At 45.7% G+C, this 72,089-nt stretch overlaps 2 pseudogenes; one reads left to right on the top strand and one right to left on the bottom strand.

Annotated features, from left to right (window-relative positions):
• Positions 1–28,639: 28,639 nt before the first annotated feature.
• Positions 28,640–28,758, bottom strand: LOC134943960 (5S ribosomal RNA; annotated as a pseudogene).
• Positions 28,759–45,636: 16,878 nt separating this feature from the next.
• Positions 45,637–45,755, top strand: LOC134943953 (5S ribosomal RNA; annotated as a pseudogene).
• The last annotated feature ends 26,334 nt before the right edge of the window (positions 45,756–72,089 follow it).

Genomic DNA, 72,089 nt, shown 5'->3' with positions numbered 1-72,089 from the left:
TCTTGAAGTTGACAATCCAACCATGCTGAACTAGTACATTGTACGTTAGTAAGGCATATTGAAGGAGTGTCTGTTGAGACAGAGCTTTGATAAGCAGATCATCTAAGTACAGAACTACAGATGGGTCCATGCTCATCTTGGCTTCTCTGCTGCGCCTAGGCACACCATGGTTTATTAACATAAGCCCTTCATCTATTGTTCTCAGCTGCAATACAATATAGAGAACAATACATCCAGGGATTAAATCATTACAGCAGGGGATTAAGTCCGACTGCCCTGGCTCAATTAATCCTATTAAAGGCCAAGATAAAGGTGGACCCATCTGTATTATCACTCCCAGGGATCTGAGATGAGCTATCATCACAGACATCACTTTTGTGAATACCCAAGGTGCTGACGAGAGGCCAAACGGTAGCGCCTGAAATTGATAATGATTTTGTTTTACTGCAAACCTTAAGTACGCCTGATGCGGTGGCCAAATTGTAATGTGTAAGTACGCATCCTTGAGATCCAGCGAAATCATGAATTCCTGTGGCTCTAAACCTGCAATCACTGACTGCAGGGATTCCATCTTGAATCTGCAATAAGTGACGTACTGATTGAGCCCCTTTAGGTTCAACATCAGTCTGACAGAGCCATTCGGCTTTGGTACTACAAAAAGACTGGAATAATAACCCTGACCTTGTTGTTGAACTGGAACCGGAATCAAAACTGCTTAATCTACGAGAGACTGAATCGCGGTCTGCAGAACCGCCTTTTTGTCTTCTGACACAGGCAGACCTGTCTTGAAAAATTGCTTTGGTGGAAGACAATCAAACTCTATTTTGTAACCGTTGAATACTAACTTGCGGATCCACCCATCTGTGGATGTCTGAAACCACGCCAAGTGAAACGTCTGAAGGCATGCTCCCACAACTGAAGATCTGAGGTGGGCTGGAAGCCCGTCATGCCACTGGCTTGTCGGCGGTCTTAGCGTCCTGACGACGGTTAGTGTTGAAAACCATGTCCTCTACCACATCTACCGTGTGTGGTTGTTCCTCTAGCATGGCCTCAAAAGGACTGAGATATAAAGGATTTGAACACTGGTCCAGAGTATTTACGTTTAGGAACCTGTGTAGGCAATGGTAGGAAAACAGACTTTCCCCCAGTGGCCTGAGAAATCTATTTGTCCAATTCAGGATCAAACAACATCTAGCCCATGTAAGGCAACACTTCTATTCCTCATTTGGACTCTGCCTCCGCCTGCCAAGAACGCAGCCAAAATGCACGTCTTGCCACAACTAGTGTAGCTGAAAGATGAGAACTAACCTGGCTGACGTCCATAGTGTCATGACTATGGTTTTTGTGAACCCGGAGTTAGTGAAGTCTATGCGGGCAACTGGAGGACTATGTGAATATTAGGCTAGTCTGTAGGAATCAGTGAGAAGAAGGAGCAATCCCTGACCATGGATCGAACCCGGGCCTCGGCAGAGGAAGCCGTATCCTGACCACTGGATCATCAGGGACTTTGATAGCAGGATAATGAATGTATAGGTGAGACTGTACTGGATATAGTGTCACAGGAGTAGGTGCTTATGTACTCAAGGTTACTGGTGAGATAGTAAGATGGACTGGTTACTGGTGAAACTGAGAACCGGGCTGGTTACCGGTGAGACTGGGATGCAACTGTAATCCGGGCTGGTACCGGATATAACTAGAAACGCAACTGAAAGTAGAACGATGACTGTGGCTGTGACTATAGGATGAGGCTGAAGAACACTGCGGCTGTGACTTTAAGATGAGACGGTAGAATACTGCAGCTGTGGTTTTAAATTGAGACTGTGGAATACTGCAACTGTGCCTTTAAGTTGAGACTGTGGAATACTGCGACTTTAAGATGAAACTATGGAATACTGCAACTGTGCCTTTAAGATGAAACTGTAAAAATACTGTCTATCGATGGTAACACAAATGTAATCCAAACTGGGCAGCAAAGGAACAGAATTTTTACAGGAACTGAAGTACAAGGGTTACCTTTAGGGAGCTCAGCTTCAAAGCTCAAACAGAGCTGTGTGAGACACAAGGAACTGGCAGAGTTTCCAACTCAGTCTCCTGACTTATACTCCCTGGTCCTTGGTGATTGGTAAGCAGTGTCAGGTGATTCAGAGAGTCTCAGGCTGGCACAGGATTGGACAGCTCTGGGTCAGATGAACAGTCACTGTCATGTGAGTACTCTAGACTAGGCTGTGATGTAGAGTGAGGCCTAGCAGGCCGAGAGAACACTGAAGCCTGAACTTCTGCAAACAAACAGAGGATGCTGGATTTTAGGCCTAAACTTCAGATTGCTGAATTCAGACTCACATAGAAGATTAATCACCACAGGTGGAGCTCGTTAACTATTACCTTCCAGGCAGAGAACTCAGGACTCAGGAAACTCATGGTATTGGCAAGCTGTTTATCCCAGTGAGCAGAAAGATGCAGGATCCAGGACAGAGATGGCAGAGGTAAGTCACCAAATATGAAAACTACAGTCAGGATCTTGACAGTACCCCCCTGTCACAACTGAGGGCTGGTGCTGGTAGCTGGAAGCCTCAGTTGTAGGTGCTGATGGATACTGGAACTTAGGAGGGGAAAGTAGACTCCTAGACATGCGTTCGGAGAGTTGCAGTAAATGTCCGAAGGCGTGACCACGACAACTGAGAATGTCTTTGAGGGTTTTTATTAAATAAAAAGTCATATAAGGTGCAATGAGAAAATAAATGTCACAGGTAAGTATAGGGAGCACAACTGGTTATGACCAGTAATCCAGGAAGTAACTAAAAAGTTCTGTATAATACTTGGGAACCCAGGTGAGGTAAAACGTGATGCTGGGGACGGCAAGTGAAACTGTAAATGAAGCTGGGGTTCGCAGGAACACTGTAAGTGAAGCTGGGGTTCGCAGGAACACTGTAGGTGAATCTGGGGTTCGCAGGAACACTGTTAAGTGTAGCTGGGGTTCGCAGGAACACTGTAAGTGTAGCTGGAGAGAGGCTGCTCGAAAGCCAGAGTATAGACATAGAAACATAGAAACATAGAATTTGTCGGCAGATAAGAACCACTTGGCCCATCTAGTCTGCCCCTTATTTTTTTTTTTTTTTATATTATTTTTTATCACTAACCTTATTTGATCCTTATTTCTTTGTAAGGATATCCTTATGTCTATCCCATGCATGTTTAAATTGCTCTACTGTCTTAGCCTCTACCACCTCTGATGGGAGGCTATTCCACTTGTCCACTACCCTTTCTGTGAAATAATTTTTCCGCAAATTTCCCCTGAACCTCCCCCCCTCCAGTCTCAGTGCATGTCCTCGTGTCCTATTGCTTCTCTTCATTTGGAGAATGTTTCCCTCCTGGACTTTGTTAAAACCCTTCATATATTTGAAAGTTTCTATCATGTCTCCCCTTTCCCTTCTCTGCTCCAAACTATACATATTGAGATTTCTTAGTCTTTCTGGGTATGTTTTGTGATGTAGGCCATGCACCATTTTAGTTGCCCTCCTTTGTACAGTTTCTAATGTATTAATATCCTTTAGAAGATATGGCCTCCAGAACTGAATACAGTATTCTAGATGAGGCCGTACCAATGACCTATACAGTGGCATTATTACTTCTTTCTTTCTGCTGCTGATTCCTCTCCCAATGCAGCCAAGCATCTGACTAGCCTTCCTCATTGCCTTGTTACATTGCTTACCTGCTTTTAAGTCATCTGAAATAGTGACTCCTAGATCCCTTTCCTCCTCAGTAGTTTCCAGTATAGTGCCATTAATACTGTATTTAGCTTTAGGATTTTTGAGACCCAAGTGCATGATTTTGCATTTTTTGGCATTAAACTGTAATTGCCAGACTCTTGACCATTCCTCTAGTCTACCTAGATCCTCAATCATTTGTTTTACCCCACCTGGTGTGTCTACCCTGTTGCATACCTTTGTGTCATCTGCAAAAAGGCATACTTTCCCTTTAATGCCATTTGCAATGTCACCAATAAAGATATTAAAAAGCACTGGTCCAAGTACAGATCCCTGGGGTACTCCACTGGTAACATTTCCCTCCTGTGAATGCACTCCATTTACCACAACTCTCTGTTATCTATCCTTCAACCAAGATCTTATCCATTCAATAATCCTAATATCCAATCCCAAACTTTCAAGTTTATTTAGCAGTCTGCGATGTGGAACTGTGTCAAAAGCCTTACTAAAGTCTAGATAAGCTATATCCATGGCTCCACCTTTATCCATCACTTTAGTCACACAATCAAAAAAGTCAATAAGATTTGTTTGACCTGATCTCCCCCCAGTGAATCCATGCTGTTTGGGATCCTGTAAATTGCCGGATTTGAGATAATCTACAACTCTTTCTTTTAAGAGTGTTTCCATCAATTTCCCTACTACTGATGTAAGACTCACTGGTCTGTAGTTGTTTGCCTCTTCCTTGCTTCCACTTTTGTGCAGTGGGACTACGTTTGCTCTTTTCCAGTCCCCTGGAATTTCTCCTGTAGCTAATGACTGGTTGAATAATTCTGTCAATGGTGCTACCAGCACCTCTTTAAGTTCTTTTAGTATCCTTGGATGTATCCCATCTGGCCCCATAGATTTGTCCACTTTCAGCTTTGAGAGTTCTGTTAGGACCTTCTCCTCTGTAAATGTACTTGTTTCATTTTCCTGAATATCCCTGCAACTTAACTGTGGCCCCTTTCCCTCTCTTTCAGTAGTAAATACTGAGCAAAAATAATCATTAAGATGATCTGCTATTAAATTGTCTCCTTCAACAAGACTCCCAGTGTCCGTCTTTAGTTTTATAATTCCGCCTTTTGTTTTTCTCTTTTCGCTTATATACCTAAAAAAAGTTTTGCCTCCTTTACCCACTGACTGGGCCATTTTCTCCTCAGCTTGTGCCTTTGCACATCTGATTACCTTCTTTGTCTCCTTCTGTCTAACAAGATATATCTTTTTGTCTTCATTATTTTGTGTCTGCTTATATTTCCTAAAAGCCATCTTTTTTGCTCTCACAATATTTGCTACTTCTTTTGCAAACCACACTGGCTTCCTTTTCCTTGTATTTTTCCTAACAGTTTTGATACAAAGGTCTGTTGCCTTCAATATTGCACATTTGAATGTTTCCCACCTCTCCTGCACTGTTTCCAAGTTCCTCCACTCTGCCAAAGAATCACTTACACATTTTCCCATCCCTACAAAATCAGCCTTCCTAAAATCCAACACCTTTGTTTTTGTATGGGACGAGTCAGTCTCTGTCTTAATGCTGAACCATACTGCTTGATGATCACTGGATCCCAGGTTTTCACCCACTTTTACGTCCGATAATCTGTCTCCATTTGTAAGTATTAAGTCTAATATTGCGTCTTTCGGAGTGGGCTCCCTCACCAATTGGTGGAGGGATCAGTGGCGTAACTACTGCCCCCGCAGTCCTCGCGGTGGCTTGGGGGCGAGGGGCTGCGGGGGCGCCACTGATTACAGCAGACTGACATGCGGACGAGCGCCCGCATGTCAGACTGCTTTCTCCTTCCCGCCGCCGCTTGTTGGAGGGACACGGGCGGCACAGCGTGTGCCTCTCCTGTGTCCCTCCTGCATCATCTCCGGCGGCCGCGGGTCTAATAGGGGGAAGTGCCGTCCGTGAGCTCTAATTGGCTCACGGACGGCACTTCCCCCTATTAGACCCGCGGCCGCCGGAGATGATGCAGCAGGAGGGACACAGGAGAGGCGATCTGTGCCCTCCGTGTCCCTCCAATAAGCGGCGGCGGCGGCGGCGACGGCGGCACTGGGAGGAATATCTGGCACTGGGGGGGGATGTCTGGCACTGGGGCATATATGGCACTGGGGGGGAGATGTCTGGCACTAGGGGGGATATCTGGCACTGGGGCATATATGGCACTGGGGGGGGATGTCTGGCACTGGGGGGGATATCTGGCACTGGGGGGGGGATGTCTGGCACTGGGGCATATATGGCACTGGGGGGGGGATGTCTGGCACTGGGGGGGGGATGTCTGGCATTAGGGGGGATATCTGGCACTGGGGGAATATCTGGCACTGGGGGCATATGTGGCACTGGGGGGGAATATATGGCACTGGCGGCATATCTGGCACGGGGGGAATATCTGGCACTGGGGGCATATGTGGCACTGGTGGGGAATATCTGGCACTGGGGGCATATGTGGCACTGGGGGGGGGTATATGTGTACCTGGCACATGGGGGGGGCTATATTTGGCACCGGGGGCATGTGAGTACCTGGCACCGTGGGGGAATATCTGGCACTGGGGTCATATGTGGCACTGGGAGCACAGCCCTAGCAACAAGGACTACCTCCTAGCAACGAGCATGACACCCAGTGCATGAAACACCTGACAACGAGCATGACACCCAGTGCATGAAACACCTGGCAACGAGCATGACACCCAGTGCATGAAACCCCTGACAACGAGAAGGTAATTGAAAAGTAATTAGAAGCCTTACTGTAGGACTTAATGTGTAATGGGCATTACGGTGTGTGGCATAATGTATCGCGGACATTGCGGTGTGTGTCATAATGTGTCACAGGCATTACGGTGTATGGTATACTATATCGCGGGCATTGTGATATGTGGTATAATGTCTCAGGGTCATTGCAGTGTGTGGCATAATGTATCACGGACATTGCGGTGTGTGTCATAATGTGTCAGGCATTACGGTGTGTGGTATACTATATCACGGGCATTGTGGTATGTGGTATAATGTCTCAGGGTCATTGCAGTGTGGCATAATACATAACGGGCATTGCGGTGTGTGGCATAGGGTATAACGGGCAGGGCATTGCGGTATGTGTCACAGGCATTACGGTGTATGGTATACTATATCACGGGCATTGTGGTATAATGTCTCAAGGTCATTGCGGTGTGTGTCATAATGTGTCACAGGCATTGTATGTGCTATAATGTATCAGGGGCATTGCAGTGTATAGCATAATGTATAACGGGCATTGCGATTCCTGTCATAATGTGTCGGGGGCATTACGGTGTGTGGCATAATGTGTCACAGGCATTACGGTGTGTGGCATAATGTGTCACAGGCATTACGGTGTGTGGCATAATGTGTCGGGGGCATTATGGTGTGTGGCATAATGTGTCATGTGCATTATTGTGTGTGGAATAATGTCTAAGGGCCATTGCAGTATGTGGCATAATGTATACTGGGCATTACTATAAGGAGGAAAAATGACAAATAATGTAAGGGGCATGAATCAGGATTATTTTTCTTTCCTGTGGTGGCTAACGTCTGGGCGTGCAGGTTGCAAAACTGGGGTATAAGGTAGTCTTTTCCTGCAATACCACGCCCCTTTATGAGAAACCACGCCCATTCCAACAAAACCACACCCCTTTTTTTGCAGCGCCTTCGGCGCGCGCATATTTATCCCTTTCTTGCTCCCAATTATGCGGCGGGTGGGGGGGGCGCCAAAGAATTTTTTGGCTTGGGGGAGAAAAATTTCTAGTTACGCCACTGGGAGGGATGCTCCCTGAAGGGAATTTAAAATGTTCCTACTTCTAGTGGAACTAGCAACAGACACCTCCCAGTTTACATCAGGAAGATTAAAGTCTCCCATGATTATTACCTCTCCTTTTAATGCCATTTTAGTTATGTCCTGCAATAGGTTCTTGTCAAGTTCCTCTTCCTGACCTGGTGGCCTGTATATCACGCCAATACGAATAATCAACTTTTCCCCTGTTTCTATGGTCACCCAAAGGGCCTCAGTTTTTTCTTCAATACTTTGTATTAATGTAGTATTTATGGCATTTTTTACATACATTGCTACCCCTCCTCCGATTTTTCCAATTCTGTCCTTCCTAAATAAAGTATATCCCGGTATAGCTATGTCCCAGTCATGATTTTCATTGTACCATGACTCTGTAATTGCCACAATGTCTAGATCATCCCTTGTCATTATTGCAGTTAGTTCTGGGATTTTATTTCCTAAGCTCCTAGCATTTGCACACATAGCTTTTAGAGTTTTGTTTGTGCTTTTTCTGTTCCTAGCTATGTTCTTCTCTCTGCCTATTTTTATTTGGTTTTGATCTGAATTATCTTCTGTTGCTGTGGATATGCTTCCTATTCCCTTTGCCTGCAGAAACAATACCTCTGTGTTGGGGGAGCAGATTTCTTTATTCCTATTTAGCTCACTGCCCCCCCTTGTTAGTTTAAATAGTTCTTGATGAAGCATCCAAACTGTTCAGTTAGTATTCTCGTTCCCCTTGAAGATGGGTGCAGGCCGTCACTTTTGTATAAGCTCCTATCTTGCCAGATGATGTGACTATGGCCTATAAATCCAAATCTCTCCTCATTGCACCATGTCCTTAGCCAAATATTGAAGTTTCTGATGCAATGAGTTCTGTCTTCCCCTCTGTGTACTGGCAATACTTCTGAAAAAGATACAGTGGTTGCCACCTGCTTCAGAGCAGTCCCTAACTTCCTAAATTCATCTTTTACAGCCATGAGTTCAGCATTTGCCAGGTCATTTGTCCCTAGGTGGACAATGACATCCACCTCCCCATCTTTTCTTGCTGCCTTCACAATTCTTAGCATGCGCTCTTTATCCCTTGGAACTGTGGCTCCAGGTAAGCACCTTACTTGTTTCTCTACTTCATTTGCTTTTCCCAGATGTATTGCTCTAATAATGGAATCTCCCAAGAGAAGTGCAGTCCTTTTTGGAGATGCAATTTTCCTGTTCCATTTCCTGTTCCTATAGTTGGTAGATGTCCCCATATCCTCCTGTTCTGTAGTGCCTCTATTAGTTGTATCTTCCAGCCCTGCAAGAGTAGCATACGAGTTTTGCAGTGTCACCGCTTGCGGGAGGTGTCTGTGTCCCTCTGGAAATCTCTGCCCTTGAGAGCCCACAGTAGTCCAGGCAGAATGTCTTCTGGTGGCTCTCTGAGGCAGTGGAGGCTTCAAAGACACAGACATCCTACAAATCTCAGCATGCAGTTTTGCTATCTCCTCCTTCAGCAGAGAAATTTGCTCACAGATTGGACAGCAGCTGAGTCTCCACGCTGCCTCTTTCCAAACAAATGCTTTACATCCATTGCACTGCACAAGGCCAAACATTGTATCAGATGTGAATGGTATTGCAAATATGTGTGTTACTTGGTGTATTTTAAAACTCACCTGTTGCTGTATTCTAACTCACCTGCTGCTGTTTCAAACTCACTTAATAAGCCAAGCCTCACTTTATAATGCACGCCTCTCACAAAGAGCACGCTCTCTGAGTTGGTCACTGTTTATATAGTTTCTCAGATAGCTGTTCTATTCAGCCCCTCCTCCTAATCACTTCACACCTAGATTCAGCCACTCCTCCTCCTAGTTTCTCTTCACACTCTAAGAAAGCACAAGTGAAAGCACAGAGACAAACACAGCCAAATTCTCACTCCTTTTTCCCACAATATTACAATCCCTATATGGATAGACAGAGAATACTCACCTGCTGCTGTTTCAAACTCACTTAATAAGCCAAGCCTCACTTTATAATGCACGCCTCTCACAAAGAGCACGCTCTCTGAGTCTGGTCACTGTTTATATAGTTTCTCAGATAGCTGTTCTATTCAGCCCCTCCTCCTAATCACTTCACACCTAGATTCAGCCACTCCTCCTCCTAGTTTCTCTTCACACTCTAAGAAAGCACAAGTGAAAGCACAGAGACAAACACAGCCAAATTCTCACTCCTTTTTCCCACAATATTACAATCCCTATATGGATAGACAGAGAATACTCACCTGCTGCTGCTTCAAACTCACTTAATAAGCCAAGCCTCACTTTATAATGCACGCCTCTCACAAAGAGCACGCTCTCTGAGTCTGGTCACTGTTTATATAGTTTCTCAGATAGCTGTTCTATTCAGCCCCTCCTCCTAATCACTTCACACCTAGATTCAGCCACTCCTCCTCCTAGTTTCTCTTCACACTCTAAGAAAGCACAAGTGAAAGCACAGAGACAAACACAGCCAAATTCTCACTCCTTTTTCCCACAATATTACAATCCCTATATGGATAGACAGAGAATACTCACCTGCTGCTGTTTCAAACTCACTTAATAAGCCAAGCCTCACTTTATAATGCACGCCTCTCACAAAGAGAGGTGAATAAAGTATACTGTAGAGGGTTAATCACAGGAGAGTCGGATTACACTGCAGAGTGTAATCACCAGGGAGTCAGGATGTAATGCAGGAGAAGTCCACAGGGGAATCCACAGAGAACTGCACACTGGAAACACTGGAGGGACAATTGAAGCACTGACAACCTTCTGGGTGCTGGGACAGGATATTTATACCTGCTGGACAACAGGGATTGGCTGGCAATTACTCCCTGGCTCCAGCAGCACTACGGATAGGTGAAATGATAACATGTGATTAGAGTCCAAGATGGCTGCGCCCATTGACAGAATCTGAAGGGGAACTAAGCACTGGGAAACATGTGCAAACAACAATGGCGGTGGAGGTCGCAGCACCAGAGACTCCACGCGCCCAACGTGCACCGCGGCCGCAGGGATGGAAGCAGCGGCAGAAGCACATAATGATGCACATCCAGCAGTGGACCACAGACGCGGCAGGGATGGCCGCGACGGGGCTGAAAGTGCCGCACCTCCGTGAGTACATATACTGAGGCGGCCGCTGAAACCAGCGCTGCAGGCAATATATATAACTAAGGCCCGGCCCTGGCTCGCTGAGCCAGCCTCAGGAGGCACCTAACAGGTAGAAAGCGGTGTCTCAGTACCCTGATCGTGACACCCCCTCTTCAAGGGTGGACTCTGGACACCCATCTTGAATCTTAGAGGAACTTGAGAAATTCATACAGAAGAACTTAGGACCTTCGTCGATGCCTCTTCTTCTTACGGGAACATTTGGTTTTGACCAGGGAGAGCGAAATCTCCTGTAAAGAAAAAACTTCCTTAGAAAACATGGAACCTCCCCTGAAAGGAGTAGCATCATGAACTGGATCAAATTCAGAGTCTGAGTCCAAGTCTAATGGAAGATATGAATCTCCCTTAGATACACAGTTTGCAGATGAAAAAGGAAGTGCACTGGAATTTTAAATTCTCTGGGCTAGGAGAGACTCCTACATGACCAATTTTAATGGTCGGATTCTTACTGAAGGAGATACTTAGATTATCCCTGGGAGGACAGCACAAACTTCCTTCTGCATTCCCTTTAGAGCATGATTCTTTTACTGAGTCAGATTCCAAAGGTTTAGGAATAAATTCTTTAACCACAGCATTACTAAAAGTCTGAAAATCATGGAACACAGGATCATTACCCTCAAAAAGCATGTTGGCCCACTCCAAAGCGCTTCCTCTGATTCCCAGGAACAGATATCGAGTAACGTTGGAAGGAGTTACTGCACCCGAAGGATCCGACTCCATCAGAGAGAGAAATCGATCAACCAGAGCGGCATATTGCAATAAATCTCCATCAAAGTAAATAGGTGGTAAAGCATCAGACGAAAGCTTAGAGGCTGAAACCGATGATGCACTCTCAGAAGCTAGATTGGAGTTAGTTTGTGGAATGTCAGGCTGATGAGAAACTATCCCTTCTGAAGTAGTCTGGCTGAAATCCTCAAATAAGACTGAGAAATCACTTGAAATCTCCTTCTGGATGGAGATGCTAGCAATTCTCCCCGAAGCTGTAACACTTACGTCTGCGACTGAGGTAAACGACTCTGGTGACTGGATTGAGGAAGTAACTTTGGTATCCTTCTCAGCGAAATTAGCCTGAAGTCCTGTATCCAAATCAGCAGATGGAAAATTAGGTTGCTCAGAAAAGCTTAGGGACACAGCTGAGTAAGCTGTACTCAGATTTGCATCCAGTTCTGTAGAACATTCTGACTTTAAGTTAATAGCCTTGAGATTTTTCTTAACTTTAGTGGCTACAGCAAAATTATCCTGACATTGAGGAGAAAAGGTATTAGAATTCCCCGCAGAAGCTGTGGACTCAGTGCTGGAAGACAAGGAAACAGAATCAGAGACAGACTGAAGTCTATTTTTAGAACTAGATGGTGGAAGCCCTTTCCTGGGACTAACTGACAAAAGTTCTTTACTCGGACCAATGCTTAGAATCAGTTTGAGTCCAGATGAGCTTGAACAGACTGAAACTGGAGAAATCTTTGGCTGGACGAGTAGGACCGGATTGGATCCGAGGATACTTGAATTGGCTTGAACCAAAGGAGACTGACCAGGCTGGTCCTGGAGCATAGCTGGATTGGCTGTAACTGGGACGGGCTGACCAGGCTGAACTTGTAGAATTGCTGCTGGACCGGCTGGAACCGGGACGGACTGACCAGACTGGACCTGGAATACTGCTGGACCGGCTGGAACTGGGAGAGACTGAACTGGACATATGGACGAGACCATATTGAGTCCGGATGAACTTGAACCGACTTGGACAGGAGGAGACTGAACCGGACATATGGATGGGACCAGATTGAGTCTGGATGAACTTGAACTGACTGAAACTGGAGAAATCTTGGGCTGGATGAAGAGGACTGGATTAGATCCGAGGATACTTGAATTGGCTGGAACCAAAGGAGACTGACCAGACTGGTCCTGGAGTATTGCTGGACCAGCTGGAACCAGGATGGGCTGACCAGGCGGAGCCTGGAGTATTGCTGGACTGGAAGGAGCCGGGACGGGCTGACCAGGCGGAGCCTGGAGTATTGCTAGACGGGCTGGAACCAGGACGGACTGACCAGCCTGGGCCTGGAGTATTGCTGGACCGGCTGGAACTGGAGTGAGTAGAATCCAAGTGTTCAGATGGTCCATCCTGGACCTGAACCATGCTGGATGCCAACATGGTGGTGCTCTCAGGAGATGGCAAACAGGAGTTCATAACTGCATCTGTAGCACAAAGATTCCCATCTGGAAACTTGACTCTGGACACTTCCCTTGGGGCTGAAACTGTGGTGACCCCTCCTGGGGTTGTCGAATAAGACACCTCTCTCTGGGTTATTTCCAGCACCCCTCCTGGGGTTGACAGATCAGATACTCCTTTTTGAGTAGAAGACTCATATGCCCCTACTAGTGCTTGAACAATGGATAACCCTCTTTGGGCTGTACACTCGGAACCCTCTCCTGAAGATGGACACTTGGACCCCCCTCCTTGGGCTGGATGCTCTGAACCCCCTCCTGGGGCTGGATACTCTGAACCCCCTCCTGGGGCTGGACACTCTAAACCCCTTCCTGGGGCCAAAGACACGGACGCCCCTCCTTGGGCCGTAGACACGGACACCCCTCCTTGGGCCATAGACACGGACGCCCCTCCTTGGGCCATAGACACGGACTTCCCTCCTTGGGCCGTAGACACGGACGCCCCTCCTTGGGCCGTGGATAGCTCCGATGAACAACTTTTCCTTGCACAGAGGAAGAGACTTTAGTAACTGGACGGGACAAAACAGGATCAACAACGTTGGTAGTATTCCTGAAGAGATCAGGCATCACAGAAAGAATACTAGACAAAAGTTCTTGTAACTGTAATAGCATCTGGATGAAAATCTGCAGTTTGTCAGGAGTCTTAGTGCAGAAAGTCAGAGAATCTCTGGGGAAGGTCCGCTGCAGACACTGTGCCAATTGATGCTGAGTCGACTCCAAACCCTCCAAGCGTCCTGCAATATTGCTTAGGAGGTCCTGCGTCAGACAAACACTTTCGTCCGGGTCCATGAGGCCAGTTCCTACTGTCATGACTATGGTTTTTGTGAACCTGGTGTTAGTGAAGTCTGTGCGGGCAACTGGAGGACTATGTGAATATTAGGCTGGTCTGCAGGAATCAGTGAGAAGAATGAGCAATCCCTGACTGGGGATCTAACTCGGGCCTCGGCAGAGGAAGCCGTATCCTGACCACTGGATCATCAGGGACTTTGATAGCAGGATGAGGAATGTATAGGTGAGACTGTACTGGATATAGTGTCACAGGAGTAGATGCTTATGTACTCAAGGTTACTGGTGAGATAGTAAGATGGACTGGTTACTGGTGAAACTGAGAACCAGGCTGGTTACCGGTGAGACTGGGATGCAACTGTAATCCGGGCTGGTACCGGATATAACTGGAAACGCAACTGAAAGTAGAACGATGACTGTGGCTGTGACTTTAGGACGAGGCTGAAGAACACTGCGGCTGTGACTTTAAGATGAGACGGTAGAATACTGCAGCTGTGGTTTTAAGTTGAGACTGTGACTTTAAGATGAGACGGTAGAATACTGCAGCTGTGGTTTTAAGTTGAGACTGTGACTTTAAGATGAAACTATGGAATACTGCAACTGTGCCTTTAAGTTGAGACTGTGGAATACTGCGACTTTAAGATGAAACTATGGAATACTGCAACTGTGCCTTTAAGATGAAACTGTAGAAATACTGGATATCAATGGTAACACAAATGTAATCCAAACTGGGTAGCAAAGGAACAGAATTTTTACAGAAACTAAAGTACAAGGGTTACCTTTAGGGAGCTCAGCTTCAAAGCTCACACAGAGCTGTGTGTGACACAAGGAACTGGCAGAGTTTCCAACTCAGTCTCCTGACTTATACTTCCTGGTCCTTGGTGATTGGTAAGCAGTGTCAGGTGATTCAGAGAGTCTCAGGCTGGCACAGGATTGGACAGCTCTGGGTCAGGTGAACAGTCACTGTCATGTGAGTACTCTAGACTAGGCTGTGATGTGGAGTGAGGTCTAGCAGGCCGAGAGAACACTGAAGCCTGAATTTCTGCAAACAAACAGAGGATGCTGGATTTTAGGCCTAAACTTCAGATTGCTGAATTCAGACTCACACAGAAGATTAATCACCACAGTTGGAGCTCGTTAACTATTACCTTCCAGGCAGAGAACTCAGGACTCAGGAAACTCATATTATTGGCAAGCTGTTTATCCCAGTGAGCAGAAAGATGCAGGATCCAGGACAGAGATAGCAGAGGTAAGTCACCAAATATGAAAACTACAGTCAGGATCGTGACACATAGAAGCCATACATAGATACTCAGCAGATTCACAGATGTGATCAGCGAGAAGTATAAGGTGGTCTTCTTGTAGGGCCAACTTGAGCTGTGTTGCCCATGCCATTACAGCCTTATTCACCCAAACTCCCACCAAAGCAGGTCTAAGCAACACTGCTACGGCTGTATACATTGACTTTAGCATAGCTTCTAGCTTACGCTCTGATGGGTCTTAAAGCATCGTAGCAGCTGCTACTGTCATTATTAATTTTTTAGAAAGTTTTGACACCGAAGAATCCACAGCCGGTGGATTTTTCCATTTAGACGTCATAGACTCTAGGAATGGGTAGCTAGATAGAAACCGCAGAGGTATAGAAAACCGTTTATCCTGATTCTTCCATGCTTCTGTTAACTGCTTATTAAGAGATTCTGATTAAGGAAAACACACCGAAGTCCTCTGTTGTTTAGCAAATAACACTTCATCATTTGAAAGCGGTTCTTCAGTTTCCGTAAACTTTAGAACCTGACGTACTGCCCTGATGAGATTATCAATGGTCAGGCTATCAGTAACCTATCTGACTCCTGGCCCAATTCACCATCCTCATGTTCCTCTTGCGATATGAGGTCTGGCATTGAATCGTCAGAATGCAACATAGCTGAAACTGGAAAGTTATAAGACAAATAATAACTATTTTTCGGAATTGAGGTAGACTTGGACCTTCCTTCTAGCATCTCAGGAGGTATTGCCCTAGCCTCAGATCTAGCCGCCTCACGCTCCTTTCGTGCAGTGGGCAATTCCAATTGTAAACTAGTTGTAGCCGTATTTGCAAGACATACTGTGCATGTGGTAATTCCAGCAGGTAACACACTCTCACAGACATTGCAGCTAAGCTGCTTTTTTGATTTTGCATTTGCCTTACTCATTATGTACACAGACAGACAAGTAGACAAAGACTGACAAGTCCCACGACTCAGTAAAAATGTAAGTAAAGTGTGTATAAGTCCGAAGTGAAGTGCACGTGGGACAAACTACAATAGTGAATCCTGTGCTGTACAAAAAAATTCCTACTAACACCCCTGCTCCTCCAGTGGTTGAGTGTTGTAGTACCGGCAGCAAACTTCCTGCAAGAAGAACCAGGAAGTAAGGTTAAAATGGCATCCAGCCATGTGCTTGTCTATTGCAAGATAAGTCTTTACAGTATTAGCTGATATATATATATATATATATATATATATCAGCTAATACTGTAAAGTGTCGGTATCACGGATATCGGTGGTTTGACGTCGGCAATCCATTGATCGGTAAAGTATGTACCAGCAAACTGAATACCACCCTGTGTTACATGTGGCTATATGTAGTATGTGTGTATATATATATATATATATATGTGTGTGTGTGTGTGTGTGTGGATATAGATATATGGTATATACACCTACAACCACAATACCGACACCTACGTCGGTATAATACATATCGACCCAAAAAATCCTGATGGCCCTTCACACCGCATCACACCTACAACCACAATACCGACGCCTATGTCGGTATAATACATACCGACAAAGAAAAAATGCTCTGCGCTCCAGAGATCACTTAGAATTAATTAATTGATCACTTAAATACAGTCTAGCAAGGAGAATAATTGATCAATTAATTAATTCTAACTGATCTCTGGAGCGCAGAGCATTTTTTCTTTGTTTCTTTATCTGCATTTCAGCCTAGCCAGCTGTTGTGCTCAGCAGCTCCTTTATCACGATTCTATATACTGGTTACCAGTTGGTAAATTTATTATTATATATATAGCGCCAGATATATACAGTTTGAGATTCTTCTCCAACTGTATTTATTTAATAATACATACCGACCCAAAAAATCCCGATGGCCCTTCACACCGACATTCACACAGCCAACAACCACACAGCCATCATTCAGGTATAAGCTATCCTCAATCGCTCAACACCCCACAAGCCCGGCCTGCCTTCTACCCGCATTCGCTGTCTGACCCTTGCTATTTAGGGTGGCAGACCGTATCTTTAGGACGGCTCCGTCTTATTACAGGCGGCAAGCAGAGGCCGCTCTCCTTCTACCTCTCTCTATCTATTTATGGCAGCTCCGTCTTATTACAGGCGGCAAGCCCACCCGTACCTGATATCTGCCCCGTCCTATTTATGGCGGCTACGTCTTATTACAGGCGGCAAGCAGAGCCCACCCTCCTTCTACCTCTCTATCTATAACTAAAGCACGTCTGTGCTTCCCCCACGTGCTATCTGCCACCTCCATTAGAAGACTGGACAGCTTCCAACTGAAAACGCTCACATTCTTCATGTGTAATTCTGTAATTCTTTGTCAGCCCAAGATGAGGGGTCAGTTGAGATGGTGTGGGCACCTAATGAGGGGTCAGTTGAGATGCTAATGAGGGGTCAGTTGAGATGGTGTGGGCACCTAGTGGGGCTGAATGATTCAAGGTGCCAAAGTCAGATTTCTAAGCAGAGTTTACAAGTGTAAAACGCAAGGCTGGGGGTCAATACCTGCGGTACAAGAATGTCCTGAAGCATCAGCTGGCTTCAAGCAGCCGGTCTTGCGGCACTTTTCTTGCTGCACTTGGGAGGAACTTGCCCAAGGTAGAATGAGGGGGCACAATTATGTTAAAAATGCAACTGACAACTTTGATTGTTTATGCTTAGAAGATCTTGACACCAATGCCAAATCTAGAAAACATGCTCAAAGCCCTCCTATAATTACACAGTCAACTCCAACAAACAGTTATGCAGATGGAGCCTCCATCATTTCACCCTGCCTAGTCGCAGACATGCACTCCCGGGGTGACTAGGCGATCCGTCCTCCTAGTCACGGCGGAAATGCACAAGCCGCTTCCCATTGTAAGTGTAGGTGTCGGTATTGTGGGCGTGCTCCCCGACCGGACGGAGATGCTCTCCATTCAAGTGAATATGGAGCGTCTCTGTCCATCCGTGCGCGCTCATCCAGATGAAGATGTTCAAAGTGACTAGGCGCACCTACAACCACAATACCGACACCTACGTCGGTATAAAAACTAAAGCATCTCCCTGATTCCCCACCCCCACCTGCTATCTGCCACCTCCTATTTATGGCGGCTCCATCTTATTACAGGCGGCAAGCAGAGGCCGGCCTCCTTCTACCTCTCTCTCTCTGTCCATAACTAAAGCACGTCTCTGCTTCCCCACCCACCCCCGCATACAACAAGCAGCAGCAAGCACCCCAGTCCCTCCTCACTATAGTATTTATCAGCATCACAAAATTAACTTTTTGCCACCCCTCTGCAGTTACATTACAATATTGTCAGTGGGAACTATAAGGGCCAGGAGAGGGTGGGCAGAGATTTGAAGCTCAACCATAGTGTTAGCCTGCTTTCGTTATGGTTAGGATACTTACTTCACAGTGTCAGCATATTTTCATTATTTATTCTGTTCTTCTGAAGGCTGCCATTTGAATGGGTGGTCTTCGGGATACCCGCGCACAGTATACCGGCGCCGGCATACCATACCACACCCATTTGAATTGCTGTGATTTACAGAATACCCAAACCCTTGCATGTTTTTTAATATAATATATATATATATACACACAGACACACCATTGTCATCATGTGTAAAAATACCAAAAAATTACAACTGTTACTTTCCAAAGTTTATTTTCATCCAAAGTTATCCAAATAAATTCACCTGACTTTTGGAACCTTTTACAAACAGTAATATTCTCAGTGCTGGAGCCACATACAATTATCAATAACTATACATTGAAAGTTCATATCTACATTTCTAAAATGTACACTTTTATTTAAATGACACGCTGCATGTATTCAGCTGTGATGCTTTGCTTCTGTGCCTTAGTTGTGTCGCTGCAGGCTGGGCCCTTGCACACTTCTGTGCTTCTCTCCGGTGGCCGTCGGTGGTCGGTTGACTTGTTCTTCTAAAAAATCAAAATAAATACCTTACTCAAAGCGAAACCCATACCTGCATACTAACTCTATCCATGTATACTCACATTCACAGGGTGTCCAGCTGCTGACCCCAATACTGCCCTGAAAGTCACCAAACCCCCCCATCCCCCCCAAAAAAAAAAACATTTAACAAAACATTTCACAAACCCAAATCAAAACATACTCCACAATGTTCAGGTATTCAGTAATGATATTATCATTGTACTTTGATCTTACTAGGTGTAGTATGATTGGACAGCTGTCGGGATCCCGGCGCTCAGCATACCAGCGCCTATTTGAATTCTCTTTCAAAATTGCCTTCAGGATGATTTCTCAAACGCTCGTACTCCATTTGCACACGGAGAGCCATATTTTCATCGTACCTTGGCTGTCTTGAACTTGATGGCTGCAATGTATGTGTTGAAGGTCCAGGCATGTTTTCCTGTCTGCTTGGTATTGTTGTCTCTGTCAATGTTGGTCGCCTTAAATCTTCAGACATAATCTGCAGACTTGTCGCAATCAATGACGTGTTGGTATTCGCCTGTTGTTGCCATGAGAGCATTTGCAGCATTCCAAGATGGACTTGCTCTGTTACTGAATGTGAATGCCCATGAGATGCAGCTAAGGTATCAATGCTGCGAGCCATAGTTATCATTAGTTCAGCGTGTAGATGTTGAGTTTCCTGAATCCGGTCCATCATCTCTGACATTCTGGCAAATTTATGTTCCAGGGCCCTCATTCCGAGTTGTTCGCTCGGTAAAAATCTTCGCATCGCAGCGATTTTCCGCTTAATGCGCATGCGCAATGTCCGCACTGCGACTGCGCCAAGTAAATTTGCTATGCACTTAGTCATTTTACTCACGGCTTTTTCATCGTTCAGGCGATCGTAATGTGATTGACAGGAAATGGGTGTTACTGGGCGGAAACAGGCCGTTTTATGGGCGTGTGGGGAAAAACGCTACCGTTTCCGGAAAAAACGCAGGAGTGGCCGGAGAAACGGAGGAGTGTCTGGGCGAACGCTGGGTGTGTTTGTGACGTCAAACCAGGAACGACAAGCACTGAACTGATCGCAGATGCCGAGTAAGTCTGAAGCTACTCAGAAACTGCTACGAGGTGTGTAATCGCAATATTGCGATTACTTCGTTCGCAATTTTAAGATGCTAAGATTCACTCCCAGTAGGCGGCGGCTTAGCGTGAGCAACTCTGCTAAAATCGCCTTGCGAGCGAACAACTCGGAATGACCTCCCATATTCTGTGACAATCTAGTACATTGATATTCCATCATTTGACAATCTGTTAGAACTGTTGTATCTCTCATTTGTTCTTGGACATCCAGGGACTCCAGGACTTCTTTCAAAAACACACAAAGCATGTTGTTAATATCTTAAACTATGTTAACAATTTATTAGTGATGAGTGGGTTCGGTTCCTCGGAATCCGAACCCCCCCGAACTTCACCCATTTTACACGGGTCCAAGGCAGACTCGGATTCTCCCATATGGCTCGGTTAACCCGAGCGCGCCCGAACGTCATCATCCCGCTGTCGGATTCTCGTGAGATTGGGATTCTATATAAGGAGCCGCGCGTCGCCGCCATTTTTCACTCGTGCATTGGAAATGATAGTGAGAGGACGTGGCTGGCGTCCTCTCACTTTGTTTCAGGGGGCTGCAAATATCTTTATTCTGGGGACCAGCAGTATTATAGGAGGAATACAGTGCAGAGTTTTGCTGACCAGTGACCACCAGTATTATACGTTCTCTGCCTGAAAAACGCTCCATATCTGTGCTCAGTGTGCTGCATATATCTGTGCTCACACTGCTTTATTGTGGGGACTGGGGACCAGCAGTATTATATAGGAGGAGTACAGTGCAGAGTTTTGCTGACCAGTGACCACCAGTATTATACGTTCTCTGCCTGAAAAAAGCTCCATATCTGTGCTCAGTGTGCTGCATATATCTGTGCTCACACTGCTTTATTGTGGGGACTGGGGACCAGCAGTATTATATAGGAGGAGTACAGTGCAGAGTTTTGCTGACCAGTGACCACCAGTATTATACGTTCTCTGCCTGAAAAATGCTCCATATCTGTGCTCAGTGTGCTGCATATATCTGTGCTCACACTGCTTTATTGTGGGGACTGGGAACCAGCAGTATTATATAGTAGTGATGTGCACCGGACATTTTTCGGGTTTTGTGTTTTGGTTTTGGATTCGGTTCCGCTGCCGTGTTTTGGATTTGGAGGCGTTTTGGCAAAACCTCACCGAAAATTTTTTGTCGGATACGGGTGTGTTTTGGATTCGGGTGTTTGTTTAAAAAAACCCTAAAAAACAGCTGAAATCATAGAATTTGGGGGTCATTTTGATCCCATAGTATTATTAACCTCAATAACCATAATTTCCACTCATTTCCAGTCTATTCTGAACACCTCACACCTCACAATATTATTTTTAGTCCTAAAATTTGCACCGAGGTCGCTGGATGGCTAAGCTAAGCGACACAAGTGGCCGACACAAACACCTGGCCCATCTAGGAGTGGCACTGCAGTGTCAGGCAGGATGGCATTTCAAAAAAATAGTCCCCAAACAGCACATGATGCAAAGAAAAAAAGAGGCGCACCAAGGTCGCTGTGTGACTAAGCTAAGCGACACAAGTGGTCGACACAAACACCTGGCCCATCTAGGAGTGGCACTGCAGTGTCAGACAGGATGGCACTTCAAAAAAATTGTCTCCAAACAGCACATGATGCAAAGAAAAAAAGAGGCGCACCAAGGTCGCTGTGTGACTAAGCTAAGCGACACAAGTGGCCGACACAAACACCTGGCCCATCTAGGAGTGGCACTGCAGTGTCAGACAGGATGGCACTTCAAAAAAATTGTCCCCAAACAGCACATGATGCAAAGAAAAAAAGAGGCGCACCAAGGTCGCTGTGTGACTAAGCTAAGCGACACAAGTGGCCGACACAAACACCTGGCCCATCTAGGAGTGGCACTGCAGTGTCAGACAGGATGGCACTTCAAAAAATTTGTCCCCAAACAGCACATGATGCAAAGAAAAAAAGAGGCGCACCAAGGTCGCTGTGTGACTAAGCTAAGCGACACAAGTGGCCGACACAAACACCTGGCCCATCTAGGAGTGGCACTGCAGTGTCAGGCAGGATGGCACTTCAAAAAAATAGTCCCCAAACAGCACATGATGCAAAGAAAAAAAGAGGCGCACCAAGGTCGCTGTGTGACTAAGCTAAGCGACACAAGTGGCCAACACAAACACCTGGCCCATCTAGGAGTGGCACTGCAGTGTCAGACAGGATGGCACTTCAAAAAAATTGTCCCCAAACAGCACATGATGCAAAGAAAAATGAAAGAAAAAAGAGGTGCAAGATGGAATTGTCCTTGGGCCCTCCCACCCACCCTTATGTTGTATAAACAGGACATGCACACTTTAACGAACCCATCATTTCAGCGACAGGGTCTGCCACACGACTGTGACTGAAAAGACTGGTTGGTTTGGGCCCCCACCAAAAAAGAAGCAATCAATCTCTCCTTGCACAAACTGGCTCTACAGAGGCAAGATGTCCTCCTCATCATCATCCTCCGATTCCTCACCCCTTTCACTGTGTACATCCCCCTCCTCACAGATTATTAATTCGTCCTCACTGGAATCCACCATCTCAGATCCCTGTGTACTTTCTGGAGGCAATTGCTGGTGAATGTCTCCACGGAGGAATTGATTATAATTCATCTTGATGAACATCATCTTCTCCGCATTTTCTGGAAGTAACCTCGTACGCCGATTGCTGACAATGTGAGCGGCTGCACTAAACACTCTTTCGGAGTACACACTGGAGGGAGGGCAACTTAGGTAGAATAAAGCCAGTTTGTGCAAGGGCCTCCAAATTGCCTCTTTTTCCTGCCAGTATACGTACGGACTGTCTGACGTGCCTACTTGGATGCGGTCACTCATATAATCCTCCACCATTCTTTCAATGGTGAGAGAATCATATGCAGTGACAGTAGACGACATGTCAGTAATCGTTGGCAGGTCCTTCAGTCCGGATCAGATGTCAGCACTCGCTCCAGACTGCCCTGCATCACCGCCAGCGGGTGGGCTCCTAATTCTTAGCCTTTTCCTCGCACCCCCAGTTGCGGGAGAATGTGAAAGAGGAGATGTTGACGGGTCACGTTCCGCTTGACTTGACAATTTTCTCACCAGCAGGTCTTTGAACCTCTGCAGACTTGTGTCTGCCGGAAAGAGAGATACAACGTAGGTTTTAAATCTAGGATTGAGCACGGTGGCCAAAATGTAGTGCTCTGATTTCAACAGATTGACCACCCGTGAATCCTGGTTAAGCGAATTAAGGGCTCCATCCACAAGTCCCACATGCCTAGCGGAATCGCTCTGTTTTAGCTCCTCCTTCAATGTCTCCAGCTTCTTCTGCAAAAGCCTGATGAGGGGAATGACCTGACTCAGGCTGGCAGTGTCTGAACTGACTTCACGTGTGGCAAGGTCAAAGGGTTGCAGAACCTTGCACAACGTTGAAATCATTCTCCACTGCGCTTGAGTCAGGTGCATTCCCCCTCCTTTGCCTATATCGTGGGCAGATGTATAGGCTTGAATGGCCTTTTGCTGCTCCTCCATCCTCTGAAGCATATAGAGGGTTGAATTCCACCTCGTTACCACCTCTTGCTTCAGATGATGGCAGGGCAGGTTCAGGATTGTTTGGTGGTGCTCCAGTCTTCTGTACGCGGTGGCTGAATGCCGAAAGTGGCCCGCAATTCTTCGGGCCACCAACAGCATCTCTTGCATGCCCCTGTCGTTTTTTTTAAATAATTCTGCACCACCAAATTCAATGTATGTGCAAAACATGGGACGTGATGGAATTTGCCCAGATGTAATGCACGCACAATATTGCTGGCGTTGTCCGATGTCACAAATCCCCAGGAGAGTCCAATTGGGGTAAGCCATTCTGCGATGATCTTCCTCAGTTTCCGTAAGAGGTTGTCAGCTGTGTGCCTCATCTGTAAAGCGGTGATACAAAGCGTAGCCTGCCTAGGAACGAGTTGGCATTTGCGAGATGCTGCTACTGGTGCCGTCGCTGCTGTTCTTGCTGTGGGAGGCAATACATCTACACAGTGGGCTGTCACAGTCATATAGTCCTGAGTCTGCCCTGCTCCACTTGTCCACATGTCCGTGGTTAAGTGGACATTGGGTACAACTGCATTTTTTAGGACACTGGTGACTCTTTTTCTGAGGTCTGTGTACATTTTCGGTATCGCCTGCCTAGAGAAATGGAACCTAGATGGTATTTGGTACCGGGGACACAGTACCTCAATCAAGTCTCTACTTGCCTCTGAATTAACGGTGGATACCGGAACCACGTTTCTCACCGCCCAGGCTGCCAAGGCCTGAGTTATCTGCTTTGCAGCAGGATGACTGCTGTGATATTTCATCTTCCTCGCAAAGGACTGTTGGACAGTCAATTGCTTACTGGAAGTAGTACAAGTGGTCTTCCGACTTCACCTCTGGGATGACGATCGACTCCCAGCAGCAACAACAGCAGCGCCAGCAGCAGTAGGCGTTACACTCAAGGATGCATCGGAGGAATCCCAGGCAAGAGAGGACTCGTCAGACTTGCCAGTGACATGGCCTGCAGGACTATTGGCTTTCCTGGGTAAGGAGGAAATTGACACTGAGGGAGTTGGTGGTGTGGTTTGCAGGAGCTTGGTTACAAGAGGAAGGGATTTAGTGGTCAGTGGACTGCTTCCGCTGTCATCCAAAGTTTTTGAACTTGTCACTGACTTATGATGAATGCGCTGCAGGTGACGTATAAGGGAGGATGTTCCGAGGTGGTTAACGTCCTTACCCCTACTTATTACAGCTTGACAAAGGCAACACACGGCTTGACACCTGTTGTCCGCATTTGTGTTGAAATAATTCCACACCGAAGAGCTGATTTTTTTTGTATTTTGACCAGGCATGTCAATGGCCATATTCGTCCCACGGACAACAGGTGTCTCCCCGGGTGCCTGACTTAAACAAACCACCTCACTATCAGAATCCTCCTTGTCAATTTCCTCCCCAGTGCCAGCAACACCCATATCCTCATCCTGGTGTACTTCAACAGTGACATCTTCAATTTGACTATCAGGAACTGGACTGCGGGTGCTCCTTCCAGCACTTGCAGGGGGCGTGCAAATGGTGGAAGGCGCAAGCTCTTCCCGTCCAGTGTTGGGAAGGTCAGGCATCGCAACCGACACACATTTGGACTCTCCTTGGGGATTTGTGATTTAGAAGAACGCACAGTTCTTTGCTGTGCTTTTGCAAGCTTAAGTCTTTTCATTTTTCTAGTGAGAGGATGAGTGCTTCCATCCTCATGTGAATCTGAACCACTAGCCATGAACATAGGCCAGGGCCTCAGCCGTTCCTTGCCACTCCGTGTCGTAAATGGCATATTGGCAAGTTTACGCTTCTCCTCAGACGCTTTTAATTTTGATTTTTGAGTCATTTTACTGAACTTTTGTTTTTTGGATTTTACATGCTCTCTACTATGACATTGGGCATCGGCCTTGGCAGATGACGTTGATGGCATTTCATCGTCTCGGCCATGACTAGTGGCAGCAGCTTCAGCACGAGGTGGAAGTGGATCTTGATCTTTCCCTATTTTACCCTCCACATTTTTGTTCTCCATTTTTTAATGTGTGGAGTTATATGCCAGTATCAATAGCAATGGCCTACTACTATATATACTGCGCACAACTGAAATGCACCAAAGGTATGGATGGATAATATACTTGACGACACAGAGGTAGGTAGAGCAGTGGCCTACTGTACCGTACTGCTATATATTATATACTGGTGGTCAGCAAACTGTGCAAAACTGAAATGCACCACAGGTATGGATGGATAGTATACTTGACGACACAGAGGTAGGTAGAGCAGTGGCCTACTGTACCGTAATGTAGATGGGCCAGGTGTTTGTGGCGGCCACTTGTGTCGCTTAGCTTAGCCATCCAGCGACCTCGGTGCAAATTTTAGGACTAAAAATAATATTGTGAGGTGTGAGGTGTTCAGAATAGACTGGAAATGAGTGGAAATTATGGTTATTGGGTTATCAAAATGACCCCCAAATTGTATGATTTAAGCTGTTTTTTAGGGTTTTTTGTAAAAAACACCCGAATCCAAAACACACCCGAATCCGACAAAAAATTTTCAGGGAGGTTTTGCCAAAACGCGTCCGAATCCAAAACACGGCCGCGGAACCGAAAAATGTCCGGTGCACATCACTAAAATTTATTAACTAATATAGACCAACATATTAAATGTGTATTTTAAAAAAAAATTACACTGTTAACCTTGTCCAGTAGTTTGATCAACTGGTTCCTTGGGTATTAATCGTCTCTCACCATCCCTTGTTTCGTCTATCCCTGGGATGCCCTGTATCTCAGTGACTTGCTCCTGAATGTCCTGGGTAATTAAGACCTCAGTCTCTACTTGTTCCGCTGCTATAATGACACTGTCAGTCTCCTGCTGCTGGGTCTCTGCAAAACAAACAGAATTTGACAGTAGATAATCTTCCATTTTCCTGACATAAACCAATTTTTATTAAGAAAATTTACACACCGGGTGCAATACTCTGTAGAAAAATAACCTAACAGTAATATATTGTGTGTGTGGTAGGAAAACAAAAAACATTGTACGAATAGATGATTTTTAATAAAAAAAAATTAAGTGTTCGTAAATGTGTGTGTTTTTCAACCTGAAAGCCCAACATCGATTAAGATCAATCTTAAATTAGTCTGAAATCATCCACAATGTCACTTTAGTAAATAGACCCCTCGGGTTGTAATGATAACCATGGTTGTTTCCATATGGTTAATTCACATTGGTGGTCATTCCAAGTTGTTCGCTCGCTGCCGATTTTCACAGCGCAGCGATCAGATGGAAAAATGGCAAAAAGCCACATGCGCATGGTACGCAGCGCAACCATGGGGGTCATTCAGAGTTGTTCGCTCTTTGCGATTTGTTGCTAATTGCGCATGCGCAAGGCACGCAGGGCGCATGTGCTTAGTTATTTAACTAAAAACTTAGCAGATTTGCTATGGATCCTGTGGCGCTTTTCAGTCGCACTGCTCATCGGTGAATGATTGACAGGAACGGGGCGTTTCTGGGTGGTAACTGAGCGTTTTCCAGGAGTGTGCTAAATAACGCAGGTGTGTCAGGGAAAAACACGGGAGTGTCTTGATAAACGGGGGAGTGGCTGACCGAACGCAGGGCGTGTTTGTGACGTCAAACCAGGAACTACACGGACTGAGCTGATCGCAATCTGTGAGTAGGTCCGGAGCTACTCAGAAACTGCAGGGAATTATTTAGTTCTGCTAATCTTTCGTTCGCTATTCTGCTAAGCTAAGATACACTCCCAGAGGGCGGCAGCCTAGCGTGTACAATGCTGCTAAAAGCAGCTAGCGAGCGAACAACTCGGAATGAGGGCCCATGTGCACTGCAGGGATGGGGGGGAAGATATAACATATGCAGAGAGATTTGGGTGGGTTATATTGTTTGTGTGCAGGATAAATACTGCCTGTTTTATTTTTACACTGCAATTTAGATTTCAGTTTGAACACACCGCACCAACATCTAACTCTCTCGGCACATATTATATACACCCCCTCTCCACCTCCCCCCCCCCACCCCCCCGCAGTGTACATGGTTTTGCCCATTAGCTAATTTGCTGCTGCGATCAGATCTGAATTAGGCCCTATGTATTTGGCACCGTCAAAGGGTTAGAGGACTTGCAGTAGAGCTCACACCTTTCTTATCATGCATTGTAATATTTCCTAAGGAATGCTATTCCAGAGGCTGCTGCTGTAATTGAAGTGTTACCAGGGTTAAATGGTGTTTTTACCCCAGAAGTGCAGTGGTAGAGTGGGAGCAGGTAGTGCTATTGATTAGAGATTTGATAGAGCACAAACATGGATAAGGTCCATAGCTCTAGGAGTTTATCTTGTGTATCCCTTATTCTTAGCCATGGTCAGATGGTATATAAGAAAATGCCATTATTTAAGTGGAAATTTCCTGTTATAAGCTGTTTTTCAGTTTGAATAACTGTTCCCAAAAAACTTAATACATTGTTATTTTAACACAGCTAAACCCAAATGATCAGTTGACCAAAGGAGCTAAATTGCCCTGTGATCTAGCTAATTTGGCAGTAAGGAATTGGGTTAAGGATGCCGCACAGGACTAAGTGATGAAAATTAAGTATAATTTTTAAAGAAGTTTCCAAGATAACCGGCCAACCAGAAAGTAATTCTGGAATTTATCACCATCTACCGTTAAAAGAGAATTTCTATAAGTAGAGGTTAACGGTGATTGTCGATGGTGCTCCCATAGGTCCAATACGTATGTAGTAAGAGGAAGAGAAACAAGAAAAAGTGACCTTTGTTGGGAGCACTCCCACTTGGAAACAAATATGATTTGAGTAATAATCAATAATGTAAGAATGATATAGTTAAAACGTAACCTTTAATTATATTGAAATAAAATATAGGTACACCAAAAAAAAAAAAAATAGGAATGTTGTAAAACTAAGAAGTGGCTATACAATGTGAGCCACCTGGTAAAGCTAAACTGTGAAAATATTGATGAATATGAAAGGCATTATTTAACAGGCCCACCAGGCACGGGTATATAAAGTTAGTGCAATAACCAATATAGTGCTGTCAAAAAACCTACAACACCTGGTATTCCTTAGTGGTCCACCACCTAAGTACTGACCAGGCCCAACACCGTATTGCTTCCAAGATCAGACGAGATTGGGCATGCGCGGTGTGGTATGGTAGTAGATTGAAATTGATGAGGCAAATTCTACAGCTGATATGTAGCTAGTAGAAAATTATTGGTAAGTACCTTATTGCTGGAATGACCAAATAATCTCTGGCTAGAGAGAAAATATATGTTTGACCATCATTGCACCGAATTGTAACCCAAATATGTAGGTATACGTAGGTTTAAATCATGTGGTCAATAATTTTTTGGCCAGCAGGAAATGCCTGTATATTTCTTTGTGTGCTGTGCAGCACCATTGAACGTGGGTTTCTGTAATGGGTGAGGCAGGTATAAAACCTGTTATGCTGATGACATGCCACAATATTTATATATGATCCAGAGAGAAGCTATCTCTGTTGTTAACTGGATCTCCCTGTTAAACATTGAATGAAAAAAGAGATTATTGTGACGGTCATATTTTGAGCATCAAAGCATAAATCTATGTGATATTTTGTACAATGCAAATAAAGCTGAAAAAGACGAAAAACACTCCTACTGTACCATAACAGACAGTATAGGACAGAGGATGGAAATAAACCGAAAATAGAAAACTATCAGCTTGAGGAGAAAAGAGACAGACTTGAGAAGTGGACGAGATGTATCACAGTCTCAATTGTCCACATAAGGGCTAACTAATACATTAGTGCCTGACAGGATACAAGTACTGTCTTTGAAACAAAATTGTTACACCAGTAAATATTTTGCATGTATCCACAATGTATCTGCAGTGTATCTGTCTATATTGTGACAGAAAAACACTCAAATGAAGCAAAAAAAAAACAAAAAAACCCCACAAAGAAAAAGCATAAAAAACACATGCTAGGTATAATTTACAATGTATTAGCTATGATATGCATGCTTTTTGATTTGTGTGAAAACCTGCATGCGAATAGGTGCTGAAAAAGTCAGGAGTGAGACAGGGACAATATCTTTAGTAGTAAAAGTCCTAATAAATAACAGTTTGCTCCTGATTACGTAATATCAAATGCATAAAGACACACAAGTGTCAGTTATCACCATCTGTTAATGCAAGCACCTAGAAAACATGAGCGATAAATAATGCTTTGTAATAATTGGCATGGCATTGCCTAAAGAGACCGATGCACATTATTGTTAAAATTACATGTGTGCATGTATGGATAGCGGGAGACAGAAATGCGAGTGGGATGAAGAAAATACTTATGTTGTGCCCCGCTCGTGATGCGCCGCTGGCCGCTGAGCTTCAGGCGTCTGTGCGGCTTATCTGGTCTACCCTCCTGCCGGTCTCCAGTCACGTGAGCGCGCTCATCGTGACCAGGTCCACCTCCCCAACGTACGTTTCACTGTTTGCTTGTTCACGGGTAGCGTGAACATGTGGTGTCTGAGCCTGTCTTAAATCTATAAGGGTGGCCAATCGTGGCTGTGCCTTGTTAATTGCTAATTGAGTTGGGTCTGACACCGTTTAAAGAGAGATTGAGCTTGATAATAGTTGTAAAAATAGGTGGATACAGAGTAGATGTACTGCAAAAACTTTGTGGAATGTATTAAAAGGGGTTTGGTTGTTGCAAGCCCAGTCTAATGTGATAATGATCAGTTAAAATTATATATAAGTATATAGACAGATATATATATAAAAATAAATGTCTGTAAATTGTATAATGAATAATTGCTAGCAATGAGAAAAAAATATATGGAGAGCAAAAAATGTGGGTCTTGTCGTGTAGGAGTGTATGGATGAGATTGGTGCAATAAAAATTGTGTAGGATTGGTGGGGGGATAGTGGGAAGGGGAAAGATTTTTGATATAATAGGGGGGGTGGGGGGTGGATTTGGGGGGGGGGAAAGAGGTTTGAGTATATAGGGAAGGAAAAGGAGGGACAGAGTGGTAAAAGGAGGGGATATTTGGTAAAAGTGATGAGCTGGTGGGAGCAGGTGCTACGGAAAATATATCATAATTGTGTGAAAACATGTATATACTGTAAGAAGAATTTAGTTATGGTGCTGATATTCTGTATAAGACAGCTGTCTTGTGATTTTAATGGGTGACAGTGCTGTGGAAAATTTGTTATAATGTGAAAACATATATGTACTTTGAGCAAACATAATTACAGTGCTAGTATTCTGTATAAGACAGCTGTTTAGTGATTTAAATGGGTGACAGAGCTATAGTCTTAAAGTGGTGAGATTGAAGTTTATATAACAATGGTTGTTACTATACAATTATAATAATGACGGTGAAATTATCAAATTGGAAGGAATGCTCCAAAATTCATAGTTTCATTAAGTCCATGTGGATGGAGTGAGTCTAATTTGAAGGTCCATTCACATTCCTTTCGTAGGAGGGTATTGGTCAAGTCTCCCCCTCGTATGCCAAGTTTCACTTTTTCTAGTCCACAAACTTTAAGTTCATCCCACCGACCTGCATGGTTGGAGATGAAGTGTCGTGCTACAGAGGTGATTTGCTTCATTTTTTGTAGATCTCTAGTAGCATTCCGAATGGATCCAACGTGTTCCAGGATTCTTTGCTTGAGGGCTCTGGTCGTCATGCCCACATATCTTAGTCCGCAACCACACACTATGCAGTAGATCACACCTTCCGTGGAACAGTTAATGAAGTGCTTGAATTTGATGTCTTTGCCATAGCGGTACTGGATATGGTCAGTCTTAAGAATGTATTGACATGCTTTGCAGTGACCGCATGGATGTGTGCCAGTGGTGGTCTGTGATTTCACTCTAGATGGTTGGAAATGGCTGGACACCAATCTATCTTTCAAATTTCTTGATCTCCGCCAACTCATAGATACTTGTGGTCCGAGTTTTTCAGCTAAAATGGGGTCCAGGTGGAGAATTCTCCAATGTTTTTGGATAGCTTGTTTTACATGGTACCACTCTTGACAAAATCCCCCAACAAACCTAATAGTATTGTCCTCTTGTTTCTTTTGTTTCTTGTCAAAGATTAAGTGTTCTCTCTGGATAGTCTGGATGTTTCTACTTGCTTTCTTGATAGATGTATTGCTGTATCCTCTCTCGCGAAGTCTGTTCGAGAGGTCTTTGCTTTGTTCTGCAAAATCATGGTCATTGGAACAGTTCCTTCTTAAACGTAAGTATTCCCCTTTGGGTATGTTTTCTATTGTGGGAGGAAAGTGGGAGCTGGTTTGATGTAAGAGTGTGTTGGATGATGTCTCCTTCCTATAGCGCTTTGTTGAAAGCATGTCATTTTCATCTTTATAAATAAGTATATCCAGAAATGGGAGTTCGTCTTGACTGATGAGATGAGTAAGGCGAATATTGAGACTGTTGTTGTTTAAATGTTCGATGAACAAGAGTAGCATCTGTACATCTCCTTCCCATATCATCAAAATATCGTCGATGTACCTTACCCACATGATGATGTTAGTTGTGAAGACATCGTTACTGTCACTGAACACGAATTCGCGTTCCCACCACCCTAAGAAAATGTTGGCATACGTCGGGGCACACGCTGCTACCATGGCTGTGCCCCTGGTTTGTAAATAGAATCTGTTGTTGAAAGTGAAAAGGCTGTGGCTGAGTATGAATTGAAGTAAGTCAGCAAGAAATGTATGGAATTTCTCCATTCCTTCCATGTTCATGAAGTAGTTGACAGCTTCCAGCCCTCTATCATGGTCAATTGAAGTATATAGTGCCTCAACGTCCAGGGAGACCAGAAATTGATTTGTCTCCAGTTTGACATCGTGGATCTTACGAAGAACGTCTGTGGTATCCTGAACAAAAGAGGGAAGGCCCAATACATGGTGTCGCAGATGTAGGTCGACAAAGATACTAGCTTTTTCAGTGAGTGATCCAATACCCGATACTATTGGTCTACCCGGTGGTTGACTCATATTCTTGTGAATCTTGGGCAGCATATAAAATTTGGGGATGCTGGGATGTGTTGTCTGGAGATACTGATATTCAGAAGATGTTATAGTCCCTTCCCCATGTGCATTAGTCAGGATCCTATCATATAGTGTCTTGTAGTTTTCCATGGGATTGAGTAATACACTCTGATAACATGTCTGGTCTTCCAACTGTCGATATGCTTCCTGTATATATTGTTCTTGGGGCCATATCACCACATTGCCCCCTTTATCTGATGGCTTGATAATTACATCCTGCCAAGATTCAATCTCTCTTAGGGCATTGAGTTCTTTCCTAGATAGATTGGAATTGTGCAATCTTCTAGTTTTCTGGAGATGTATGTGATCAAATTCTTTGGATACTAATTTGGTGAATATCTGTATCTCTGGGCTCGTCTGTTCCGTCGGGAAGAATGAAGATCTTTTCTTACAGATGAATCTCGTGCTGACCTCCCATTGAGGATCTATGATTGATGTTGATTCTGATTCTAGTGCCTCTAAGGCTTCCAAAGCTTCTAATTCTGGTCCTGATAGGTCTGGTACGGTCATGTTGTCACTTGCTTCGGTCTGATTGAGTTGAGTACGTCCAGTTTCAGGTAGTATTTTTTTTTTTTTTTATTATTATTATGGAACTTGGTGAGGAGTAGCTTTCTGCTGAAAAGTCTCAAATCCTTTTCCCATTTGAATCTATTGAATTTTTGAGTTGGGGAATATGAAAGGCCTTTGCTCAAAACTTGAATTTGATCATGATCTAGATTGTGTGCTGAGAGATTGATGATTTTGAGTTGTGAAGAGGTTTCAGGTGGATTGGAGGACTCTGGGGTTACCTTCTGCGTGTATTCCGTGGTGGCTGTCTCCTGGGTGGTAGTTGATCCCATTGTTGTTGTTGTCGTCCTCTTCCTCCTCTTCCGCCCCCTCCTTGTCTTTCGTTTGTTGGGTGCCTTGATCCCCTTCCCCTGGGGGATCTCCTAAAAAATGTTGATGATGATACTGAGTAGAGCTGTCACCTTCCCCTCTAGGATTAGTAGTTAGGGATGCATTAAAGGTGTACTCGGGGAGTTCCTCTGTTCCAGATGTTTCTACATCTGATGATGAATATTGTTCACGGTTTCTGGGGGGTCGTTGTTGCCAAGAGGGTTTGTTCCATTTGAATATTTTGCCTGATGCAAAATCCTTTTTGTCTCTGGCAAATTTGTTCCTTTTTCTATCAATAATTGTTTGTTCATATGTCAAAAGGTCTTGTTTATTTTTCTCAAAGCAACGTTGAAACTGTGTGTCTTTCTCCCAGGGCTCCAGTTTTTTACTCAATTCTTCCAAATCACGTTCGCAACTGTTAGGGTCTCCTGCCCTGTGCTGCCACGTCGTCATGGCAACCGGGAGACAAGTGCTAGCGGAGTAACCTGAGCGCAGCTGATACTCCGGTTCGGGTCTTTTGCTGTGCAGTGGTTATAGGCTCTGTGCACGGCAGGGGATCCGGTGCTGGTTTTTGTGCTCACAGTCTGTGAGGTCTGAGTGGGGCGTGGACAGCACCTGCTTTATAAGGCCTCTTCTCAAGGTAAGCAGATGCTGCTGAATCTTTGTTGGTTAGTCAGTTCATGAAAGTTAGCCAGTACTGTGTAGCTTTGTATTTGTTTGTTGCTTACTGCAAATAGGCCTGGGGATTTGGTATTACACTCTGCCAATCCAGACCTAGCAGTAAGACTGGAGTCAGTCGTTTAGCTTGCTGGGGTTCTGTTACTACTCTGTGAACTTAGCAAGTTTGTGGCTGTATTCTAAGACTTGCCTGTCTAATCCTGTCTCACTGTGCTAGGTGTCAGGGGTCAGTTTAGTGGCAGTAAACTGAACCTGTGCACTGCAAGTGAGAATTAGGATTGTGGAGACTCTCCTTGTGTCTATCATTCCATCTCTGACCAAGGAGTTTACTGCCACACCCGTTGGTAACCCTTTAGGGTTTTGCTGTTGCCCTTAGCAACAGCATTTCGGGTTCTCTACGTATTAAAACACAACATCTTGCTTTTCCCATCTGAGCAGTTCTAATACAAGGGAGATACCCAGTTCCTTAGCCTCTGGGCTTCTCTGTTCACTTTGTGTGTATTTTGTTACCCTATCACCTTCTGTGTACGTTATGTCATATTCCCCAGTCTGTCTGTGAGTCCATTTGTTTTGCATAACAGTTCAAACACCAGTACATTCCTGCAGGCACTGGAGTGCATAACAGTTCTGACACCAGTACTTTCCTGCAGGCACTGGTGTGCATAACATATTCAGCAGCCAAATACTCCTGTTGAAATTTTGTGGGAATATGGAGCATACCCCTCAAAATACGTTGCAACAGGTGGTCGATCAGGTGCAGGTCCTGACTCGACAATTTAATGATTTGTCCATTAAAATGCACACCTCCCAGGCTGCTGGCGGAGCTCCCGCAGCAGCAGCACCTGCAGGGGTTAAGGAGCCGAAAGTAAATCTCCCGGATCGTTTTTCTGGAGATCGCTCGCAGTTCTTTTGTTTCAAGGAGAGCTGCAAGCTATACTTCCGGCTTAGGCCTCAGTCTTCTGGGTCGGAGATTCAGCGGGTGGGCATAGTGATTTCCTTGCTACAAGGAGACCCACAGGTCTGGGCATATGGGTTGCAGCCTGACTGTCCGTCGCTTAAAAGTGTTGATGCTTTTTTTACGGCACTGGGCATGTTGTATGATGACCCTGACAAGACGGCCTCAGCCAAGGCTCAGATTTCGATCCTTAAGCAAGGGCGAAGGCCAGTTGAGGTTTACTGTATGGAGTTTCGGAGGTTGGCCCATGATACCCAGTGGAATGACCCAGCCCTGAGACACCAGTACCGAAGAGGTCTTTCTAACCAGATAAAGGACCAACTGGTACAATATCCCTTGCCTGATAGCTTGGATCAGCTCATGCAGTTATCCATCCGGGTGGATAGACGGCTGAGAGAGCGTAGGCTTGAAAGGGAGACTGAGATTTCCTTCCTTCCCAAGGGAACCTCAGACTCTGAGGAATTTTCTGAGGAGCCTATGCAGATTGGGGCTACCCGCCTCTCCTCACGTGAGAAGACGCGGAGGAGACAGCAGGGGTTGTGTTTGTACTGTGGGAATAAAGGTCATGTGGTAGTATCATGCCCAGAAAAGCCGGAAAACTTCAGGGCCTGAGGGTGATGGGAAATATCCTGTCAGGCCAGAAGTCAGAATTTCCCAAGAAGACTTTTATCATTCCGGTGACCTTGAAGATCCTCGGTCAAACTGTCAAGACTGAGGCCTTTGTGGACAGTGGGGCCGACGGGGTTTTTATGGACCGCCAATTCGCCCTGAAACGCTCTGTTCCCTTAGTACCCTTGGCATCGGAAATTGAGATTTGTGGGTTAAACGGGGAACCATTATCCCAAGGTAAAATTACCTCTTGCACTAGCCAGATTTCTTTGTTTATTGGAGCCACACACTCTGAAAAATTGTCCTTTTATGTGACTGTCTGTACTTTTGCCCCATTGGTGTTGGGGTTACCCTGGTTAAGGGCCCACAATCCTCAATTTGACTGGGTCTCTGGGGAGATTCTTAGTTGGGGTACTGATTGTTTCAGGAGTTGCTTGAGCCTTCCAGTCAGGCTCTCGCAGCTAAGTTTGCCAGGATTGCCAGGGTGTTATGCAGATTTTGCGGACGTGTTCTCCAAAAAAGTTGCAGAGGTACTACCTCCCCATCGCCCCTATGACTGTGCCATTGATTTGTTGCCAAATGCTAAGCTTCCCAAGAGCAGGTTGTACTCCCTGTCACGTCCTGAGACTCAGGCTATGGCAGAGTACATTCAGGAGAACTTGGCTAAGGGATTTATCAGACCTTCACAGTCTCCAGTTGGGTCGGGGTTCTTCTTCGTGGGTAAAAAGGACGGTTCGTTGCGACCCTGCATCGACTTCAGGGAATTGAACTGTATCACGATTAAAAACTCATACCCACTGCCTCTCATTTCGGTCTTGTTTGACCAGCTTCGTACTGCCACCATTTTTTCTAAGATTGACCTACGCGGTGCGTACAATCTAATCCGAATAAGAGAGGGGGATGAATGGAAGACTGCCTTTAATACCCACTCAGGGCATTATGAATATTTGGTGATGCCTTTTGGGCTCTGTAATGCCCCGGCAGTCTTCCAGGATTTCATGAATGATGTGCTCAGGGAATATTTGGATAGATTCTTAGTTGTATACTTAGATGACATCCTAATCTTCTCCCATTCCCTGGAGGAACATCGGAAGCATGTACGCTTAGTCCTCCAGAAACTCAGAGACCACCGGCTTGGGGCGAAGCTGGAGAAGTGCGAATTTGAAGTTCAGCAAATCGCATTTCTAGGATATATTATCTCCCCAGAAGGTTTCCAAATGGAGGGTTCCAAGGTACAGGCAGTCCTGGATTGGGTGCAGCCCACTAGTTTGAAGGCGCTTCAGCGTTTCCTGGGCTTTGCGAATTTTTATAGACGATTTATCGCTGGATTTTCGTCTATAGTGGCGCCCTTGGTGGCACTCACTAAGAAAGGGGCGGATGTTGCTCACTGGTCTTGTGAGGCTAAAGCGGCTTTTGCCCGTCTCAAAAGGGCATTTGTTTCGGCCAAGGTGCTGCGACACCCAGATCCAGAGCGTCCTTTTGTGGTGGAGGTGGATGCCTCTGAGATGGGTATTGGGGCAGTGCTTTCTCAGATGGGAGTGTCTGATAATCGCCTTCATCCCTGTGCTTACTTTTCCCGTAAATTTTCGCCTGCCGAGATGAATTATGACGTGGGTAACCGGGAATTGTTGGCTATTAAGGATGCACTCGAGGAGTGGAGACACTGGCTTGAGGGGGCTAAGTTTGTGGTCTCAATTCTCACTGACCATAAGAATCTGGCAGATTTAGAGTCAGCGAAGCGTCTCAATGCCAGGCTGGCACGATGGGCTTTGTTTTTTGCTCGCTTTAATTTTTTGATAACATATCGCCCTGGGTCAAAAAACATCAAGGCTGATGCGCTCTCGCGGAGTTTTGCTCCAATCCAGGAGACCACCGAGGAGCCGTTGCCCATTGTTTCCCCATCATGTATTAAAGTGGGCATTACCCAGGACCTCTTATCATTAGTCCTTAGAGCACAGGAGCAGGCTCCTCCAGACCTTCCGGTAGGTCTTTTGTTTGTGCCTCCTAGGTTAAGACAGCGAGTGTTCCTGGAATTCCATGCCAAGAAGTCGGCAGGTCACCCGGGTATTGCCAGAACTCGGGAGTTGCTATCTAGGGCGGTGTGGTGGCCCTCGGTGGCTAAGGATGTGGATCAGTGGGTTCAGGCATGTGACATCTGTGCCCGAAATAAGACTCCTAGAGGGGTTCCTGTTGGCCCATTACATCCACTCTCTATCCCATCTAAGCCATGGACCCACATTTCAATGGATTTTGTGGTGGACTTGCCCAAATCCTCGGGGATGACAGCCATCTGGGTTGTCGTTGACAGGTTTTCGAAGATGGCACACTTCGTTCCACTGGTTGGGCTGCCATCGGCCAGACGCCTGTCTGAATTATTTATGCTGCATGTTGTGCGTCTCCACGGGTTGCCACTTGATGTGGTCTCTGACCGCGGATCCCAGTTTGTGGCCAAATTCTGGAGGGCATTTTGTTCCGATCTCCAGATTTCTGTCAGCTTGTCGTCAGGCTACCATCCGCAGTCTAATGGGCAGACTGAAAGGGTGAACCAGTCCTTGGAGCAGTTCCTCAGGTGTTATGTCTCCAAGTGTCAGACTGACTGGGTTGCTCATCTGTCCATGGCGGAGTTTGCCTATAACAACGCGGCTCACTCTGCTACAGGGATCTCTCCCTTCCTTTGTGTGTATGGGCATCATCCTAAGGCCAATTCTTTTGACCCCCTGGACTCCACGCCTGGTGGTTCCTCTGTGGTTTCGGTCCTTAGAGGTATTTGGCGGAAAGTGAAGAAAGCCCTTGTGTCTGTGTCATTAGTGACCAAAAGGGTTTTTGATAAGCGGAAAAGACCCTACAGCTTCAAATTAGGAGACTTCGTCTGGTTGTCTACCAAGAATTTGAAGTTGAGACAGCCATCTCATAAGTTAGGCCCCCGGTTCATCGGCCCTTATAAGATCACCAGGGTTATCAATCCGGTGGCATTTCAGTTAGATCTGCCCCGTTCTTTGGGTATCAATAAAACATTTCATTGTTCCCTTTTAAAACGGGCGATTAGTAATCCTTCTTCCAGTGGAAGACCTTCCCCTCTTCTGATACGTGGCCAGAGAGAGTTTGTTGTTGAAAGGATTCTTGACTCCAAGGTGGTTCGGGGTCGGCTGTCATTTTTGGTGCACTGGAAGGGGTATGGCCCGGAGGAGCGGTCGTGGGTGCGCAGTTGTGATCTTCATGCCCCCAGACTGATACGCTCTTTCTTCTCGCAGTTCCCCGATAAACCCGGTGGTAGGGGTTCTTTGACCCCTCGTCAGAGGGGGGGTACTGTTAGGGTCTCCTGCCCTGTGCTGCCACGTCGTCATGGCAACCGGGAGACAAGTGCTAGCGGAGTAACCTGAGCGCAGCTGATACTCCGGTTCGGGTCTTTTGCTGTGCAGTGGTTATAGGCTCTGTGCACGGCAGGGGATCCGGTGCTGGTTTTTGTGCTCACAGTCTGTGAGGTCTGAGTGGGGCGTGGACAGCACCTGCTTTATAAGGCCTCTTCTCAGGGTAAGCAGATGCTGCTGAATCTTTGTTGGTTAGTCAGTTCATGAAAGTTAGCCAGTACTGTGTAGCTTTGTATTTGTTTGTTGCTTACTGCAAATAGGCCTGGGGATTTGGTATTACACTCTGCCAATCCAGACCTAGCAGTAAGACTGGAGTCAGTCGTTTAGCTTGTTGGGGTTCTGTTACTACTCTGTGAACTTAGCAAGTTTGTGGCTGTATTCTAAGACTTGCCTGTCTAATCCTGTCTCACTGTGCTAGGTGTCAGGGGTCAGTTTAGTGGCAGTAAACTGAACCTGTGCACTGCAAGTGAGAATTAGGATTGTGGAGACTCTCCTTGTGTCTATCATTCCATCTCTGACCAAGGAGTTTACTGCCACACCCGTTGGTAACCCTTTAGGGTTTTGCTGTTGCCCTTAGCAACAGCATTTCGGGTTCTCTACGTATTAAAACACAACATCTTGCTTTTCCCATCTGAGCAGTTCTAATACAAGGGAGATACCCAGTTCCTTAGCCTCTGGGCTTCTCTGTTCACTTTGCGTGTATTTTGTTACCCTATCACCTTCTGTGTACGTTATGTCATATTCCCCAGTCTGTCTGTGAGTCCATTTGTTTTGCATAACAGTTCAAACACCAGTACATTCCTGCAGGCACTGGAGTGCATAACAGTTCTGACACCAGTACTTTCCTGCAGGCACTGGTGTGCATAACAGCAACCTTCTAGTACAAGATGGTTATGTTTGATCAAAATGCCCATGAGTTCCATAGAGCACTTGAGAAGACTGTTATCCCATTCAGTTTTGAGATTTTCACTTATTAATTTAAGTTGAAGCTCATCTTGCAAGATGAGCTTCAACTTAAAGCAGGAATTATCCTACAAATATAGAGAACTTAGATGATATCTTTCCTAGCAACATAGTGGATACAGAACCCCATACTAACTGGGAAACAGACTTTGTACAACTCAAACAGATACTGCATGAACAAATAAGGACCAACTGGGATCTCACCACGCTAGAGAATTATCTCAAGAACAAGATAGTACCACGCGGCCTTAGGCCAAGAGTCTTCCCCACTTTCAACTTAATAAGTGAAAATCTCAAAACTGAATGGGATAACAGTCTTCTCAAGTGCTCTATGGAACTCATGGGCATTTTGATCAAACATAACCATCTTGTACTAGAAGGTTGCGAACGTGATTTGGAAGAATTGAGTAAAAAACTGGAGCCCTGGGAGAAGGACACACAGTTTCAACGTTGCTTTGAGAAAAATAAACAAGACCTTTTGACATATGAACAAACAATTATTGATAGAAAAAGGAACAAATTTGCCAGAGACAAAAAGGATTTTGCATCAGGCAAAATATTCAAATGGAACAAACCCTCTTGGCAACAACGACCCCCCAGAAACCGTGAACAATATTCATCATCAGATGTAGAAACATCTGGAACAGAGGAACTCCCCGAGTACACCTTTAATGCATCCCTAACTACTAATCCTAGAGGGGAAGGTGACAGCTCTACTCAGTATCATCATCAACATTTTTTAGGGGATCCCCCCAGGGGAAGGGGATCAAGGCACCCAACAAACGAAAGACAAGGAGGGGGCGGAAGAGGAGGAAGAGGACGACAACAACAACAATGGGATCAACTACCACCCAGGAGACAGCCACCACGGAATACACGCAGAAGGTAACCCCAGAGTCCTCCAATCCACCTGAAACCTCTTCACAACTCAAAATCATCAATCTCTCAGCACACAATCTAGATCACGATCAAATTCAAGTTTTGAGCAAAGGCCTTTCATATTCCCCAACTCAAAATTTCAATAGATTCAAATGGGAAAAGGATTTGAGACTTTTCAGCAGAAAGCTACTCCTCACCAAGTTCCATAATAATAATAATAAAAATAAAAAAAAATACTACCTGAAACTGGACGTACTCAACTCAATCAGACCGAAGCAAGTGACAACATGACCGTACCAGACCTATCAGGACCAGAATTAGAAGCTTTGGAAGCCTTAGAGGCACTAGAATCAGAATCAAAATCAATCATAGATCCTCAATGGGAGGTCAGCACGAGATTCATCTGTAAGAAAAGATCTTCATTCTTCCCGACGGAACAGACAAGCCCAGAGATACAGATATTCACCAAATTAGTATCCAAAGAATTTGATCACATACATCTCCAGAAAACTAGAAGATTGCACAATTCCAATCTATCTAGGAAAGAACTCAATGCCCTAAGAGAGATTGAATCTTGGCAGGATGTAATTATCAAGCCATCAGATAAAGGGGGCAATGTGGTGATATGGCCCCAAGAACAATATATACAGGAAGCATATCGACAGTTGGAAGACCAGACATGTTATCAGAGGGTATTACTCAATCCCATGGAAAACTACAAGACACTATATGATAGGATCCTGACTAATGCACATGGGGAAGGGACTATAACATCTTCTGAATATCAGTATCTCCAGACAACACATCCCAGCATCCCCACATTTTATATGCTGCCCAAGATTCACAAGAATATGAGACAACCACCGGGTAGACCAATAGTATCGGGTATTGGATCACTCACTGAAAAAGCTAGTATCTTTGTCGACCTACATCTGCGACACCATGTATTGGGCCTTCCCTCTTTTGTTCAGGATACCACAGACGTTCTTCGTAAGATCCATGATGTCAAACTGGAGACAAATCAATTTCTGGTCTCCCTGGATGTTGAGGCACTATATACTTCAATTGACCATGATAGAGGGCTGGAAGCTGTCAACTACTTCATGAACATGGAAGGAATGGAGAAATTCCATACATTTCTTGCTGACTTACTTCAATTCATACTCAGCCACAACCTTTTCACTTTCAACAACAGATTCTATTTACAAACCAGGGGCACAGCCATGGGAGCAGCGTGTGCCCCGACATATGCCAACATTTTCTTAGGGTGGTAGGAACGCAAATTCGTGTTCAGTGACAGTAACGATGTCTTCACAACTAACATCATCATGTGGGTAAGGTACATCGACGATATTTTGATGATATGGGAAGGAGATGTACAGATGCTACTCTTGTTCATCGAACATTTAAACAACAACAGTCTCAATATTCGCCTTACTCATCTCATCAGTCAAGACGAACTCCCATTTCTGGATATACTTATTTATAAAGATGAAAATGACATGCTTTCAACAAAGCTATATAGGAAGGAGACATCATCCAACACACTCTTACATCAAACCAGCTCCCACTTTCCTCCCACAATAGAAAACATACCCAAAGGGGAATACTTACGTTTAAGAAGGAACTGTTCCAATGACCATGATTTTGCAGAACAAAGCAAAGACCTCTCGAACAGACTTCGCGAGAGAGGATACAGCAATACATCTATCAAGAAAGCAAGTAGAAACATCCAGACTATCCAGAGAGAACACTTAATCTTTGACAAGAAACAAAAGAAACAAGAGGACAATACTATTAGGTTTGTTGGGGGATTTTGTCAAGAGTGGTACCATGTAAAACAAGCTATCCAAAAACATTGGGGAATTCTCCACCTGGACCCCATTTTAGCTGAAAAACTCCGACCACAAGTATCTATGAGTTGGCGGAGATCAAGAAATTTGAAAGATAGATTGGTGTCCAGCCATTTCCAACCGTCTCGAGTGAAATCACAGACCACCACTGGCACACATCCATGCGGTCACTGCAAAGCATGTCAATACATTCTTAAGACTGACCATATCCAGGACCGCTATGGCAAAGACATCAAATTCAAGCACTTCATTAACTGTTCCACGGAAGGTGTGATCTACTGCATAGTGTGCGGTTGCGGACTAAGATATGTGGGCATGACGACCAGAGCCCTCAAGCAAAGAATCCTGGAACACGTTGGATCCATTCGGAATGCTACTAGAGATCTACAAAAAATGAAGCAAATCACCTCTGTAGCACGACACTTCATCTCCAACCATGCAGGTCAGTGGGATGAACTTAAAGTTTGTGGACTAGAAAAAGTGAAACTTGGCATACGAGGGGGAGACTTGACCAATACCCTCCTACGAAAGGAATGTGAATGGACCTTCAAATTAGACTCACTCCATCCACATGGACTTAATGAAACTATGAATTTTGGAGCATTCCTTCCAATTTGATCAATTCACCGTCATTATTATAATTGTATAGTAACAACCATTGTTATATAAACTTCAATCTCACCACTTTAAGACTATAGCTCTGTCACCCATTTAAATCACTAAACAGCTGTCTTATACAGAATACTAGCACCGTAATTATGTTTGCTCAAAGTACATATATGTTTTCACATTATAACAAATTTTCCACAGCACGGTCACCCATTAAAATCACAAGACAGCTGTCTTATACAGAATATCAGTACCATAACTAAATTCTTCTTACAGTATATACATATTTTCACACAATTATAATATATTTTCCGTAGCACCTGCTCCCACCAGCTCATCACTTTTACCAAATATCCCCTCCTTTTACCACTCTGTCCCTCCTTTTCCTTCCCTATATACTCAAACCTCTTTCTCCCCCCCCAAACCCCCCCCACCCCCCCTATTATATCAAAAATCTTTCCCCTTCCCACTATCCCCCCACCAATCCTACACAATTTTTATTGCACCAATCTCATCCATACACTCCTACACGACAAGACCCACATTTTTTGCTCTCCATATATTTTTTTCTCATTGCTAGCAATTATTCATTATACAATTTACAGACATTTATTTTTATATATATCTGTCTATATACTTATATATAATTTTAACTGATCATTATCACATTAGACTGGGCTTGCAACAACCAAACCCCTTTTAATACATTCCACAAAGTTTTTGCAGTACATCTACTCTGTATCCACCTATTTTTACAACTATTATCAAGCTCAATCTCTCTTTAAACGGTGTCAGACCCAACTCAATTAGCAATTAACAAGGCACAGCCACGATTGGCCACCCTTATAGGTTTAAGACAGGCTCAGACACCACATGTTCACGCTACCCGTGAACAAGCAAACAGTGAAACGTACGTTGGGGAGGTGGACCTGGTCACGATGAGCGCGCTCACGTGACCGGAGACCGGCAGGAGAGGAGACCAGATAAGCCGCACAGACGCCTGAAGCTCAGCAGCCAGCGGGGCATCACGAGCGGGGCACAACATAAGTATTTTCTTCATCCCACTCGCATTTCTGTCTCCCGCTATCCATACATGCACACATGTAATTTTAACAATAATGTGCATCGGTCTCTTTAGGCAATGCCATGCCAATTATTACAAAGCATTATTTATCGCTCATGTTTTCTAGGTGCTTGCATTAACAGATGGTGATAACTGACACTTGTGTGTCTTTATGCATTTGATATTATGTAATCAGGAGCAAACTGTTATTTATTAGGACTTTTACTACTAAAGATATTGTCCCTGTCTCACTCCTGACTTTTTCAGCACCTATTCGCATGCAGGTTTTCACACAAATCAAAAAGCATGCATATCATAGCTAAAACATTGTAAATTATACCTAGCATGTGTTTTTTATGCTTTTTCTTTGTGGGTTTTTTTGTGGGTTTTTTGGCTTCATTTGAGTGTTTTTCTGTCACAATATAGACAGATACACTGCAGATACATTGTGGATACATGCAAAATATTTACTGGTGTAACAATTTTGTTTCAAAGACAGTACTTGTATCCTGTCAGGCACTAATGTATTAGTTAGCCCTTATGTGGACAATTGAGACTGTGATACATCTCGTCCACTTCTCAAGTCTGTCTCTTTTCTCCTCAAGCTGATAGTTTTCTATTTTCGGTTTATTTCCATCCTCTGTCCTATACTATCTGTTATGGTACAGTAGGAGACAAGTGTTTTTCGTCTTTTTCAGCTTTATTTGCATTGTACAAAATATCACATAGATTTATGCTTTGATGCTCAAAATATGACCGTCACAATAATCTCTTTTTTCATTCAATGTTTAACAGGGAGATCCAGTTAACAACAGAGATAGCTTCTCTCTGGATCATATATAAATATTGTGGCATGTCATCAGCATAACAGGTTTTATACCTGCCTCACCCATTACAGAAACCCACGTTCAATGGTGCTGCACAGCACACAAAGAAATATACAGGCATTTCCTGCTGGCCAAAAAATTATTGACCACATGATTTAAACCTACGTATACCTACATATTTGGGTTACAATTCGGTGCAATGATGGTCAAACATATATTTTCTCTCTAGCCAGAGATTATTTGGTCATTCCAGCAATAAGGTACTTACCAATAATTTTCTACTAGCTACATATCAGCTGTAGAATTTGCCTCATCAATTTCAATCTACTACCATACCACACCGCGCATGCCCAATCTCGTCTGATCTTGGAAGCAATACGGTGTTGGGCCTGGTCAGTACTTAGGTGGTGGACCACTAAGGAATACCAGGTGTTGTAGGTTTTTTGACGGCACTATATTGGTTATTGCACTAACTTTATATACCCGTGCCTGGTGGGCCTGTTAAATAATGCCTTTCATATTCATCAATATTTTCACAGTTTAGCTTTACCAGGTGGCTCACATTGTATAGCCACTTCTTAATTTTACAACATTCCTATTTTTTTTTTTTTTTTGGTTTACCTATATTTTATTTTAATATAATTAAAGGTTACGTTTTAACTATCTCATTCTTACATTATTGATTATTACTCAAATCATATTTGTTTCCAAGTGGGAGTGCTCCCAACAAAGGTCACTTTTTTCTTGTTTCTCTTCCTCTTACTACCTAGCTAATTTGCCCCAGTTTAAAAACAAAAAAATGAAGCTGCTGTAATTTCTGGATGTTTCCATACTGCATCAACAGCAAGTGACAAGAAACAATGTAATGTGGAACCGTTCAGCAGAAGGGATTGCGGCTACCCCACAATAAGTGCTGCGGAATGTAAGAAGAGCAATTGTTGCTTTGACTCAAGCATTCCCGGGTTAACTGATGTTTCTTCTCCAAGTCACAAGGTATGGACCTGCTGTATTCACAAGTCGTTATAGCTCGCACCTGTTAAGCTGGATACACACAGAAGTGCCCTACACACTTGCAGGCTCAATCTAGCAGGTCAGGCCAGCGGGTGAAATGAGCGCCCCCCTCTCCCCCCGCACGCTCAGCACACATCACGCTGTGCTGAGCGGGGAGAGAGATGTATGCTGAGCAGTTCACTTTAGCAACCGCACCTCCAATGTAATGATATTGTCCTTACCAGTCTCTTCTACGTCCACTGGGATTGCACTGCCAACATCCGTGAGCTCCTGTCTCAGTGGTATAATGCTTTCGTCGGTCAACTCCTCCTCAACCACTGGAAGATTGACTTCAACTGTTGTTTCTTCATGGGACACAGTTTGGTCTTCAACATGGCTGTCAGTTTTTGAAAAGGAAACTCTTCTTCTCTTCCTACCTGCATTTTAAAATATTTATTTTCAAACATTAGATTAAAATGGAATTATATGTGAAGTACTACAATAACAGGGATGCGCATACCATACCAACTGTTGTGATACCGACGCTGGTATCCCAACAGCCGTTAAAATGCCAGAGGTCAGATTAACTATAGCTCCACGGTATTCCCACTTCGGTGGTGGGTCCACGTCACCACACAAAAGAGAGTATAGGCACGAAGCTTGGCAAGCCGGGTGTTAGTCATGTGACCGGCGGTTGGTCGCAGCGCGGTGAGCGCAGAGAGCCCGCAAGGGGCTTGCTGCATTAGACCCTTCCCGCCGTGATCCCGGCGTCGGTATGCTGCCGGGATCCCGGTGTCGGTATGCTGACCGGCGGGCTCCTGACCACCAGTCAGACACTGGCAAGCGCATGAGGGGACTCAGTGCCAGTATTATGCCTGGCGGGAGGATGCTGTCAGATTCGTGACAGCCGGCATCCCGTCTGGCGGGACACGGTATGTATTCCACAATAACAATATTGCTTTCCATCTGTATTCTTTCTGGTTTCTTCATGTTGTTTTTCCGGTGTCCCTTTCTTGGGTGATGGACCTATTTGTTTTCTGGGAGTGTCTTCTTTCTTGGTCTTTTCCGGTGTGTCTGTAGTACAATACACAAAGCACATAATTTATGATTTTTAAATACACAATAAGATAACTTGTTATTAGAAACTTCTATTTAAAATATTTTAGATTTTATATAATATATACTACATTAATTTAATTCACCTTGCTTGCTGGTGCCCGGAACTGGTTCTTCCTCGGTTAGCATGAAGTACTCTTGGAACTTCTTCTCCCAATCTTTTAGTTTCTTTGGTCTTGAGTTTAGCTTGTTTTGGGTGAGCCGCCTGCAATCCCTAAGCCTCTTCTTACAGGCCTCCGCAGTCCTCTCTGTTCCACCAGTACTTGAGACAGCTTGGGCTATCTGATCCCATGTGGATGTCTTCAGCTTTGCATTGAGATTCCTTGCCTGTGGCCCAAATAAGCGACAAGTGTGACTACTGACCTCATTGATAAGAGCCTCAGTTTCCTCCTCAGAAAACTTTGGCGCTCTTGAGCTTGCTCCTTCTGCTGCTAATTCATTGTCTTTCTCTTGAGACAGAGTATTGTCAGCGGGTAACCCAGGCATAGTCACAGGCTGTGACTCCAATGTCTCTTTCTCAGTTTTATCTTGCTGTGAATGCTGGTCCTTCTCTTCTTCCCTTGCAGAAGGAAACTGTCTTTCACCACTTTCTTTGGACATCCTTAAAAATATTGTTAATTAACTTAATATTCGTCACATTTAAGACTCAAAAAGTAATACTATTGGAACACAGTTACTTAAGTCACAATGCTTAAACACTTGGCATGGTCGACCTTTAAATTACTTAGATACTATATTATAAAAAGCTACGTAAGATTGTTCCAGTTTATTTTATCATTTAGTCCCTTAGGGGGGGTGGTCTTCAGTATGCTGACTGTCGGGATACCGGCGCACAGTATACCGGCGCCGGAATCCCGACAATCGGCATATCGACACTTTTTCTCCCTCGTGGGGTTCCACAAGCCCCCTGGAGGGAGAATAAAATAGCGTGGTGCGCGTAGCCCGCAAGGGGCTCATTAGTGCTCCCGCAGCGAGGCGGCAAGGGGCTTATTTGCGCTCGCTACGCTGTTGGTATGCCGGCGGTCGGGCTCCCGGCGCAGGTATGCTGGTCACCGTGAGCCCGGCCGCCGGCTTACCATACTACACCCCCTTAGGGGCCATAGAATTAAGGTGGAATATCCATCTAGATTCAGTTAATAAGAAAGTTTTTAATCTATCGCCACCGCGGGGTGACTCCATTCCCCTCCTCACATCATGTCAGTGCCCCTGTGAAAATAGTAAGACAAACAGCGGCATCCTAACTAGAGATGTGCACCGGAAATTTTTCGGGTTTTGTGTTTTGGTTTTTGGTTCGGTTCCGCGGCCGTGTTTTGGGTTCGAACGCGTTTTGGCAAAACCTCACCGAATTTTTTTTGTCGGATTCGGGTGTGTTTTGGATTCGGGTGTTTTTTTCAAAAAACCCTAAAAAAAACAGCTTAAATCATTGAATTTGGGGGTTATTTTGATCCCATAGTATTATTAACCTCAATAACCATAATTTACACTCATTTTCAGTCTATTCTGAACACCTCACACCTCACAATATTATTTTTAGTCCTAAAATTTGCACCGAGGTCGCTGGATGACTAAGCTCAGCGACCCAAGTGGCCGACACAAACACCTGGCCCATCTAGGAGTGTCACTGCAGTGTCACGCAGGATGGCCCTTCCAAAAAACACTCCCCAAACAGCACATGACGCAAAGAAAAAAAGAGGCACAATGAGGCAGCTGTGTGACTAAGCTCAGCGACCCAAGTGGCCGACACAAACACCTGGCCCATCTAGGAGTGGCACTGCAGTGTCACGCAGGATGGCCCTTCCAAAAAACACTCCCCAAACAGCACATGACGCAAAGAAAAAAAGAGGCGCAATGAGGTAGCTGTGTGACTAAGCTCAGCGACCCAAGTGGCCGACACAAACACCTGGCCCATCTAGGAGTGGCACTGCAGTGTCACGCAGGATGGCCCTTCCAAAAAACACTCCCCAAACAGCACATGACGCAAAGAAAAAAAGAGGCGCAATGAGGTAGCTGTGTGACTAAGCTCAGCGACCCAAGTGGCCGACACAAACACCTGGCCCATCTAGGAGTGGCACTGCAGTGTCACGCAGGATGGCCCTTCCAAAAAACACTCCCCAAGCAGCACATGACGCAAAGAAAAAAAGAGGCGCAATGAGGTAGCTGTGTGACTAAGCTCAGCGACCCAAGTGGCCGACACAAACACCTGGCCCATCTAGGAGTGGCACTGCAGTGTCACGCAGGATGGCCCTTCCAAAAAACACTCCCCAAACAGCACATGACGCAAAGAAAAAAAGAGGCGCAATGAGGTAGCTGTGTGACTAAGCTCAGCGACCCAAGTGGCCGACACAAACACCTGGCCCATCTAGGAGTGGCACTGCAGTGTCAGACAGGATGGCACTTCAAAAAATAGTCCCCAAACAGCACATGATGCAAAGAAAAATGAAAGAAAAAAGAGGTGCAAGATGGAATTGTCCTTGGGCCCTCCCACCCACCCTTATGTTGTATAAACAGGACATGCACACTTTAACCAACCCATCATTTCAGTGACAGGGTCTGCCACACGACTGTGACTGAAATGACGGGTTGGTTTGGACCCCCACCAAAAAAGAAGCAATTAATCTCTCCTTGCACAAACTGGCTCTACAGAGGCAAGATGTCCACCTCATCATCATCCTCCGATTCATCACCGTGTACATCCCCCTCCTCACAGATTATCAATTCGTCCCCACTGGAATCCACCATCACAGCTCCCTGTGTACTTTCTGGAGGCAATTGCTGCTGGTGAATGTCTCCACGGAGGAATTGATTATAATTAATTTTAATGAACATCATCTTCTCCACATTTTCTGGAAGTAACCTCGTACGCCGATTGCTGACAAGGTGAGCGGCGGCACTAAACACTCTTTCGGAGTACACACTTGTGGGAGGGCAACTTAGGTAGAATAAAGCCAGTTTGTGCAAGGGCCTCCAAATTGCCTCTTTTTCCTGCCAGTATACGTACGGACTGTCTGACGTGCCTACTTGGATGCGGTCACTCATATAATCCTCCACCATTCTTTCAATGGTGAGAGAATCATATGCAGTGACAGTAGACAACATGTCAGTAATCGTTGGCAGGTCCTTCAGTCCGGACCAGATGTCAGCATCAGCAGTCGCTCCAGACTGCCCTGCATCACCGCCAGCGGGTGGGCTCGGAATTCGTAGCCTTTTCCTCGCACCCCCAGTTGCGGGAGAATGTGAAGGAGGAGATGTAGACAGTTCGCGTTCCGCTTGACTTGACAATTTTCTCACCAGCAGTTCTTTGAACCCCTGCAGACTTGTGTCTGCCGGAAAGAGAGATCCAACGTAGGTTTTAAATCTAGGATCGAGCACGGTGGCCAAAATGTAGTGCTCTGATTTCAACAGATTGACCTCCCGTGAATCCTGGTTAAGCGAATGAAGGGCTCCATCCACAAGTCCCACATGCCTAGCGGAATCGCTCTGTTTTAGCTCCTCCTTCAATGCCTCCAGCTTCTTCTGCAAAAGCCTGATGAGGGGAATGACCTGACTCAGGCTGGCAGTGTCTGAACTGACTTCACGTGTGGCAAGTTCAAAAGGTTGCAGAACCTTGCACAACGTTGAAATCATTCTCCACTGCGCTTGAGACAGGTGCATTCCACCTCCTATATCGTGGTCAGATGTATAGGCTTGAATGGCCTTTTGCTGCTCCTCCATCCTCTGAAGCATATAGAGGGTTGAATTCCACCTCGTTACCACTTCTTGCTTCAGATGATGGCAGGGCAGGTTCAGGCGTTTTTGGTGTTGCTCCAGTCTTCTGTACGTGGTGCCTGTACGCCGAAAGTGTCCCGCAATTCTTCGGGCCACCGACAGCATCTCTTGCACGCCCCTGTCGTTTTTTAAATAATTCTGCACCACCAAATTCAAGGTATGTGCAAAACATGGGACGTGCTGGAATTTGCCCAGATATAATGCACGCACAATATTGCTGGCGTTGTCCGATGCCACAAATCCACAGGAGAGTCCAATTGGGGTAAGCCATTCTGCGATGATCTTCCTCAGTTGCCGTAAGAGGTTTTCAGCTGTGTGCGTATTCTGGAAAGCGGTGATACAAAGCGTAGCCTGCCTAGGAAAGAGTTGGCGTTTGCGAGATGCTGCTACTGGTGCCGCCGCTGCTGTTCTTGCGGCGGGAGTCAATACATCTACCCAGTGGGCTGTCACAGTCATATAGTCCTGAGTCTGCCCTGCTCCACTTGTCCACATGTCCGTGGTTAAGTGGACATTGGGTGCAACTGCATTTTTTAGGACACTGGTGAGTCTTTTTCTGAGGTCTGTGTACATTTTCGGTATCGCCTGCCTAGAGAAATGGAACCTAGATGGTATTTGGTACCGGGGACACAGTACCTCAATCAAGTCTATAGTTGGCTCTGAAGTAACGATGGATACCGGAACCACGTTTCTCACCGCCCAGGATGCCAAGGCCTCAGTGATCCGCTTTGCAGCAGGATGACTGCTGTGATATTTCATCTTCCTCGCAAAGGACTGTTGGACAGTCAATTGCTTGGTGGAAGTAGTAAAAGTGGTCTTACGACTTCCCCTCTGGGATGACCATCGACTCCCAGCAGCAACAACAGCAGCGCCAGCAGCAGTAGGCGTTACACTCAAGGATGCATCGGAGGAATCCCAGGCAGGAGAGGACTCGTCAGAATTGCCAGTGACATGGCCTGCAGGACTATTGGCATTCCTGGGGAAGGAGGAAATTGACACTGAGGGAGTTGGTGGGGTGGTTTGCGTGAGCTTGGTTACAAGAGGAAGGGATTTACTGGTCAGTGGACTGCTTCCGCTGTCGCCCAAAGTTTTTGAACTTGTCACTGACTTATGATGAATGCGCTGCAGGTGACGTATAAGGGAGGATGTTCCGAGGTGGTTAACGTCCTTACCCCTACTTATTACAGCTTGACAAAGGCAACACACGGCTTGACACCTGTTGTCCGCATTTCTGTTGAAATACTTCCACACCGAAGAGCTGATTTTTTTGGTATTTTCACCAGGCATGTCAATGGCCATATTCCTCCCACGGACAACAGGTGTCTCCCCGGGTGCCTGACTTAAACAAACCACCTCACCATCAGAATCCTCCTTGTCAATTTCCTCCCCAGCGCCAGCAACACCCATATCCTCCTCATCCTGGTGTACTTCAACAGTGACATCTTCAATCTGACTATCAGGAACTGGACTGCGGGTGCTCCTTCCAGCACTTGCAGGGGGCGTGCAAATGGTGGAAGGCGCATGCTCTTCATGTCCAGCGTTGGGAAGGTCAGGCATCGCAACCGACACAATTGGACTCTCCTTGTGGATTTGTGATTTCGAAGAACGCACAGTTCTTTGCTGTGCTTTTGCCAGCTTAAGTCTTTTCATTTTTCTAGCGAGAGGCTGAGTGCTTCCATCCTCATGTGAAGCTGAACCACTAGCCATGAACATAGGCCAGGGCCTCAGCCGTTCCTTGCCACTCCGTGTGGTAAATGGCATATTGGCAAGTTTACGCTTCTCCTCCGACGATTTTAATTTAGATTTTTTAGTCCTTTTTTTACTGATATTTTGTGTTTTGGATTTTACATGCTCTGTACTATGACATTGGGCATTGGCCTTGGCAGACGACGTTGATGGAATTTCATCGTCTCGGCCATGACTAGTGGCAGCAGCTTCAGCACGAGGTGGAAGTGGATCTTGATCTTTCCCTATTTTTGGAACCTCAACATTTTTGTTCTCCATATTTTAATAGGCACAACTAAAAGGCACCTCAGGTAAACAATGGAGATGGATGGATACTAGTATACTTATGGATGACGAATGACTGACGACACAGAGGTAGCTACAGCCGTGGCCTACCGTACTGCGTCTGCTAGTATAGATAATATAATAAATATATTACTACTGTAGGTATATAATATAATGACGGACCTGGTGGACACTGTCAGCAGACTCCTAAACTACTAGTATGAAGAAGATAGAAAAAAAAAACCCACCACAGGTAGGTAGGTATACAATTATGGACGAGCATTGACGACACAGAGATAGCCACAGCCGTGGACTACCGTACTGCGTCTGCTAGTATAGATAATATACTAAATATATTACTACTGTAGGTATATAATATAATGACGGACCTGGTGGACACTGTCAGCAGACTCCTAAACTACTAGTATGAAGAAGATAGAAAAAAAAAACCACCACAGGTAGGTAGGTATACAATTATGGACGAGCACTGACGACACAGAGATAGCCACAGCCGTGGACTACCGTACTGCGTCTGCTAGTATAGATAATATACTAAATATATTACTACTGTAGGTATATAATATAATGACGGACCTGGTGGACACTGTCAGCAGACTCCTAAACTACTAGTATGAAGCAGATAGAAAAAAAAACCCCACCACAGGTAGGTAGGTATACAATTATGGACGAGCACTGATGACACAGAGATAGCCACAGCCGTGGACTACCGTACTGCGTCTGCTAGTATAGATAATATAATAAATATATTACTACTGTAGGTATATAATATAATGACGGACCTGGTGGACACTGTCAGCAGACTCCTAAACTACTAGTATGAAGAAGATAGAAAAAAAAAACCACCACAGGTAGGTAGGTATACAATTATGGACGAGCACTGACGACACAGAGGTAGGTACAGCCGTGGCCTACCGTACTGCGTCTGCTAGTATAGATAATAAACTAAATATATTACTACTGTAGGTATATAATATAATGACGGACCTGGTGGACACTGTCAGCAGACTCCTAAACTACTAGTATGAAGAAGATAGAAAAAAAAACCCCACCACAGGTAGGTAGGTATACAATTATGGACGAGCACTGACGACACAGAGATAGCCACAGCCGTGGACTACCGTACTGCGTCTGCTAATATAGAGATGATAAAGATGATAGAGATGAAAAAAAAAAATATAACACTACTGTAGGTAAATATTTATATAATATAATGAATGACGGACCTGCTGGACACTGTCAGCAGAATGCGTTTATAGAATAAAAAAAAAAACACACCACAGGAGTGTTTAACTTTTTCAGGCAGACAATATACTGGTGGTCACTGGCAGCAAAAGTGTGCACTGTACTCCTGCTATAACTGCTCCCCAGTCTCCCCCACAATTAAGCTGTGTGAGCAGTGAGCACTCAGCACAGTCAGATATACATAGATGATATATCATGCAGCACACTGAGGCTGAGCACAGATATGGTATGTATCGTTTTTTTCAGGTAGAGAACGGATTATAATAAAACTGGTGGTCAGTGTCACTATCAGCAAAACTCTGCACTGTACTGAGTACTCCTAACAACTGCTCCCCAAAATTAGTAGTAAATCAAATGTCACTCGTCTCTCTAAACGGAGAGGACGCCAGCCACGTCCTCTACCTATCAATCTCAATGCACGTGTGAAAATGGCGGCGACGCGCGGCTCCTTATATAGAATCCGAGTCTTGCGAGAATCCGACAGCGGGATGATGACGTTCGGGCGCGCTCGGGTTAACCGAGCAAGGCGGGAGGATCCGAGTCTGCTCGGACCCGTGCAAAAAAGGCTGAAGTTCGGGGGGGTTCGGATTCCGAGGAACCGAACCCGCTCATCTCTAATCCTAATGCAATAGATCCAGCGTGTAACTTCTACAATATCATGTTCCAGCACTGGGACTACGCTCTGTATACACTACTTCATCACTGTGCATTGTGTGTATAATGATATATATGTATATGTATAATATACACATATGAGGACACATTAGGAATTTAAAAAAAAATTCCATCGGAACACCATTGAATGATCACCATTCGATGGTGGCAAACATTGGAAGGTCACCATCAAATGGTCAAAACACTCCCATGTAAAGAAAACCATCAATGTTTCTGAAACATCAACCATTAATATCCATCCCTAGACTGAGGGACCTCGCTTTGCTCTGCTCTTTTTCCCTGACACAGCAGTGGGCTGCAAGCATGGCGGTCGGCCCGGTGTTACTGCGTACCTGTTGACAATTTTTTAGCTGGTACACAGTGCGGCCCCATACCGCCATACTTGCATTACTAAAAATATAACTTACTACCACAGTTATCATTGCTAGACCGCACAGAAGCCATGTTCTACACGGCTTCATCCTGCTTGAACAGGTCCGCTATCCGCACCTTTTAAAAGTGCATAGTCGCCATGTTGTAGACGGCTAGAACATGGCGGCAATATTCAGTCATTAAGCCCCATGGTAAATGCCTGAGAAGTCTGGATGGACATCGAATTGCGATGGTTAGCAACCATCGATGTTTTTGTTGTGATGTTAGTGTTTTTACCATTCAATGGCGGCATTCCGATGTTTGCTGCCATCAAATGTTATTAATTGGATGGTTTTCCGATGGTTAGCTGATTTAAACAATGAAAGCTGCGCTGCCCCTGCCGAACATCTTGGTGACCCATTGGATGTTTTCTCTGCCTCAGACGGGAGTGCCTGCTCGGTCACTCCCCTCTCCCAGGCTGCGGCTAGGCAACAGAGCAGATTGCATGCTGTGATTGGCTCTCTGACACTGTGAGAACCAATCAGTGCAAAGCTCTTGCCACTGCAGCAGCAGCAGCGATGGAAGCCTGGCCGCATCACTACCTCCATGTCCGTGGCATCATTCCAGTCGCTCCAGTGCTGCAGCTGCTCTGCCTCCTCTAGTAACAGCCCATGGACTGGCCATCCCCCTCAGTCTCCCACCTCTAGCCCCGCCCCCCCCCCCCCACCTCTAGTCTGAGACAGCTATGCAGATTGCGCCGCTGTCATTTTGAATCTGGCGCTTTCTGAATGCCAATAGAATCATGCTATAAGGCAGCCAATGCAGTGGCTGAAGAAGCGTGAGCACGATTGGCTTTCAAGAGGCGCATTATTAAAAATGAGCGCAAAAAGTTCTCACATGTCCGGGACAGTCCATGGGGGGATTTCAACATTTTATCCCCCCACCCCATGTGTTGGTTACCATGCGGATAGCTGAATAAAGTGCTTTATTTAATTAGAAGCATGGCAACAAACACATCATTACACTCTTGGGGGGGGGGGGGGGGGGGGGGGATTTAAACCCAACTGACTTTTACAACATTTGAATTCCCACCTTGATGTCCCTGAAATTAAAGGGCATGCTAGTGTGTTAAAAGATCATAGGTTAGTTAGGGGAGTGTATAAAAATATATATGAAAATCGAAACAATATAGAACATGACTGGAGTTAATAAAGAAGAAAATAGAGTAGAGATTTTATATTACAGAAGGAAGTTTTGGCGTTACCTTAATCTGAAAGAGAAATAAAATATACTTTCCAGGAGAAGGCAGGTGGCCGTGGCGCACAGCACTGGTAGCGGTCTCAGTAAAGATCACGATTAGGTAGTAGTAATCAGAGATTACCAAAGCCAAATTCGACACGCTGGCACAGTCAGTGGCAGTGTTAGCAAAATGGCGCCTAGGCAAGGGCGGGTCATAGCTTTTATATTGGAAGGGAATTTTTTTTTATTGTCTCCTCCCACTGGCTTTCATTTATGCATTGGAATTGGTTGGCTTCTGTGGTACCACAATACATAATCGCAGACAGCAACTACCCAACCAATCAAACAAACAAACCAGGGGAACAAGGTGTGGATGGAGAGAGAGGGAGGGGGATGCTTGCCTGCAGCCATTTTATTCCTGTCATGCAGTTAGTAATATAAATTAAATATATTGTGGAATTTTAGACTATTTACACGACGGAACCCAATAATATTAGTACACTGAAAATCAACATATACTGTACTACATACACCTTAAAATGTATGTATATATGTGACAAACGCTAATAATAAAACCGAGACCCCCCACCATCCCCTCAGTATGTGGTGGAAGAAAGGTGTACTGCACCGACGCTCTGGCCTTTTGGTCCGTGTCTGTGCTAACTGAACAAACTTTATAAAGCAGCACATAAACTGGATGTTGGACATAACTGTAGAATCTCATATTAAGTACTCTTCTACTCAGTGACATGGCGGCTATGCACATTTTACAAACTAGGATTGGCGTCATGTTCGAGCCGTCTACAACATGGCGCCTATGCACATTTTAAAAACTAGGATTGCCGCCATGTTCTAGCCGTCTACAACATGGCCGCTATGCACTTTGTAAAGGTGCGGATAGCGGACATATTCAAGCCATGACTGCTTTGCAGTCTAGCTGTGATAACAAGGGTGGTAGTTTATATTTGTTATTAGAGTCACAGAAATAGTCCTATTGGTATGCTTTAATTGTGTACATTAGCTTAGCTGTCATTATATTATTATAAAAGAAAACACACCAAATAATTCTGAAACAATGTTAAGTTTATTGAAAGTCACAACAAAACATAACAAGGTAGATTACTTATAGTACACTGTTCCTTATTAGGCTTAGTGCAGCAAACATAATATAGAAATTGAACCTTTCAAAATTTATTATATTAAAAAGTGCATAACAATAAAAATTACTTTCATAACTTTATACAAAGTGCAAGAAATAAAGTATAAAAAATGTGTTACTGCATTCAGACATTTTTTGTTACACATTAATTACTATTTTAAATGGTGTGCAATACCTCTCAGAAATGTCATTGTGTCGACAAATTGGCGAGTACGGATGCACACCTGCAATGCCTTTTCCATGTTGAATTGAGCTTTTCTCGAAGGACTTCTTGCAATGTTTGCAACCACTCGTTCAAATTGGGTATTAGTGTTTCGCTGCTCCTTGATGATATATGAAATAAGTTGGTAAATGCCTAATTTCCTATGTCCAAGAATGGTATTCCAACGTCTGTGCCAACCTTCTAATTTATTTTGTGTCTTTGGAATACCCAATGCATTATTTTCAGCTACAGACCACATTGAGGGGGGAAAACTGGGAGGGATTCTTGTTGACTTACTCCTAGTTCCTGTACGAGCTCTTCTCAGAACATAGTTGTCCTCGAAATATTGAATTACTTGATGTGCATTGGAAGGCATGCCACCTTTTAGCTCCACAAAAGCTGTTGGGATTTCACTTTCTGGCAAGAAAGCCAATGCCTGCAAATGTCTCAGTTGTAATGAAAATTCTGGGTCAGCTCCATACTGTTGCGAAAGTCCTGCTGTCTGTATACTTTTCCATATGTTTTGTGACAAATGGAAGAGACAGCATTTGTGTACACTGCCACCAAATTCATGTTTAGAAGCATTTATAGCAGCCAGTTCAAAGTCTGTCATTATAAATTGTGGCGCAAACTGTATGTCATTTTCCTCAGCAAAATCCTGCAAATCCGTAAAGAACCATTGGTAACATTCCTGGCTTTTACTTGAGAGCAAACCATAAACTAATGGTAGAAACCTTTGAGTTGACTCATCGGTTCTAACAGGTGCATGTATAGTATATAATTGACAAAAAATGGTGGGACACGTGTTAAATGTCCCGTCCATGATCCAATATGGCGCCTCTTGCAGTTTACGCATATTGTCTACGGTGGTAAATAGCAGTGTTCTGTTTCCAGCAAAACTACTATCTTTTGCCAGGAACACAGCTCCATCTATTTCTTTCAAATGTTGTGGGACATTTATAGCAGACAATGACTGTGCCTCAGGTGGCAAATCGTCTTTTCGTGCACGCTTAATAACTTGCCTCAGTGCTGCATGGTTAGGCATTGAGATAGCACTAGCTGAGGGCATTTCAGTGGTTACGGTCTGTATAATTTGCGCTGGTGTCTCCATTGTCCGTTTTGCTCTGTCTTTAATAGCAGCTATTGCAATAGCTAAAGCAGTCCGATCTGCATGGGGATGGTGATTATGTTCACCATGGGAACGTACTGCATGTTCAGCAAAATCAATGGTACTTGCGTATGATGAGCAGTATCCACTTTTCTTTTCAACGCAATTCCAATAACAAATGTCCCCTCGCTGTTTGTTCTTGGCAAAAAGATATCCATCGATGTTGAGTAACGTACCTCCCCTTTGTGAAGGAACAAGTTTGCAGAAGAGTTGACACAGCTGTGGTATTTCTTGTACATCCATTTGTAAATAAATCCAGAAGTTAGGATGGAATTTGTAATCAGCACAGGTGTATAGTAAAGGTTTTCAGAAAACCTATTGCACACGAGTTTCAAAGTTCAAAAAAGCTTGGATCAGAGTCTTTGCAAGTACGATCAGATCCACCAATCAATGTACAGGTAGTATGTAATTTGGCTGGATGTCTTCATTTTTATAAGGGTCAATGTCCCTCCTCTCCCTGTGAGTTCACTTTAATTTACACATATCAACTATAGAGGGGCGGGGAGTGGGGTGTGTGGAGGGGAGGCAGTCAATGTGACTCTAAATAACATATTACACTTTGACAGACATCATTGTTATGTGTGAACTAGGCCAAAGCTTTGAAAATAATAAACAACATGTGAGCTTGGAAATTACTTTGTGGTCAGGATAAACAGTCTGCTATTAAACAATAGATTTGATCACTGGGGCGCCACTTCGTCTAGGCGTGGTCCAAAAGTACAACTTTTGACATTTCTGCTGACCCACCGTGACTATGTAATAAATACACAATCCTCCCCCGCCTGGTACCCTGGGGGACAAGGGGGGGGAGAGGAATATATGGGGTAGAAGTCCGACCGGGTTTGCCGCCTGTAATAAGCCTGTACCGCCATAAATAGGACGGTGCTGACAGTAGGTATGGGTGGGCTTGCCGTCTGTAATAAGACGGATCATCAGTGATAAGGGGGGGCAACATACGGTCACTGCTGGGGAGGACGGGTGTCAGGTGCCGTCATGTTGGTGCCTTGGGGTAGCAACATGACGGCACCTGACACCTGTCCTCTCCCGTCTGGTACCCTGGGGGACAAGGGAGGGGGGGGGGAAAATATACGGGGTAGAAGTCCGACCGGGTTTGCCGCCTGTAATAAGCCGGTGGCGCCATAAATAGGACGGTGCTGACAGTAGGTACGGGTGGGCTTGCCGTCTGTAATAAGACGGATCATCAGTGATAAGGGGGGGGAACAGACGGTCACTGCTGGGGAGGACGGGTGTCAGGTGCCGTCATGTTGGTGCCTTGGGGTAGCAACATGACGGCACCTGACACCCGTCCTCTCCCGTCTGGTACCCTGGAGGACAAGGGAGGGGGGGGAATATACGGGGTAGAAGTCCGACCGGGTTTGCCGCCTGTAATAAGCCGGTGCCGCCATAAATAGGACGCTGCTGACAGTAGGTACGGGTGGGCTTGCCGTCTGTAATAAGACGGATCATCAGTGATAAGGGGGGGTAACAGACGGTCACTGCTGGGGAGGATGGGTGTCGGGTGCCGTCATGTTGGTGCCTTGGGGTAGCAACATGACGGCACCTGACACCTGTCCTCTCCCGTCTGGTACCCTGGGGGACAAGGGAGGGGGGGGGAATATACGGGGTAGAAGTCCGACCGGGTTTGCCATCTGTAATAAGCCGGTGCCGCCATAAATAGGACGGTGCTGACAGTAGGTACGGGTGGGCTTGCCGCCTGTAATAAGACGGATCGTCAGTGATAAGGGGGGGGAACAGACGGTCACTGCTGGGGAGGACGGGTGTCAGGTGCCGTCATGTTGGTGCCTTGGGGTAGCAACATGACGGCACCTGACACCCGTCCTCTCCCGTCTGGTACCCTGGGGGACAAGGGAGGGGGGGGAATATACGGGGTAGAAGTCCGACCGGGTTTGCCGTCTGTAATAAGCCAGTGCCGCCATAAATAGGACGGTGCTGACAGTAGGTACGGGTGGGCTTGCCGTCTGTAATAAGACGGATCGTCAGTGATAAGGGGGGGGGGAACAGACGGTCACTGCTGGCACCTGACACCCATCCTCCCGGAATCCAGACCACCGGCAGACCGACAGCTGGATGAGCGCTCGCCACGAAAATCTGTCGGTATGCCGGCGGTCGGGATGCTGGTCGTCGGGAGCTCGGTTGGCGACAAACAGGGATGGGGGGAGTTTACAGGTAGAAGTAGGAACAGGTTGAAGACATTTTTGTTTTGGTATTGTGTAATGTCGGTATTCTCGGTATTGCCTTATGTCGGTATTGTGTTATGTCGGGACATTTTTGTTTCGTTATTGTAGTTGTCAGGGTGATGCACTCCGGGACGCTTTTGTATCGGTAATGTGTTAGAAAGATGGTAGTGCCGGGAAATCGGTATGGTAAGTGTCGGGATTGGGTAACTCCGGGATGCTTTTGTATTGGTAATGTGTTAGAAAGATGGTACTGCCGGGATATGGGAATCGGTATGGGTAAGTGTCGGGATTGGGTAATGCACGGTTTTGTTTATTCGGTATGTTATGTGTCGGAATTGTGCATTTCGGTACACATGGCGCTGTCTATATTACGGCATTTTCGGTATACTGATAAGTCGGTATGAACATGATGCCAGCATATCTATCTGTTGGACTTTTCAAGGTCAACAATTCTATATGTCTATATTACAACTTTGTCGGCATATTCACTATCGGGACACTGTCTGTAGGTAATACAACTGTATCGGCATTATTTACATCGGGATCATTAATCTTCGGCATGGTGGATTCGCCAATATAAACGCCGGCGAACCAAGTGCCACTAACTCATACTACACCCGTAACACAGGCTTAAGAGCCTTATAGTGCCCAGCAGTATTAAACTCATTGAGACCCCCTTAAACAGGCTTAATAGCCTGAGCTGAATGCTGCATGAAAATGCAGCTTAGTTATGGGGCCTCCCGCTGGCATTCCTCCCCCCCTCTCCCCCTGCAGTGATGGACCGCGTCAGCAGTGAGAGTTGTCCGCTGTCAGCCTTCCCACTCTCCCCCTTCTGAAGACAGAGCCGTGGCAGCTGCCGTTCGTGGCTCCGCAGCTCTGGAGGGTAGCAGTTAGCAGAAGCTAACCGCAGGAGGGAGGGGGGGAGCGGTGGTGGTAGTAGAGCTGGAGACTGGGGAGCTGGGGCTAGGGAGTGGGCGGCTGGGAAGTGGCAGCGGCTTGGCGCCCAGCGGCCACTGCTGTGCAGGCCACAGCTGGGAAGGGCAGCAGGGAGACACTTAAATTATAATAAATAAAACATACAGTCCTCACATAGTGGGCGGCAGTGTGAGCTGACCGTCCGTCACCCCCAGCAATATACATAGCAAGTGAGCGGCGACAGTGTAAGCTGCCTAACCGCTCATTACCTGAGAGTAGTGGAGGCTATGACGGGGCTTCTCTTCTAAGCTCTGTCCAGTTCCATTGTGCAGCTTCAGGCTGTAATCAGTTCTGCTGATTGTGGTCTATGGCGGAGCCCCTCTGATGGGCACCGACAAGCCACCAGCTGCACTCAGCAGCACCAACAATCCCGGACCCAAGCTTCTTAATAAGCTGGGATGGAATTGAGGAGAAAATCTATTAATAATTAAAGAAAATTGGAGCATCGTCCACGTGTACCTTCCCGACTGAGACACAGAAAAACACTGAGGTACCTTTGGGAGTATGGAGGAGGTGGAGAGTTACTAAATTAAATATTAAATGTGCCTATGCCCCGTCTATATCCAAGAGTACTTCAGTGACCCCTAGTGGATGAAAAATAAACTAAGCCTATCATAGGTTTGAAACCCATGTAAGTGTTTTTTTTAAATATATGTTGCACTGTAGTTTGCGGCTCTATACTATGTAATGCATATGTCTTCTTTTTTTTTCCATCAATGATTTTTATTGAAAACAAGTTTTCTTTTTGCAAGGAGAAGGGTACAGAAAAGAAAAAAGGAAGGGCGGGGGGGTACATAGAACCAAGGGAACAGGATGTAAACATGCAAATATCAAAACTGTCAGAAAGTCTAATATAACAATCCAATATAGATACAATAGAAAAAATACAAAGTCATCTTGGAAAAAGATACAGATAAACACGGGCCAAACATGAAAACATATCGATAAACAGATAATTAATAAAAGACATAGGGCTAGTAAGGTAAGGCCGGTGCCCAGGGCAGAAGTATAAGCCGAGGCAGTTAGGGAGAAGGTGAAACACCCCCTCCAGCAGTGACATAGTCATGCCATGCCCTCCATTTCACCATTGGGGAGGAGGCCGCAGAAGAGTAAGGCAGGAACTCAGTTTCCATAGTAAAATGGAATTGTATTTTGTTGGTGAGGAGGGGGAGAAGCTTGTTTCCAACGTTGGGCCAATGCAGCCCTAGCAGCTATACAAATATGCCCCACCAGGTATCTCTGATGAGGTGGTATCTCAGCAGGAAATATGTGGAGCAGGGCTATGGCCAGAGAGGGGGTGAGGGACAGGTGTAAGACCGTATTAATCAAAGCAAATATCTCGCTCCAGAAATGTCGAAGGGAAGGGCAGGACCAGAAAATATGGAAAATTTGGCCTACTTACCCACAGTTACGCCAGCAATATTTGGAACAAGACTGCCAGAATGAGTGTAGCCTATCCGGTGTTAAATATAGTCTATTAAGGAGTTTGATATGCATCTCTGTGTGATTCAAGCACTTGGACATTCGGTAAGAAGAAATAAAAATTTGTTCCCATTGGGCTTTAGATAGGGGAAGATCAAACTCTTGTTCCCATTTCAGCTGCGCATTAGACTTTGTAGTAATAAGCAAGCTGACAAGCGTCCTATACCAAAATGAGATGTCCCCTCTGGAGTCACACAGAGATACACGCGTTAAGACAACCTAGGATAACGGGTTCGGGCGCCACCTGTCTAGGCAAACCTTTGTACCAGTGGTGAATTTGAAAATAATGCAATAATTCTCCACTGGGGACATTATATCGAGACTGGAGTTGAGAAAATGATAGCATAACATTACCATCCAGAAGGTCCCCCAAGACAGTCAAACCACAAACAAACCAGGTAGAGAGATTTAAATTAGGGATTAATTTAGCTATGGCTCGTAGTGAGATAGTAGAATAAGGAAATTGATGTCCAGGCAGGCGAGTCACCAATTTATCCCAGATTTGTAAAGATGTTCTAGTGGCGGGGAGGAGGGCCAATAAGCGGGGTCTAGAGTTTGGGTGAATCTTAAAAAGGTCTTCTAAGGGAAGGTCCAAACTCCCAGTACGTTCAAGAGTTACCCATCCCACTGCAGGCGCCCCACTCAAACAGTATTTGAGCTGGGCCAGCACACATGCCTCCTGGTAAAGAACCAGGTCGGGCATATCTAGCCCTCCCTTTCTGCGAGGGAGAATCATTTTAGACCGAGCTAATCGGGGTGGCCGTGCCTTCCAGACATAGCGTAGCATTATAGCACGACAAGGTACGTTTTAGGGAAAAGAAAAGGTATGGTTCGGTATAAGTACATGAGTTTAGGTAAGAGAGTCATTTTGAAGGCTGCTAGGCGGCCAATCCACGAAATATCATAAGATAACCAGGACTTAGTCAGGTCTAAAAAACTATTAATGAGTGGAGGTAAGTTAACATAAAAAACAGAGGCCGTAGAAGGTGGGATTTGGATCCCCAAATACTGAATTGAAGCTGAACGCCAGTTATATGGATATTGTGATTGAAGGGTGGACACTATGGGAGCTGGAATATTAATGGGGAGAGCATCTGTCTTTGTCGTATTAATTTTATAAAAGGAAGCTTCACTATACTGTCCCAAGATAGCATGCAAACATGGAAGAGAGGATAGCATGTCCGTAACAAACAGAAGGACGTCATCCGCAAAGAGGCACAACTTGTGAGTAGTAGTGCCAATAGTCACCCCTGGGAAGCCCCCAGACATCCTAACCTTCTCAGCAAGGGGTTCTATGCCCAACGTAAATATTAAGGGTGATAGAGGGCAACCCTGTCGGGTTCCATTCGTAATAGGGAATGCTTTGGAGAGGAGCCCGTTATTAAATACCCGTGCAGAGGGGGAGCTGTATAAAGATAAAACCGAAGAAAGAATATGGCCACTAAAACCAAACTTGTCTAGAACCAAGGACATGTATTGCCAGTTCAGTCTATCAAACGCCTTCTCAGCATCTAAAGAGAGCAGGAGAAGGCCAGTGTTAGAGGGAACAATATCAATCAAGTCAAAAACTCTACGGGTATTGTCAGAAGCCTGTCTACCAGGCACAAACCCAACTTGGTCGTAGGCAATGAGAGATGGCAGAAAGACATTTAAACGAAAAGTGACAAGTTTGGCAAAAATTGTAATATCGCAGTTCAATAGTGCAATGGGCCTATAATTTTGCCAATGCGCTGGGTTTTTACCTGGCTTGGGAATAGTGATAATTTGAGCCTCCAGCATTTCTGTAGGGAAAGCACCAAGAGAGGAGACTGAATTATACAAGGAGGTCAGGGTGGGCAATAATTGGTCACAGAGAGAAACGTAAAATTCATTAATGAAGCCATCTGGACCAGGGGCTTTATTATGCGGGAGTGATTTCATTACTTGAACTACCTCAGAGGAGGTCCACGGGGCATTTAATATCTTGAGTTGTTCCGCAGAAAGGGAGGGGAGTTTGACGTCAGCTAGGAAGGATCGTATAGAATCAGGAGTGGGTTGAAAAGTAAGGGGATCAGAAGAAAGATTGTACAGCTTGGTATAATATCTAGCGAATTGATTTGCTATGTCATATGGATTGGACACTTTACCACCCTTAGGAGAGATCAGATGTCTAATCCTATTACGAGCCTGGAGAGCACGGAGCTTGCGAGCCAGCATTTTCCCTGGTCTATTACCAGTCAGGTAAAATTTCTGTCTCAACCTATTTAAAGCAAACTGGGTCCATCTCATAAGGAGTTTCTGAAGTTGGCCTCAGATATCCTTTAATTCCCTATGTAGGGCCCTAGAGGGGTGGAGCTTATTCCTATCTTCAACCTCCTTAAGTTTAAATTCCAAGTCTTGTTGTTGTTGGATAGCTTGTCGTTTGAGTCTAGCACCGGCTTGGATCGCAGTGCCTCGCACAACTGCCTTAAGGGCACACCAGAAAGTCGTGATAGAAGTATCTGAGGGAGAATTAGTTTCCATATAGAGGGAGATGCAATCATCAATCGCTTTTTTAGATATAGGGTCCGATAGCAGGTGGGCAGATAGGCGCCACGGCCGAGGGGGGGGGTAAATTGGTGGCAAATATTCCAAGACCACAGGAGAGGAGCATGATCTGACCAGGAAATAGGCAGAACATCCACCTGTGCTGAGTGCTGCAAAGTCCACTTATCGCAAAGAATAAGATCTATGCGAGAGTAGGAATTGTGCACTGGAGAGAAATATGTATAATCTCTCAAAGTTGGGTTCTGAACTCTCCACAAGTCATACAGGTCATATTCTGCCAGCAAATTACGGAAGGCTAGTGACAGGCCAGCTGGAGCAGCAGACATCTGGGAAGGAGACCGAGGAGATCTATCTAATTTAGGATCAAGCACTAAATTATAGTCGCCCAACATAAGCAGGGCACCCTGACGAACCCTCGCAATAGTCGAGCAAACTTTTCTAAGGAACGGGACTTGGTTAGAATTGGGAGCGTAGAGAGACACAATCGTAACCATCTTATCCTCCAATTTTCCAACTAGAATGAGGAAACGACCATCCTTGTCAGCTATCTGGGACAGCAGTTCAAACGAAACAGAGGTCCGAAAAAGAACAGCCACTCCATTTCGCTTGAAAGGGCCATTTGCGGGGGCGTGGCCTGGCTGCTGATCCGACAGGACGTGTGGAGCTGGAGCTTCTGGCCGGGTCACCTATCTCTGCCCTTTCCACACCCCTAGGGTGTCCCACGACTCACCACCCACCCTGTTGGGGTCCCCCTCCTCCGACCTGTGTGGTCCGCGGAGCTGGCAGACACCTCCTGTGTCTGTGCGGGTTGCGGCCTGCGGGTTGGGGTGAAGCCGGGGCCTCTCCTGCTGGCAGCCACCGGGACGCGGCTCCTACTTCCGGTCCCGGCACGGCGGTGCTCCCTTCAGCCGCTGGATCCCCGTCTGCCGTCTGGGTCCCCCGAGATCCCCTGGTTCTCCTCGGCCTCCCCACCCGCCCGGAGGACGCCATCAACTGCACTCCGGACCTCCGGCCTCTTCTGTTTCCGGAAGCCGGGGCCTGACGCTGCACACTCTGAGGTCGGAGCCGGGAGCGACGTGCAGCTGTGACGGGGGACACTGGCGAGCAGCATATTTAGCCATGGAAGACAACTGCGGCTCTGTGCAGGTACCACCGGCTTTCTCCTATTCACTGGCTAGCATCCTGCACATCCATACCCTCCTTCCCTGACCTCTCCACGTGGGCCCTCAGCTGCCGTAGCCCAGCGTGTCTCCTCAGCACCCCCGGTGGCCCAGGACCCCGCACTGGGGGCCCCCTGCTGTGGCCCTCCAGAGCACGCATTTCAACTAGCCCCAGGGCCCCTGCACTATCTCTGGCTCCGCACACTCCTGCCCCCCCCCTGCGGGCCTCTGCTTCTCCTGTGACGGCCCTTACTACTGCTGGGGCCCGACACCCCTAACCTACCACCCGAGCTTGCTACTGCCCCGTTCACTGGCTGGTCCGTGGCCGGACCTTCCCCCCGCAGACCCTGGATAGGGGCGGATATACACGATACACCGGCTCATCTCCTGCGCCCTCCGGTTGTCTGACTCCGCTCCGGGACCTCGTGGGCCTTTCTATCGGCCGAAGCTCCCCGGCCCTGTCCCAGGCACGCTGCCCTGCTGGCCGCCTCATGACATCTCTCTAGTAACCCCGCCTTACCCCCCCTGGTCCTGAGCCGGACTGCTGGAGCGCCTTCTCTACCCCTTTTCTGCCGTCTACCCCCCCTCTCATCTGTACAAGATGCCCAGAGGTGGCAAAAAATCGCAGGGATCTGACCTCACACCATTCCTTACTAAAAAGAGCACTCCAGCCAAGAACAGGTCCGATGCTCCTGAACACCTCCACGGTCCCTCTGACTCCGATCCTGATGACGACGACCTCACACCCCTTACCCGCAGGGACTTTCTCTCCCTCCTTAAAGAGGTGCAGGATGTCAAGACCTCTGTCCAGGCTCTCCACTCCCTGAAGTCTGATATCGCCGAAATTGGCTCTAGAACGGATCAACTCGAGCGGCGAGTGGAAGAGGTGGTGACGTTCCAACAATCGGTCGAGACCGACTTCCATCAACTCTGCCAAGATGTTGCCAATTGCGGGAGGAGCATGAGGACCAGGACAATCGGGCAAGGAGAAATAATCTCAGGATCCGGGGTATTCCTGAAGAAGTTGAAGCGGCCCATCTTGATCTTTACCTCAAACGCCTCTTTACCCACCTGTCACCCTCGAAGACTATCTCCTCCTGGACCGTGCACACCGTGCCCTCCGTGCCCTCCGCCCCCGCTCCCAAGACTCTTCCCAACCCAGGGACGTCTGTTAGGCGCCGAGGGTCCGCTCGTCAGTGCGGCCGGCGCCTAGCAACGGGGACGCCACTGTCGGATCGTGTTCCCCGTTGCTGGGTCTAAGTTTATATCATCACTGGTTTCCTGGCTGTGTAGCATGCAGCTGCACGGCATGTTGTAATTATCACTCATCTGTTTCCCTGGCCATGCAGCTTGTCAGCTGCATGGCATTTAATCCAATCAGCCTCCAAACAGCTGATTGGAAGACTCTCTGTTAAAAGCACTCCCAGGACTCCTCACAGACGCCGGTGATAGCTTCCTGTTTGCCTGATTCTGCTGCAGAGAGAGTTCCCAGTCCCGGTCTGTTCGTTTGTTCCTGTTCTCAGTGATCCAGTACTCGGAAGTTACCATCTGTTCCTGGAGTCTGACCGAGCACCTTTAACATCTGGTGGTGTTCGTGAGTCGCGGCGCAGCCGTTTGTTGCGGCTTGTCCGCTACTATTTATTATTGTGTTTATTTTGAGTTCTGGAGCTTTGCGGAGGATTCCGCTTCCACAAGATCCACTCTGGTGTCCAGCGGTGCCGGATAGGAGTGTCGGATCCGTGGATCCTTGGTTGTCCTTTTCCCTGGTGGCTAGTCCGCACATACCTTTTGATTTAGTTAAGTTAGCTTGTAACCCCTGGCTTGGTTGCTTAGTCAGAGGGCCCCTTGTTATCTCCCTGTCTCGGACTTCCCCTTGTCTCCCATTAAGACCTGCGGGGGCATCGGGGTTGGGCAGACATAATCCGCCCTTCGAACGCGGCTGCCATGGGCTCAAGCAACCATAGTCTCGCAGGGGATTTCTGATAACACGGGCGAGACAACGGAGTTAGGGCGCCAGGGGTTACTAGGCTCTCCAGCTCCCACAACCTGTATTTCATTCCTGTACTCAGATCTCTGCCATAAGATCTTCTCCAGTCTGGAGTACAGGAATCGTAACTTTATCACCGGCCAGACAAAAGAAAAAATTTCAACAGGAGTTAATTTTTTCACTTATCCAGTAGGGAGAATTTTGTCGGCCTCATGAATCCCACCGGTGTTGGGCCAAATCCTGGCCAGTTTTTGGTTAGTCAGATTCAGGAACTTACCCAGATGGTTCAGGATCTGTCCCTCCGGGTGAGCTCACAGGAAGATCTGTTACGGACTTCCCCGAGGGTCATCCCTGAACCAAAAATGCATCTGCCTGACCGTTTTTCTGGGGATAGAAAACAGTTTTTTAATTTTAAAGAGTCTTGTAAACTGTATTTTCGTTTAAGACCAGTTTCCTCAGGTACGGAGGCTCAGCGGGTTGGAATTATAATTTCTCTGCTTCAGGGGGATCCTCAGACCTGGGCTTTTGGTTTAAAGACAGACGATCCGGCCTTATCGTCTGTAGACGCTTTTTTGAAATCTTTAGGGCTATTGTATGACGACACTGATAGAGAGGCATCCGCAGAAAGTCAGTTGCGTGCTCTAAGACAGGGTAGGAATCCTGCAGAGAATTATTGTACGGAGTTTCGCCGTTGGTCGAACGACTGTGGCTGGAATGATCCTGCCCTGCGCAGTCAGTTTCGCCTCGGCTTATCTGAATCTATAAAAGACAGCCTCCTTCAGTATCCCGCTCCTGAGAACCTTGATAAACTCATGGAGCTCTCTATTAAAATAGATCGTCGGCTCAGAGAGCGGAGGACTGAGAAAGGGGCATCTGTAGTTTCTTTTCCCTGTGTTTCTTCCGTTCCGATAGACATGGAGGAGCCTATGCAGATTGGTCTCTCCAAATTGTCTCCGGAAGAAAGAACCAGGAGGCAAAATTCTGGTCTGTGTTTGTACTGCGGAGGTAAGGGACATTTTGCCCGTAGTTGCCCAAACAAGTCGGGAAACTTCCTGACCAAGTGAATAGTGAGGGGGTTCACTTTGGTCTACAGCTCATCTCCTCAAATAATTCACTATTGGTTCCTGCTAAAGTTTCTTATGACAGCCTCTGTTCCTCGGTCTCTGCTTTTGTGGACAGCGGAGCTGCAGGAAACTTTATGGACTTAACATGGGCCAAGGCCTTAGGTATTCCTCAGTTAACCTTAAGTAGGTGTATCACCATGCATGGTTTAGATGGGAGTCCCTTATCCAATGGGGTTATTTCTCTATGTACACCTCCTGTTTTGCTCTCGGTGGGAGCTCTACATTCTGAAAAGATTGAGTTTTTTCTTACCCATTGTCCAGCAGTTCCTGTGGTTCTGGGTCACCCTTGGCTGGCCTTTCATAATCCCATCATAGATTGGCAGTCTGGGGAGATTCTACAATGGAGTACCATCTGTGATAAAGAATGTATTACACTTCCTATCCGAGTAGCTGCTGCCAGGTCCGCACATATTCCTGGAGAGTACCAAGATTTTTTGGATGTGTTTTCCAAGGGCAATGCGGATATTTTGCCTCCCCATAGGCCTTATGATTGTACCATTGAGTTAATTCCTGGTGCCACGTTGCCTAAAGGAAGGTTATATGCATTGTCTGGTCCTGAAACTGTGGCCATGAATGAGTATGTGAAAGAAAGTCTTGAGAAAGGGTTTATCAGGCCATCTAAATCCCCTTTAAGTGCAGGTTTTTTCTTCGTAGAGAAGAAGGATGGTTCCCTCAGACCCTGCATTGACTTTCGAGCCCTGAATAAAATCTCAGTAAAGAATACTTACCCTCTGCCTCTGATCTCTGTCCTCTTTGATCAGCTACGTTCGGCTGTTATTTTTTCCAAGATTGACCTGAGAGGAGCATATAATCTCATTAGAATCAGATCGGGGGATGAGTGGAAAACGGCATTCAGTACTCAATCAGGTCACTATGAGTATCTGGTCATGCCTTTCGGCCTATCTAACGCTCCGGCAGTCTTTCAGGATCTCATAAATGATGTGCTCCGTGAGTTTCTGGGAAGATTCGTTGTGGTCTATTTAGACGACATTTTGATTTATTCTGACTCTATAGAACAACATGTTACCCAGGTGCGTCAGGTACTTAAGAAATTACGTGAAAATCACTTGTATGCCAAACCGGAGAAGTGTGAATTTCACGTCACGGAGGTATCCTTTTTAGGGTACATTATTTCCCCTCGGGGATTCCGAATGGAACCTAAGAAGCTCCAAGCCATCCTGAGTTGGGCGCAACCCACCAACTTAAAAGCAATTCAGCGCTTTTTAGGGTTTGCGAACTACTACAGAAGGTTTATTCACTCTTTCTCTGACATAGTTGCTCCCATTGTGGCACTCACTAAGAAGGGAGCAGATCCTACCAATTGGTCATGTGAAGCTAAAGTATCCTTTCAGGCCTTGAAACAAGCCTTTGTCTCAGCCCCTGTCCTT

The sequence above is a fragment of the Pseudophryne corroboree genome, chromosome 1 (genome assembly GCF_028390025.1).
Source record: "Pseudophryne corroboree isolate aPseCor3 chromosome 1, aPseCor3.hap2, whole genome shotgun sequence".
Lineage (NCBI taxonomy): Eukaryota > Metazoa > Chordata > Amphibia > Anura > Myobatrachidae > Pseudophryne > Pseudophryne corroboree.
This window is presented reverse-complemented; position numbering and strand designations above follow the sequence as displayed.